The following is a 72,089-nucleotide window of genomic DNA, read 5'->3' on the forward strand; positions in this document are numbered from 1 at the left end:
CGCATCAATGGCTTTATCACTAGCATCAGTCTCTACCACAAACGGCTTAAGTGGGTCAACAATTTCTAGGATGGGAGCAATGGGTATAGCTACCTTGAGCTCTTCGAAACTGCGTTTTTGGGCTTCTTCCCAAGAAAAGGTCTTACCTTTTGCTTTAAGTTGATCCGTCATAGGAACAATGATTTTGGCATAGTCATGGATATACTGTCGATAAAATCCAGCCATGCCTAAAAATACTCGAAGCTTCTCAACCGTATTGGGATGTGGCCATCGAAGAATGGCGGCGACCTTGTCAGTGTCCATCTTGATTCCAGAATAAGAGATCACATGACCGAGGTAATGTATCTCTGTTTTAAAGAAATCGCACTTGCTTTGCTTAGCATACAGCGCGTGAGCTCGTAGCTGTTCGAACACTAATCGTAAGTGTTCTATGTGTTCATCTCAGTCTTACTGTAAATGAGAATGTCATCAAGGAAATCCACAACAAATTTTCCAAGATAGGGACGTAAGACACTATCCATGAGTGTCACAAATGTAGCTGGAGCATTGGTTGGACCAAAAGGCATAACCAAAAATTCAAAATGCTCGAACCGTGTTCTAAAGGCAGTTTTGGAGATTTCTTGTAAAAGGATACGCACCTGGTGGTATTTTGAACGAAGATCTATCTTTGTATAGGATCATTCCCATGGAGTTGATCAAACAACTCATCCACTCGAGGCAGAGGATACTTGTTCTTGATGGTTATCGCATTTTATCCGCGATAATCTACGCACATGCGCATAGTACCATCTTTCTTTTTTACCAATAGAATTGGTGATGTCCAAGGCAAAGTGCTAGGTCTAATGAAACCATGAGCGAGGTAGTTAGCCAACTGACTCTCAACCTCCTTGGCTCTTTAGCACTCATACGATAAGGTGGTTTACTCACCGGTTTAGTGCCTGGCAAGACATCTATGCCATGCTGCACATCACCTGTAGGGGGTAAACCCGATGGTAAATCACTTGAGAACACATCACTATACCCCGTGAGTAAGTGAGTCAATTTTTGCCGTGCAAAAGGATAAAGTAAACTAGAGTTATGTTGGGATGGAGAATCTTGTAATTCCTGTAATGTTTGTTTTATAACAGTTGCACGTTGCTCTATAGAAGTAAAATTGAGAGCACTTTGCTCGTTATATTTGTTAGCACTTTGTTTATCAGTATAATTCATTGCACTTTGCATACCATTACTAGAATTCCATGCACTTTGCTCTTGAGAATTCACAAGACTTGGAGACAAGCAGTAACACAAAAAGACTTCATCTATTAAATCTGCTTTCTGCAAAATAGAAAGCTCGGCTGTACATATAAGAGGTGCAGATGGTATATTTTTCTCACCAAGCAAAAGCACATGTTCACCATTGGCCATAAAGGATAAGGAGTTGTGTTCATAACTAGTGTGCAATGTGTTTCCTAAACCATGCAACCACTCCCGTCCTAAAACTACATCAGCACGGTCCATGTTCATAACTTGGAAGTCAAGGTTCATCGTATGATCTTGAACAATAAGCTCAACCCCTTGAACTACCGTGTCCCATAATTCTTTATCATTCCCAGACATCTGGTCCACCACATACTTGTGAGAGCAGGGAGTCTGTGTAGGCTTCAATTTCTTGACTATAAACCGTTATACGTTGCACCACCATCCACTAAAATACGAACATGTTGTCCGTTAATAGTGGCATGCATGCGAATCAAATCATGGGGGCCAAAGGTGGGATGCCACATTGAAGCAGTCACACAACACTTGTGCTTTTCTTCCATATGAAGAACCGCTACAGCACAATATTTAGGAGATGAATCTAATGTGAGGCGTTGCACCGTGTGCATGCCCTTTTCTTTGCCTTGCAAAAGAGGACAATCTTTCTTGTTATGTTGGTCCGAAAGACATCTAAAACACAAATTGTGTTTCTTTGCACACTCAAAATCAACAGTGTTGAGAGACCCACGTGGAGTATCTCGTGATTGCTTAGGCTTCTTAGCCTCTTGTGGACGTGGAGAGGTAGATTGTCTTTTATTCCTCATGGAATGTGTGGGAGATCTACCTCACCATTGGCTCTTAGCCACATTGCTCTTAGCAAAAGTATTCTTACAGTAGGGAACGTTTCCTTTCCTCTCTTGGTCATGATCATACCTTTGGGCATGACTGATGGCTTCTTCCAAAGTTTCTGGATGTTGGTCTTGACATGAAGATGATAGTCTTTGTCAAGACCCCTATTAAAACCCCGTATCTTTTGGAATTCATCTAGACCTTCTAGTTTTAATACGATTTCCTGATACTTTGAAAGGTACTGTGCGAGAGAGAGGCCAGACATGCGGCATGCATCCCATGCTAACCAATTCTTATCTTCTTCATTGGAGTCCAAAAACTCTTTGGAGAAAGAATCTTGAAATGCAGCCCAAGACGGAGGACGAGCATCTATTGGAAATGTCATCCACCACTTATAGGCCTTTCCTTTAAGAGATAGACTTGTTTCCACAGCCGTCTTTATATCCGGGGTTGTCTCAATCAATGAATATCATTCCATTTATGTAAGAACGTATTGACCGCATCCTTGTTGCGATCACGCTCTTCCCCATGAAATTCAGGAATGGTGATATTCTTAAGTAATACATTGCTACCTTCTGCATCTTCTGCAGCATTTGTCTCTTGGACTCCTTGAGTCGTGCGAGCTTGGTACTTGTAAATCGCGCCACTTGTGGCTCCTTGAGTCATCTGTGAATTCATAAATTCCACAAGTAACTCCGTAAGATTGGTAACATTTGCATTGAGTGGAGAGAGGTTGATTTCAAGTATGCTCTGGCGATGTTCCAAAGTCTTGAAAGAAGCCATATCTACAAGCCGATGATCTCCTAGATTATCATCATCATGCATATTAGTGTCAGCAACACCCGTGGTGCCCTGATTTTGATCTACGTGCTCAAAATCAAACGTGTGGAGAGGTGGGATATCCTCACTAGTCATGGTAAACACACACTAATGTAAAGAGAGAGAAAAAAAAACGACAACTTGTACCTTGAGAAATTGAAGTCTTTGTGTTTTGTATGCTCCGCGATTTGCGTTGCATGCAAACCTCGCCTTGCGGGAATTTGAGCGCTTCACTTGTCGTTTGTTGTAAGAACACCTTTGATGATTCTTCACAAAAACCCGTCGTTTTTATGAAGGCTTTTGTTCACTTTCAAGCTACCTCCTTGAGGAAAAAAGAATTTTTGGAGGAAAACTTGCCTTCTTCCAAGAAGTGAAAAGGAAGGGTGAAGCTACTTCCTTGAAGTTTGAAGCTTTCCCTTTCCTTCTAGTTTTTCTTTCAGCACAAGTAAGCTATCTTTCCTTGTTATACATAACAAGGGTCAATAGCTTGATGGTAAAGTGTTGACCTCTTATCCTCATGGGGTGGGTTCAACCGTCCTTCATGCAAGGGTCAAGCGGGCCTTCCTATGGCGTAGCCAACGGCACCAATGGAAGCCTTTGGAGCCTTGGTGTCGTTGAGTTGTCGGTCAAGTTTGCCTTGGTCGCCCGTTTTGGAGGGCGTAGATGGGGTGGCCGCGGTCGATTGTCATTGTTTGTCCACGTGCTATGCACAGGAAAGCGTGCATGTCTTCTTTCGCTCCATAGTAGAGACGTCGTTGTCTGCGGAACGTGGAAGAGAAGCAAAATGTCGCACGCACATGCAACACGCTTTTTGTCTCCTCCCAAAAATAGCTCGGATACCAGTGAAAGGGCGGTGGTAATGTGTGTGCTAGTCTCCACCCAACCCTGCTATTTTATAGCCTCCCCCTAGCGTACACACTGTCTGGTCGTGCCACTGGTCTTGCCCATAGGACCCATGTCCTTACAATTTGAATACCCAATGTCCTAATAATCCAAATACACCCAAGATCACGCCATTAAAGTTAATTGAGATTATCAAGGCATCATCACAAAGTACATATGTGGTACCAATAAATATATTCACACAATCGATGCTCCAAAACCAAAATTATATTCTTGAAGAAAGAGATGCAGCATCAATCACCCAATCCAAGAAGAATAAGAAAACACGAAGGCAGAGATCCCAAAAGGCAGCAAAGTCAAACCCCACTTCAAAGACCAACATAGGGACTGGTGACGACCCCATGTATATGAACGACCTTGAAGATGATTCTAATTCATATGAAACCATGGAGACTAAAACGGCCATTAGAAAAGAAAAAAACAAGGAGGATCATCATGAGCTACAATAGCCAGAACCCAACCTAGGAAGAAGATCGGATCTTAGCCAAACCCTATAGAGGAGATTGAGTGGGTCAATCAATTAAGGATTTTGGTAGACGAGACCCAATCATTAAACCCTTTCAAATGCCAACTTTGGGTTAAACATGGGGCCATTTTAGGACATATAGTGTCCAAGAATGGGATTTCCGTAGATGAGAGAAAAATTAGAGTCATTTCCAATTTGCCACCGCCTACAAACTATAAAGGAGTTCAAAGGTTTGTGGGCCATGTTGGTTATTATCGTCGGTTTATTTTAAACTTTGTTGAAATAGCCCATCCATTGTACAAACTTCTTATTGAGTTTCACTGAACCGCGGAGTGTGACCATGCTTATGAGTTATTAAAAAGAGCTTTGACAAGTGTCCCAATCCTACGAGTGCCTGATTGGAATGTAATTTTTCACGTGCATATTGATGTATCAAACTTTGCTATTGGGTGTGTTCTAGCTCAATCAGGAGAACATAAATTGGACCACTCCATTAGCTTTACAAGTTGCTAATTGAATGGTGTTGAGAGGAACTACACCGCCACAAAGCGGGAAGGTTTAGCTATGATTTATGAAGTAAAGAAATTTTTCTATCACCTTCTTGCCAACATGTTTGTTTTTTATGTGGATCATCAAGCATTGTTGTATTTAGTAAACAAACCATGTTCCATGGGAAGAATTACACGATGGTTAGTAATTCTTCTAGAGTTTGATTTTATCCTTGTGGTGAGACCCGGTAAAAGACATGTCATGGCTGATCATTTGTCTCACATACCAAATGGTGAAGCCCCTACTGGAGTTGATGATGAATTGCCCGATAACTTCCCTATTCCTAGTCGAGACCATGCCTGAGTGGATTGAGAAGATTGTAAACTTTTTAGTTAATGGTTTTCCCAAGGAGCTTTGTAAGGATATAGCTCGGAAGCTACTGAAGGAATGTGAACCTTATTCTCTAATTGCAAAAACTTTCTACAAGCTAGGAAAGGACGATATTCTTAGACATTGTGCTCGTGAGAATGAGTATTTGTACATACTACAAGAAGAACATATGGGTATAGCTGGAGGACATTTTTCAGGGAACTAACTGCAAGAAAGGTGTTGCAATCAGGCTATTAGTGACGCACTTTATTCAAGAATACATCAATTTTTGCAAAAGGGTGTGATGAATGCCAATGTTACAAGACCAAACAACGGAAGGATAAAATGCCCTTACATCCTATTAAAGTGACCAAACCATTCGAAAAATGGGGTTTAGATTTTGTATGCCTAATTAATCCGGTAGCCCGTAACACTCAATCCTGATACATTATTGTTGCCATTGATTATGTGACAAAGTGGACGGAAGCTAAGGCGACATGCAAGGCTGATGCAAGGTCAACCGCTAAGTTTCTCTTTGAGAACATTATTACACAATTTGGTTGTCCCTTTGAAATTGTGAGTGACAATGGTATCCATTTTATAAATGAAGTAATAAAGGAACTCACAGCAAACTTCATGATATCCCACCATAGGTCTACTCCTTATTATCCACAAGTAAATGGCCAAGCCGAAAGTACCAACAAGACTCTGATCTCTATTTTAACCAAAATGGTGGAGGCTCATCACACAGATTGGGATTTGAAGCTGACATCAGCTCAATGGGCTTATCGTACTGCTTTACAAAGTGGCTATCAATTTTATACCATTCAAGATGGTATATGGCCAAGAAGCAATTATGCCATGGGAGTTTGTCATTCCTAGTCTTCAAGTAGCTTCACAAGAAGGTTGGGATGGTAGCCCTTTAGTTGAGCATTTATATATCTTTGACAGGTTAGATGAAGAGAGGCAGTTGTGGGTGAAAAATGCACTTGTAGAGAAAGAAATAATAAGGGCTAGAAAAATACACTCTCCCTAACCGGTGAAAGTAAGGGCAAACTTGAAATTCTCCTGGTTTTTAGGTCAAAATTTGAAGCTTTGGCCCGTAATTACATTAAAACTTGTGTAAATTTCTCGGTTTTCCTAAAGGCAAGCTCAAAATCTAGCCGGGATTTTTCAATTTCAGCAGGTTAAAATACACTGGACCCCGGTTTTTTATCTAATGAGGTGTCATATATAGAGGAGGCCCAATGACCTATAGAGTGTGAACGCTCTAGGAAAAGCAGGAGCAAACACGTGGTAAGAAACGTGTCAAATCCAAGAGACTTTACTGCATAACTTAAGATGTAGAGCTCAACTGGTGAAATGTTATCGATATCCAGCTGAAGAAGGAAAGAGGAAGCAAGAGAAGACGCAGAGAAAGGAGGAGAAGAAGAAGAAGTAGAGGAGAAGAAGACGCAGGGAAAGGAGGAGAAAAGATGAGGATGAGGATGGAGAAAGGCGGGCCTGTGGCACAATCAGCAGAGGAGGTCGACAAGAATGCACGCAGACACGCATCCAGCACCGAGACCCTTATTCAGGACTCCGGCGATCAAGGCCAGCTCATGCACAACCCAGGCTCCACCGTTGCACGGGACCTCAACTCTACTGCTACATCAATGGACCCTGCCCATCAAGAGAGCCCGTCTTCAGTCCCTGCCTTCAAGGACCCTCCTGAACGCATCCAAGTACAGTACGAGTTGATCGGGCCCCATGTATCTTCTGATCATGGATCCTCTGCATCCCCAGGTAAGGCTTCTGAAAACACCTCTTTTAGTGCCACTGTGACTGCATCATCTGACGCCTCTCAAACAACGTCGACCATCTCCGAGCTCCGTCCGCTTGCTCCGGAGGCGTATGGGTGCGGGCTCTATGGCCATGATGACAGTGGTGATGCGACGACAAGGCCGTCGCCCCGTATGTCTCAGAGCCGTTCTTCCGACTCCCAGAGTGCTGAGGGCCCGCCCACAACTCCACCTGCACATGTACATGAACCACCTAGCACGGGAGACCGTGACCTTGACATCACGGGGCAATCGTACATTCAGTAAGCACACTTTGGGAGGCCCTTTTCTTGTACATATGAGGCCTTGCTGATGGCTACTACATGTGACAAATTTAGGGGGGTGGAGCTGAGTACAGTGGTAGTCACCTTAAAACTAATGTTCTTTTTTTTTTGTAACAATGGTTTTTCTGGTTAACATGCAAGCCACACTATGCAAAGGAAAAATATATGAATGTCAAATGCGCCGGAGCTGCTGAGTCGTGGGGATGAACCCACAATCATCTAATGCAGCTACTGCTTGGAATTACTTACCTTAAAACCTGCAAGTGTACAATTGTGGTTCTTTCCTTTGAAGTTGATCTGTAGTGATGGCAGTGATGGCCTTGAGCAATGAGTCTTGGGGCTAATTTTCTTTTTATGTATGTACCCGAGTTTTCACCTTGAACCCTCTTACCTTCGGGTTACGTCACTACGCTTTTTGGTCAAGTTGTGTTTACCGCTTCCCCGTTGCGGAAGTTGTTTATGGCAAGGCCCCTTTTGGGTGTGTAGGAAGTGTGTAGCAATGTACAATTGTAAATATATGGAAATGTATAGAGTTCTCCCTCCTCCCCTTGTGTGTGTGTTTAAAAACAAAAAGCCCGGTATAGTTTATAGCTCGTTTTGTGGCCACAATATAAACAGGGTTTGAAAGTATATTCTCTTTTTTGAGCATCAGTTCTGAAGATGGAGATGTGGAGGATGAATCCTTGAGGGTACAATTTTCTACTCTTTACAAGAATGTGAGACTTGTAGTTTGCTATGGTTTTTTTGTGGTTTGCTAGTGTGAGCTATTGCCAACAAGCACCATGTGAGTACAAGGAATGTAAAGTTGATCTTCAAAAAAGTGCAATCCATGGACATGTAGGAGAGAAAACCTTGTACATGCTGCATTGAAAAATCATCCACACAATACTCTTTGATTGCAAATGAACCTGTTATATAATAACATTACCGTGATTTGTCGATGGAACATCTTCGATTCTTCCCTTGGACAATTGATCGTGGAGATCTCCAACGGACACATGGAGATTGTTTTGTAGTGTCCCAACTTATTGATGTTTAACTTTCATGTTGTCAAGAGAATTGTCATTCCTTTATGATTACTATTTGGAAGAAATTTCCCCTCATAACTACGTATACACATTGTATTGCATGCAATATTGTGGGTGTTAATAGTCAAAAGACATCGGTGATGTGACATCTTAGGTTTAAGGTTGAGCTATGGAGAGTTATGGTTCCAAGTACATGTCTATAACAATCAACCATTCCTTAAAAGTGGTTGCCAAGGTAGAGAGAATCTATTTTAAATTTTAAGTATGTTTCTGATTTCAAGTGTCAATGTCTTGACCGGTTGTTGGGTGGTGGTAATACATTCTCGGGTGGTTGTCCATGTCCATGTAGCTTAAACATGTCACACCCAATGAGTGCTTTTGTGCGTGGTGGTAATAGATTCTCAGGTTGTTGGCCATGTCCATCTAGCTTAAACATGTCGCACCCAATGAGTGCTTCTGTGCGTGATTGGGAGTTTAGAGTACTACAAGTGACGTTCTTGTAGTTGATACATTGTGTAGTGGCTCTCAACACAGAGTTGAGTCTTAAATATGTTGTGGTATGTTATGATTGTGCCATGTTTGCCATGAAGAGGCACCCACATTCATAGGGAGCATGCACAAAGCATGACACAGTTTTATCTTCTATTGATACTTAAACTGTGCATTTGCTTTTAAGGAATGGGATTGATTGCAATCGATCACAACGATGCAAATTACGTGGACAGAAAAAAGCCTACATTAAATTCCCTATTTACATTTACTATAAATGTAGTTCCACGTAAAATTTTTGTGTAGTATGCATTTCTAAATATGTCTTGTAAAAGCTACGTTCGTCCCTATGATAGTGGGCAACAAGAGGGGCTTGTTTTACATTTAGATACTTGTAGTGCTATCCAATTAACATGAATTTAGTGTTTCATGAGAAGATGAAGCATATTGGAGAGGAGTATTACTTCATCACATCCAACATGTCAACACTCATAAGTGAACCATTACCAATCTTTGTAAAAAATTTGTTTTCTAAAACAGTTTTGATTACGAAGTATTAGGTGCAATCATCCCGGCAACAATTCATATGCCCATAGCAAACTTGGTACCGAAAGACACATACTACAAGTGGAGGTTGTTGGGGTTTAACAGCCAAAGGACCTCAGATATTAACTTTAATGATTAAAATTCATTATCATAATAAAAATATAAACTAGTCTGAGAGCTCCGTCCCAATCCAATCTCTCTCTCTCCTCTCTACTTGGATGTGTGCTTGCATGCTGGCACAAGGCGTTTATTGCAAAGAGGAGAGAGAATGAGGATTTTTTTCAGTGAAGAACTACTTTGTGTGCGTCAAGGCTTGGGAAACATTTTTTGTGGACTCATCTTTGGAACCTTTTCACACGTATATAAGTTGACTAACTCTAAATTTGAGGGGAATAATCACACTACAATCTCATATTATAAGTAAAAACTCCATAATTTGAACTGGCTTGAGAACCTTCTTGCCCAAATTTGAGCCGGCCATTTTTCATTTTGAACAGGCTTTGGATAAAGCGAACCTATCTTTTTCCAAGCCCTGGTGTGCGTGTGCGTGTGCGTGAGAGAGAGGGAGAGAGAGAGAGAGAGAGAGAGAGATTATTATCGTCCTCGAGATCAAACACGATCTATGGGACCAAAGATACATGTGATGTGCTATGTATGGGGTTGAAAAGTGATTCCGGATGCTCCAAGATTGTGATGATGATAAAGAAGAATATTTTAACATCGTAGGAAACTACCCCAAGAGACCTTGAAGATCTATCCGACGAGAGTTGAACTCAAGACCTGTTATTCAAGAGGGAAATGGCATAACCAATCTACCACACTTGGGTGATAGAAAGGTCACCATTTTCCTCTTTTTATTAGCATGCGCGCACACACTTGAAAAGAAGAGTATTTTGACGTTGTAGGAAACTATCCCAAGGGACCTTAAAGATCTATCCGACCAGGGGAGTTGAAGACCTATTATTCAAGACAGAAATGGCATGACCAATCTACCACACTTGGGGGGGGTGTGTGTGTGTGTGAGAGAGAGAGAGAGAGAGAGAAATGAAATGAAATGTTATATTAACGTCTTCAAAAGGCCAAAATGACCTATGAGACCAAGAAGTTACAATTGGTGAATCTGATACCATGTCTGAGTACGGAAATTACAAAGAACTAACACTAAGACGCTAAGGAGAGAGGATATTGGGGGGGGGGGGGGGGGGGGGGGGGGGGGCGTTTTGTGGGTTCAGATGAAATTTCTCATAGGTCGTTGTTGGATCTCATCGACCTCCTCCATGGTCAGTACTTTGGTTGGGCGTCTTGCATGTCGAGCTAGAGTGATTTGTATCTTCTGTTGCAGCCTTCGTCGGTAGTGGGAGACCCCCCGAGGTCGTGCACGTCTGGATCTGTCAAGTTCCGTGGTTCGATCAAGCACTGTACCTCTAGTATGAGTAGGCTCTAAGATTTGCTGTAATGACTGCTCCGTTGGCTCTCCTCTGGCTGGTGTAAAGAAATCTATGATTCGTCTCTGAGACCGTCTTTCCTCTGATGTTCTCAGCAAGCTCTCCCTAAGTTTGCGCAGCTCTAGCAAGAACAATCCGAGACACCTCTGATCCTTGTATCTCATGACTAAAAAAAGGCCCGAACCCTTCTCCGAACAGGCAATGGAAGCGGCCGTGTATCTCATAGTATGCCGGGCATTGACATGTGTAGTGCAGCTCTGTCTCTAGCTCTAAGTTGCATAGGTGACATATCCTAGCTCCTGCCGGCACCCCTCGAAATCGGCCAGTCTCGATTTGGAGCTAATGTGAGGATGTGCGTATACAGAGAGAGAGAGAGAGAGAGAGAGAGAGAGAGAGAGAGAGAGAGAGAGAGAGAGAGAGAGAGAGAGAGAGAGAGAGAGAGATAGATTTTATTCGTCCTCAAAGGTCAAATATGCCCTATGGGACCAAAAATACATGTGATTTACTACGCATGGGGCTAACAAGTGATTCTTGATGCTCCCAAGCCATGGCTGAGAATGTGAGGAAACAAGTCCGGATGTGAGCAAAGGTGCACTCTAATAGTGTGTGGTACTCGGACTCAAACTTGCAAGTGAGTATAATGTGTAAGAGTCAGATTTGACTCTTCTCCATTGCTCGAGTGCCATGTCTTGCAATGAAGGGAGTGGGAGCAATTCGTATGCAAATGAAAACCAATAATTGAAGCGCTACAGTTGCATTACAGTATGTCCTCCCTCCCTCTTGTCTCCAGAGAGTTGTATATCACAAGTGCAATATTGAGCAAACAAATTGCAAACATGATATACATCAAACTGTTAACAGGTGCATAAGGAATCTTGGTCATCTTCCCCCTTTCCTCATCCAAGTTTGGAGAGTAAGCCTACATATGGAGGTGATAATGTTAATTGATTTTTCTTCCCATGCTAAACTCGCAAAATCTACATGCTAAGAATATGGTTAGAATCCCCCAAACCCTTCCCATCACTCTTTTTGTGCAACTTTGAAGTCAATGGATAAGTAGATCATTCACAAAGAGGATCAAAAACTTGAACAAGAAACCTCCCAAAGATGGGAACATTTGTTGCATCAAAAGATGGTTGGGTCTCTTCGGTATTTGTCCAATAGCGAGTGTTTCTCTCCAGTTGCAATGACATATATTTAACAAAAAATAAAAAATCCATGACTTCCAACATACAGAGACTAGTCTTTTGAGACAAGTGCTGTAAAGGCAAGAACATCTGCAATTATTTAAACTTGTAGAATTTCAAGTCACATGTAACAACCGCCAAGTCTACAGCTTTGAGTAACTTCATTTTTTAATCTATTTTAGTCAATGTAGAGATGACCAAGCAACAGAACTCTTTTTATCTCATGAGATAAGGGATAGCAACCTTTAGGTTGCATTGTAATCAAGTTTACACAGAGTGCAACACCGAATCATAAGCATCCAATGCCTCCATAACTACCCTTACATCATTTTCTCTGTTTCGTGCTAAAACCCTCGTTACTGCTGCACATGCAGCAAATGGCAATGCATAAGACAAATCTATGGGGTTCTTTCTCCACATTGCAATTTTCCATCGAAATTATCTTCCATACATGTTTATGCAAGCCTATACCCAGAAAAAACCGACCGTCACACTGTGATGGCTTAGGTTAAAGCACATCATTCAAAATGTACGCATTTTGTGAAGATATCAATCAACCAAACTATGCTGCCCGACCATGAGCACCCATCACACGAATACAAAAGATACCGAATAATCCTTGGGGCCAACCCATCCCCCCTCATACCAACTGGACAAATGCCAGACAACAAGCATTGCTCAGGCATACACCATAAACCCATGTAAGGCTAGAGAATACCACAATTGGTTCCTTACTTTCACTCATGAATTCTTACATCCATGCAGAGACGAGTATAGAGGTGATGAAAAGAACAAGGATGAAGAAGGACAACAAGAGGAGAAGGAAAAAGAATAGGAGTCAATATTAAGGCATGGAACAAATAGTCATTCATGCACGACCCGTCCACACACACACACATCCATCGGCACCATCCACAACTCAATGACCAAAAAACTTGCCATAATAGAAACCGTTGAGCCTCATTTTACAAAATTTGTACTACAACCTCACCATTCAGTTTACAGTATCTCTTTGGTCGCACTCTTCAAATAGGCAAAACTTCGCAGCCAAGTGACAGTTTATTGAATTAAATGCCCCCTTTAGAGGGTGCTGCTAATGCCGAAGAAATTCTCTCAGCTTTATAAATATATCGAACCTAAACTGCCGCCCCAAAATGCCCCAAAATTTTTTTTAAAAAGGCAAGAAAAGACAGCCCAAATAAGGATGAATGCTCATGATGGTCCTAACATTTTCTCTGGGACCACGTAATTATTGAACTCTTCCTCTGAGAGGACTCCCAATTTTAAAGCAGCATCCTGTCAACAAGAGCATCACATGTTATGGAACATCTGTCAACATCAAGAAAAGGCTACAGTTTTTGCTCTTAGAACAAGGGGATTTTTACTTTGAGTGTGGTCCCTTCCTTATGCGCTGTCTTTGCGACCAACGCTGCCTTGTCATAGCCAATTACCTAGTACCATCACAATAAATAAAGTAGGCTTCAATCAAGGCACAAAGAACTTGTTGCTTACTAGAATCATTGTGAGAAGAATTTAGGGAGCATTTAAGATGGAAAGATGGAGCGAAGTACAGAGAGGGAGTGAGAGATGCAAAGTATAGAGAGGGAGAATTGAAATGAGAGAGAGAGAGAGAGAGAGAGAGAGAGAGAGAGAGAGAGAGAGAGAGAGAGAGAGAGAGAAGAAGAAGAAGAAGAAGAGGATTTTAATGTCGTAGGAAACTATCCCAAGAGATCTCAAAGATCTATCCGACGAGAGTTGAACTCAAGACCTGTTATTCAAGAGGGAAATGGCATAACTAATCTACCACACTTGGGTGATAGAAAGGTTATACCGTTTTCCTCTTTTTATTAACGCACTCTCACACACACACATACACACACACACACGAGAAGAAGAGGATTTTAACTCGTAGGAAACTATCCCAAGAGACCTCAAAGAAGAAAGAAGAAGAGAATTTTAACGTTGTGGGAAACTATCCCCAAGAAACCTCAAAGACCTATCCGATGAGTCTTGAACTCAACACCTGTTATTCAAGAGGGAAATGGCATAACCAAACTACCACGCTTGGGTGATAGAAAGGTCATACCATTTTCCTCTTCTTATTACCATAGAGAGAGACCTAGATTGAGACCGAAATTGAGAGATCTATATTGAAAGACGGACGACAGTTAGAGAAAGAGAGAGCAATCAAGAGCAACAGACAGATAGAGGTAGAGAGAGTTATATGTAGAAAAATAGATCAGGAGTGGAAAGTAAGAGAGCAAGGGAGAGGAGAAATCAGCTCAAACGTACCGGATTCAAAGCTGTCACAAGCATCAAGGACTGTCACAAGAAACCCACCTCAGTTAATGACAGTTTTAAACGAATGATATTTTACTTTACATTTTACTTGGAACAATTTTTTTCACCAACCTCTCGTACAATCTGTGAGATCTTGCGCCGATTGGGTTCTATACCAACGACACAATTTTTCCTAAACGACTCTGATGCGTCTCCTAGCAAGCGCAAAGACTGCAAGAACAGGAACCTCATTAAGGCAACAGTTTATGTTTGCCTTGAACAATAATCGTCCCTCCTTTACCTGAAGAATTCCATTAGCAATCATAGGCTTGAACACATTCAACTCAAAGTGGCCACTTGCACCTCCCATGGTTATTCCCACATGATTCCCAATCACCTGACAGAGCTCCAAACAGTCAGGGTTAAGAAGCCTGGTTGCAAATAAGTTTCTCAAAAGATTATGACAAGCATGCGCAGAGGAATGATACTGGAAGTGCAGGTAGCTAATGAGAATGCAGCCTATACTCAAACCATCAAGCACTCTTAGCAGTCTTTGACTTGGACAATCTTCCCGTGATGAAGTTAAGACCTACGGAATGGGGAAGATCAACAAAACAAAGTAATGGCCGAGGGCCTTGAGCACATTGAAGCCATCCCCTGAGAAAATGAATTATGTGGTTTTTGAGTCGTGTGTGTATAGAGTATGCCCACAACTTCTTGGACAGGGTGCCTAACAACAAAAAGCAAACGATCCACCCTCAAGCAGTAAAAGGGTCAATTGCTCGAGATCTGCAAAATCAACCATGCACAAAATGGTCACTTTTCTTCCCTATTTGATTGACAATAGCTCCCAGTTCCCCTCATTTAGGATTAGCAATCATGAATTTCTCACATCAACCCACTAGTAAGCAAAATTTCAATTTACGTTTAGAAAGGACACACAGGAAGGAGAGAGAAATAACATCTCCCAACGAACCACGTAACCGACAAGACCGTAAAATTTGTCGAATATGAGTTGCGTCTGTGAGTATGAAACACATAATAATGAGTCTTAATTGCACATTCTTTGGAGGATGTGTGATAGATTTAATTTCCATACATTGGGAGAGTCATAAAAAAAAGGAGAGTTAAGATTGTTCCAGATGTGATACAATTTTACTGCTTCCTAACACACAATACACTACCTCCCATTACTATTGCACAGGATAACTACAGCATGACCGACATTGCCTCAAACTGCACATTACAAAACAATACCTGTGCACAAACCATGGTGAGTGCCTCACATTGAGTGGGATTCACCTTGCCCTGTGAAAAACATCAAAATCAGGTTATGATGCAAAAATGACACAAATCTGGAATGTTTTGCAAAGGACAAAGCATCATGTGCATTACATATCCAAACAACAAGATTAAGAAAACCACAAACATACAGGCATTATGCTGCTACCCGGCTCATTCTCAGGAAGAAGCAGCTCTCCTAACCCACATCGAGGACCACTGCAGGGACAATGCAACAAAGTTTATATAGTCCTGACTTGCTGCAAGTCAAACAAAATTCTGAGCCCACATCAGGGGCCACTGCATGGTAATTGGAATACTTTCAGTTCTGCCTGCAAACAATGACTTCAACCAAATTTTAAAAGCTTCATGTTTACCTTCCAAGAAAACGGATATCATTTGCTATCTTGAATAAAGACACAGCCACTGTGTTTAAAGCACCACTAACCTCTACTATTGCATCATGAGTAGCCTGATCACCAAATTTTTCATCAAAATCTAGTGTTCAATTTTTGAGTGAAGTTCATGTTCTACTAATAAACCCTTCTATAGAATAACTTACCAAAGCTTCAAATTTATTTTCTGCAGTAACAAATGGTAAACCAGTCTCATGTGCTACTGCCTTTGCAACCTTGACATCAAATCTGCCCACATGCAAACCAAGCACCACTGGTTAATCAATACCCTAGCGAAAAGTAGTTGGGCCATAGCTAAAATGAATCATCAATATGAATTCAAAACCTTACTTGACGTGCCTTCATTACACTTCAAAAGTATATGATGACTTTGTCCTACGCTGAGGAACCTCTAACATTGGATAGCTATTGAGGAAAGTTTCCTAGATAAATAATGCTTATACACTTCCCATTTCACACGAGGAACCAGCTTTACATCCTAAAACCAACTCTTATAACCTTACTTTGAAGTATACTTCCAAATGGCCTTATCTAAGGAATGAAATCAGCAACAGAAAGTTTCACTATCCGTCAATGGCCAGAGAGTCTTAAGTATCATCTCACATAAGTCCCAAATCACTTCATGTAATTTCTGATAGTGCGTCTACAGAAAGAACTCCTATTGAAGGCACTCTCGTTGGTTTACATTCAGACTTCTGCCTGAGCAATCCATTTGCAATAGCTCCAAGTTTTGATTTATCAATTATAACAAAACTTGGATTATGCAATCAAAATTCCAATCACAGTTACTAATAGACATAGAACTAGTTGAAGAGCATTACCCCTTTTCTGTATTAAGCCCTGTACCGACTGCTGTTCCACCTTGTGCAAGCTGTCATATAAGCAAGTAAAATTTTTGCATGTACATCTTTCAATAAATTCTATTCTTTAAAAAGCTGAAACAACAAAGCAACTGACCTGATATAGTCGCGGTAATGTGGCCTTCACACGTTCAATTCCATATTTTACCTGCAAAGGGTATCACATAAACCAACAATCTGGTTCGTTGTAATATAGACGACAACAACTATTTCAAAATGATTCCAGCTTCTGCGGTCAAATCTGGTGTAGCCACCTGCAATATGCTGATATGCTACAAAAAGCTGCTAAAAAGTAGTACTTTAGTGAGTGTCCAAATTCCAAGGACAATTTAGCAGTAGCAAGTTTCAACTATTCGGCAGTAGGGCAGCCGACTTGGGACACTCAGGCACTTAGGCAGCCTGCTGGGACATAACAATTGGAAAGGTGTTCCAGAACCCCCTGGACCAGAAAACAATACTCAACAGGAGGGCATGGATGCCAAGATGGTGACCTATTTTCCCTTATCAAATGTCTGGCCTCGGGCATCCACTAGGAAATATGTAAGATAGCATATGCGAACAAAATAAGGGATTTATAATTAGATACATTTACAAATAAATGTACTTACATAAAGGGTTTTTTAATTGAGAAAGTGAAAACTTCCATATACAAGAATGCATACATAAGGGATACATATAATACTTGAAAATATACAGGCAGGGGATTATTTAAATACCTCTTGCTCGCACGTGCTATATGCAATTTTTACATAGTGGACTCCCTGGGATGTCTGGCTTCCAGCTCACCTTATACTCCACCTACACTGGTGGATCCCATTATATCTAGAATCTTCCTACAGTTCAGGGAGAGATCATGCAGATGTAGTCAATCAGTAGGGTCTTATACAGTTCAATCTAGTCTAGAGTCTATTACACATTCGTACACTACACATCTAAGTCTTTGGTCCTTGGTCCGGAGCTAAATGCGCTGCCAGCAGATCCCCTTGCACCTGGTATTTTCTATGGTGTATAGAGTACTAGTGTCCGGTTGTTGTCTTGTGAACTGTCTCTATGGCAAGTGTTTCCTAGTGTCTGTTGTATATGCTGTGTCTTTTGTGTTGTCTCCAAGCGACGCTTCTTGCATACTGCACAGAGGCAACCCAATGCAATAAAACTTCCATAGTTTCTGCAGCACAGGTGCTCTCATTTTCGGCATGCTTCTGTCTCACCACGGTTTTTTGTAGTCAACAACTACCTGCATGGTGGCAATTTTCTGGTCGAGCTGTTAGACCCACAAGAAAGTTGACCCATAGGGTCCACCGGAAAGTATATGCAATGTCTGTTGGCCACTCTGTCAGTGGTCTCTTGAGATGTTGGAAAGTCTACCTAAGGTATGTCTATCCAAGGTCTCTTGGGACCTTGGAAAGTCTAACCAAAGTCTGCAAACTGTCCGAGGTTTCTTGAGGTGATTAAAAGTCTATCAAAGGGGGGTTTAGGCAATTCCATTGGAATGTCTAGTTCATAACATTATAACAATGAGCCTTAAGATGTATCATGATAAGTCAATCATCTAAGCAAAGTATACTGTCTGAAAGAGGGCCTCCATGTGTGTGTGTGCGCGCGCGCATGCATGAGAGAGAGAGAGAGAGAGAGAGAGAGAGAGAGAGAGAGAGAGAGAAATGAAATGTTATATTAACGTCTTCAAAAGGCCAAAATGACCTATGAGACCAAACTGTTACAAAATTGTGAATCTTATACCATGTCTGGGTACAAAAGACTAGAACAAAAATACTACTACTACTACTAGAATCCATCCTCATCTGCACTCTGGATGTCGAGAGAGTATGGCTCGAATCCTCTACTGTAGTCTCCGTCGATGCTGTATAGCCCCTCTCCTCAATCGTGGCCATCTGGATCTCCGTAGCTCCAGTGCTCGGTCAATGAGAGTTCCGGTAGTGGTCAAATGAGTGTTGGCGGAGCTCTGCAGTGATGGCTGATCCTCTGGCTGTCCCATATCTAGTGAAAAGAAATCTGTAATCGGTCTCTAGGACTGTCTCTCTCTAGCTCTCCCCAGTAAAGTGTCCCTATATCTCCGTAACTCAAGTAGATATAGCCCAAGACATCTCTGATCCTCATAACTCATGACCCTAGAGAAAGGACCGAAACCCTCTCTGAATAAGCAGTGGAAACGGCCCCGAATCTCATAGTACACTGTGCAATGACATATGTAATGTAGCTCTGTCTCTGGCTCTAGCTGGCATAAACGGCATATCCTGTTGTCTGCTGGTATCCCTCTGAATCTACCAGTCTCAATCTCCAGCTCATCTCCAGCTGATGTGAGGATGTGCGTATCTGACCAATGGCACACCCCAAACCATGAGACATATGTGTATCCATGTAGCTGGGTCGAATCACAAACCCATCTCCTGTGAGGTGGATAAGATGCTCTCTATAGAAATCCATCTTCGTACCCAACTCCTGTGGCGGCTCTATCCACGTCCTCCTGGTATTCAATTGGATCAGGTCCTAACGAATGAGTCTAGTAATCTCCACCCGTGTAAGAGACATCGAGGGTGTCTGAAGAGAGTACTTGAAAGGGGGCAGCCTGTCCATGGTGAAGCCATGCATCTGAAACCATGATGTCATCTGTGCATACCAGCATGAGGTGTCCCCCTAAAGAGCTAACTGTCTGGAAGACTCAAGGGCCAGTCTAGCATATCTGTCTCTAGTAGTGTCCCACAAGCTGTGCACAAAGGAAACTGATCTGGTAAGCGCCTCAATCTCCATAAGAGGGGCAGCTAGCTTTGCTCGAATGATAGAGTGGGGTACGGAGGCCTTGGCTTTGATCAGTCAATAGATCATAGATACCAAGGACCTCTCCATACGTCTCCAACCATCTTGGCCTACAGAAGGTCCCCATATCTGCACCGCATACAACATAGCTGAGGCTATTAAAGTATCAAAGAGCCATAACTTTGTCCGAGGTTCGTGGAACTGAACATGCGAACACATCCTCTCTAAGCCTCCCAAGGCCGTATAAGCTCTAGTCGGTCTAGTCTCTGTTGCTCTCCCCAAAGAAAACCTCGGCCCAGTGAAGACACCCCCAAGGTAAGTTTATGCATCTGTATACTCTACAATCTCCTGACCATATGTGAAAGTCGGTGCTGATCTCCTGATCCACTATGATGTGGTGTTAAACACCATAACCTTGGTTTTACCAAGGTTTACAGACAATCCACTATCCTCTGCAAAACTGTGTAATGCATCCAATTGTCGCTGCATACCCTCTGGTGAGTCAGAGATAAACACAATATCATGAGCATATAACAACAATGGGATCTACGTCCCTGCCAGCCAAGCACCTCTATCACCCTCTCTATCAATGTAATCAGACACCTCATCAACGTACATACCAAATAGAGTAGGAGACAATGGGCAACCCCGTTTCACCCCAATGGTGGAGTGAACTAAATCAGACATCTCCTCCAGGGTGCTTACATGTCCCATCACTGATCTGTATAGAGCCATGATCCCCCAAATCAACACTATGGGCACCCCCATCTCTTGCAGTCTACGCATCAATCGAGCTCTCGGTACCATGTCAAATGCTTTGCGGAAATCCACAAAGCTACAATAAATCCGTCTCCCATGTGACCTGCCCTCCTCAATGATGGCTCTAAGTGTCAGAATATGATCAAGAGTGGAGAAACCCCTCCTTAAACCGGCCTGGCCCTTTGCTCATACACCCTCACCCTCTGCCCAATTATTCAACTGCTGCTCAAGAATGGATGCATACAACCGTGCCAATGTGTGCCCAACCATAATAGTGCGGTAATTCCCAGGCTCTGTAGGATCACCTACCTTGAAGATAGGCACAATAGTAGACAACCTCCAAGTCTCAAGTAACCCTCACACATGGCACAATTGAACAACACTGCAAGAACCTCTACCAGCATATCTCTAGCATGTATAAAGTGCTTTGCTACTAGATGATATGCCCTGCTGGTCCTCATCTTGTCAAGGGCTCTCTTTACCATCTCAATGGTAAAGAAGGTGTTGGTAGGTGTGCATGGCTCTATAGGATCTAGACGGGGGTCCTGTCCAGGAACTGTATATAACGATGTCGCATACTAACCCCACACATCAGGAGAAGTGATCACTGGGGGAGGGGAGTGCTCATGAAAGAATCGCCATGCCTCTCCTAAGTCTCTACTCAAGAACAGCTGATACAAGTCTCGCTCCATCTGGGCCAAATAAGCTCGTTTCTTCCGTCGCACAAGGCGTCGGGAAGCAATATGAGACTGTTTGTAAGTGATGACTCCTAAAAGAATATCTCTCTGGAGCTGGGCTCTCATCTCTCTGCACTCCTCATCATACCAACTATTCTGGGGCATGCTCCCACAATGTCACCTCCGACCCTGCTGAGTGTGTGGGTATGCCTCTGATGCAGTGTCTCAGTCAGTAAAGTGGTGCACTCCTCCACTGAGAGACCAGGACTAGCTGTGCATAGACCACTATAGATCTCCTCCGTTAAACCGAGTCAGTCTCTCGTGTAAATGTATAACGGGTATGTGTCCTACCTCCTGATGTCTAGGCTGTACTATACTGAAATGAAACGGACAATGTCAAAAGAGCATGATCCACTGCTACACCCACTGGTCTGGCTCCCACTATGAAATCCAGAATACAAGGAATAAAGCTCCGCTGTACCATAACATAGTCCATTGTACTGGCCCCATGTCTGTGTGGAAAGCATGTGAAGCCGGCTGTTCCAGGAAATCGCTGTAAACCATTAAGTATGGCTGACCCAAGTGTGGTTGTCATCTCCGTGAGGTATCTCCCATACTCCGTCTGCTCTCTATTATGTGAGCATCTGTCAAGCCCCAAGTCACCCACATCCAGCTCTCTAAGCATCTCATCTGAAGTGTCATAGAAGACTGTCTGAGAGTTGCCCGTTCGGGCATTGAAGTCCCCTAGGAGGATGATATCACCATCCCTAGAAAACTCCCATATATCATCATCTAGTATAGAGAAAGGCGATTGTCCTCTGGATGCAGCATATACTGACGTAGTAGGGGGACAGTAACATATGGCAATGTATAGAAATCGGCCTGTGTCAGCTCTCAACCTCACCCACATGTATACAGCATGATCATCTCTCCGTACAATATGTAGTAGTGGCTGTAACTCCTCCCTAAATAGCAGTGCTACTCCTCCTGAACCTCTACTCCCATGCTCAGATCTCGCGACCGTCCTGTGGGCTGTCTCCCATCTGTATCCGACCACATGTGGCATAAGCAGTCCAGGGGCCTGATGAGTCTCTGAGAAGAAAACAATGTCCCTCTCTCTGAAACTGTCCTCAAAGGCACCAACATCCAACCTCATAGATCCATTACAATTCCAAGTAGCCATCTTCAGTGTGGTCCCATAGGTCTCACATCGTCATGTAGAGCGCCGCTCTACAATCACCACCCGACCATCTCTATAATAGGACGTCTTTCCCTTTTCCCTTGCTACAGTAATCTCTGGCATTACCTCTCTCATATGCGCAAGCTGTGAGAGAGTGAGATCATCACCAAAGAAAATACTTGTCTTCTTGAGAGTAGGCCTCTTTTTCAGAAATTGCTTCTCCTCTTCCGAGGAGGGGAAGCATAGTATGAGAGCTCTCTTTTGAAGATTCTCCCGAGCCATCACTCTTCTTACCCACTCTACATGCCTTTGTGTGTGAAGGCTTGTCCACCCCCATCATGGATGTGAGGATTGTGACCTCTTTTTCCACATTGTTTATGTCCTTGAGGCCGGTTACCCTCACATGTAGAGCCCGCATCCTCCTCCTTTGTTCCTCTTCGAGGGTCATGTTTATAAGAGTGGGTGTACAAGGAGCTTCCTTACCTTTCCCTTTCTTGGTGACCTCAATCCATTTTTCGGCCTCTTCTACTTTCTTTTGTGTTGCAGAGATGACCGCTTGCCCATGACTTCTTCTCCTCATCTTCCTTGATAACCCATATTTCTTCTCTCATGGTATTCAATTCTTCCATCATGGACGACTGAATCTCGCCTTCCTCGAGCCGCCCACTTTTTGCTACAAGAAGTTCACCTTGGAGAGTTCGGATTGTGGCTTCTTGTGAAGCCGCTTGCTCTTCGACACGAGAAATCCTTTCGCATAGGTTCTTCGTTTCCTCTTTCCATTCCTCCATCTTTTGAAGAAAGGTTGCCTCCATCTCTTTCTTCCACTCCTTCACTTCAACTTCAAGTGTTGATATCTGCTTGTTGGTAATCGAGAACTTCATGTTGAGAGGGAGGCGGGCTATAGCCACTGGAGAGGCCATGTGAAAGGGGGTCAATGGGTAGTCCAATGGAGGGAGACCATGAGAGAGAGAGAGAGAGAGAGAGAGAGAGAGAGAGAGAGAGACTAAAATAACCAAAAAAATGCAAGAAACTCTAGAAAATAGCAAGAAACGATTGTGAAACCCCTTAAAAACAGAGAAAATCAGCTTCGAAACTTTAAAAAACAGCAAAACACATATTTGAAACCCTAAAAAACAGCAAAAAACAGTGGCAAAACCCTTAAAAACAGTAAAAAAACAGTTTCGAAACCCTAGAAAACAGCCAAAACACACTTTCAAAACCCTAAAAACAGTAAAAAAACAATGACGAAACCCTAAAAACAGCAAAAAAGAGGTGACGAAACCCTAAAAACAGTGAGAGTCCAAACCCATTTGGGGGGGGGGGAGGAAAGAGAGAGAGAGAGAGAGAGAGAGAGAGAGAGAGAGAGAGAGAAGAAGAAGAAGAAGAAGAAATGAAATGAAATGTTTATGCCTTCTAAAGGCCAAAATGACCTATGAGACCAAAGAGTTACATCATGGTGAAATTAAATGAAATAAATTGTTATATCAAACGTCTTCAAAAGGCCAAAATGACCTATGAGACCAAACTGATACAATCTTGGTGGATCTAACACAATGTCTAGGTACAAAATAAAAATGAAGTAAAGTGAAAACTAAAATCATCATCATCATCATCAATGCCCGAGGATGCCCGGTATCGGGCGTTGTCCGAGAAAGTATTGCATCGGTCGCTGAAGAGTATCGTCAATGTCCGCCTCTGTAAATAGTCGTACTGGACGTCTCCCATGTCATGCTAGAATAGTCATGATCCTTTGATGGAGCCTCCGTCGATGTCGTGGTCGTCCTCGTAGACGTGGGCGTCTAGCTCTACCGAGTTCAATGGCTCTCTCGACGGATATACCTCTGGTATGAGTGGGCTCTGAATTTGCTGTGAATCTTGCTCGTCTGACTGCCGAGTCCCTGCTCTAAGAAGCAGTCATAATGAATGTCTCCCACTACCTGATCTCCTCAAGAGACTCTCCCTGTGCCTGCGCAGCTTTAGCAAAAACAACCCAAGGCATCTCTGATCCTAATATCTCACGACTCTAGCCAATGGTCCAAAGCCCTCTTTGAATAGACAACGAAAGTGGCCTCGTATCTCATAGTATACTGGACAGTGACAAATGTGATGTAACTCTATCTATGGCTCTATATAACACAATTGACAAATCCTGGCCTCCGCTTGTACTCTCCTAAATAAGCCAGTCTCAATCTCTAACTGATGCGATGATGTACGCATCTGACCAATAGCACATCATATCTGACTAGATAAATGAGTGTCCATATAGGCAAGTTTGATCACATATCCATCCTCTCTTAATTAGAAAAGATGCTCTCTATAGAAAGCCATCTTTGTGTCCAACTCATGTGTCGACTCTATCATGTGCTCTTGGTATCTAGCTGAATCAAATCCTAACATATGCGTCTAGTGATCTTTGTCCGTGTGAGAGATAGGGAGGGTGCATCCAAGGAGTATTGGAACGGATGTGTGTGTGTGTGTGTGTGTGCGTGCGCGCGCGCGTGCGTGCGTGTCCGTGTGCGTGAGAGAGAGAGAGAGAGAGAGAGAGAGAGAGAGAGAGAGAGAGAGAGATGAAATGAAATGAAATGTTATATTAACGTCTTCAAAAGGCCAAAATGACCTATGAGTCCAATCTGTTACAAAATAGTGAATCCGATACCATGTCTGGGTACAAAAGTACTAGAACAAAAATACTACTACTACTAGAATCCATCCTCATCTGCACTCTGGATGTCGAGAGAGTACGGCTCGAATCCTCTGATGTAGTCTCTGTCGATGCTCTGTAAAGCCCCTCTCCTCAATCGTGGCCGTCTGGATCTTCATAGCTCCAATGCTCGGTCAATGAGAGTGCCGGTAGTGGTCGAATGAGTGTGGTCCGAGATCTGCAGTGATGGCTGCTCCTCTGGCTGTCCCATATCTAGTGAAAAGAAATCTGTAATCTGTCTTTGGGACTGTCTCTCTCTGGCTCTCCCCAGTAAAGTGTCTCTATATTTGTGTAGCTCAAGTAGATATAGGACCGAAACCCTCTCTGAATAAGCAATATAAACGGCCCCGTATCTCATAGTACACTGTGCAATAGTATATGTAATGTAGCTCTATCTCTGGCTCTAGCTGGCATAAGCGGCATATCCGTTGTCTGCTAGTATCCCTCTGAATCTACCAGTCTCACTCTCCAGCTGATGTGAGGATGTGCGTATCCAACCAATGGCACACTGCAAACCATGAGACATATGTGTGTCCATGTAGCTGGGTCGAATCACAAACCCATCTCCTGTGAGGTGGAGAAGATACTCTCTATAGAAAGCCATCTTCGTGCTCAACCTGTGGCAGTTCTATCCATGTCCTCCTGGTATCCAGCTGGATCAGGTCCTGACGAATGAGTCTAGTAATCTCCACCCGTGTAAGAGACATCGAGGGTGCCTGAAGAGAGTACTCGAAAGGGAGCAGCCTGTCCATGGTGAAGCCATGCATCTGAAACCATGATGTCATCTGTGCATACCAGCATGAAGTGTCCCCCTAAAGAGCTAACTGTCTGGAAGACTCGAGCATATCTGTCTCTAGTAGTATCCCACAAGCTATGTACAAAGGAGACTAATTTGGTAAGCACCTGAATATCCATAGGAGGGGCACTAGCTCTGCTCGAATGATAGCGTGGGGTACAGAGGACTTGGCTCTGATCAGTCGAGAGATTATAGATATCAAGGGCCTCTCCATACATCTCCAATCAACCTGGCCTACAGAAGGTCCCCATATCTGCACCCCATACAACATAGCTGAGGCTACTAAAGTATCAAAGAGCCATAACTTTGTCCAAGGTTCCGGGAATTGAACCTGCGAACATATTCTCTCCAAGCCTCCCAAGGCCACATAAGCTCTAGTCAGTCTAGTCTCTGCTACTCTCCCCAAAGAAAACCTCGGCCCAGTGAAGACAACCCCAAGGTAAGTGTATGCATCTGTATACTCTACAATCTCCTGACCATATGTGAAAGTCGGTGTTGATCTCCCGATCCACTGTGGTGTTGTGTTAAACACCATAACTTGGTTTTACCAAGGTTCACAGACAATCCACTATCCACTGCAAAACTGTGTGATGCATCCAACTCTCGCTGCTACCCTCTGGTGAGTCAGAGATCAACACAATATCATCAGCATATAACAACAATGGGATCCACGTCCCTGCCAGCCGGGCACCTCTATCACCCTCTCTGTCAATGTAATCAAACACCTCATCAACATACATACCAAATATAGTAGCAGACAATGGGCAGCCCTATTTCACCCCAATGGTGGAGTGAACTAAATCAGATATTATCTCCTGCAATCAGAGAGAGAGAGAGAGAGAGAGAGCTTGGAGGACTATCTGAATTGTCAGCTGCTTTGAAAGATACCATGGGAGAACTTATTCTTCAAATACATTCAGTGAATAAACATCAAGCTTTAAGTCACTTCTTACTTTAACCATTGCGATAAAACATGGGAAGCAGCCAAAAAATACCTGTGTGAAATAGCCACTAAATTCTTGTCCAAGAGTCAAAGGAACAGCATCCTGTAGATGTGTGCGGCCAATCTTTACAATGTCCTTAAATGCTTCTGCCTAGGAACAATTCCAGCAGTTACACCATGCCCTGCAAAAACTGGTTCAATGAAGCAAAGCTCACTTCTAATAGTAAACAATGGAGTACCTTTGCAGCTAAAGCTTCATGTAAGCCCTCCAGCTTGGGGAGGAGCCTTCTGTTTATTTCTATTGCAGCAGCAATATGCATAACCTGCAAAAAGATTACTTACATTGGGGCATTAAACCAAAAGCACCCATGAAAAAGCACAGCCTGGCTCTTACAGATAATTGTGAAGCTCAGTAAAACTAGACATTTCCTTTCCAATCACAACGTCCTAAGTCCAGTGCCTAATGCTATAAGACAAGCAACAGACTCATGAGCTGTTTACATTGCCTTGTGGATGTGACGGTTTATTTGGACGATGTCATACAGAATGCTCTCTATGTCTATTACGCTCCATGAGGAAGAGCCACAAGAACATGGAACTCCCATCTCTCCTCAATAGGCCAACCCTGTTTTCACAAGGCAGTCTATTCCTCTCTTGATCCCATAGTGCATCTCTGTATGAAAACTACTCCTGGCATACGTTCACATGTGTGCCACCAACCTGCAAGAAGCTCTTCTAATGTGTGTTACAAGACTCCCAGTTAAGGCATGAAAAGTAAAATCTCTGGACAGGATAGGCTTGTATGAGAGCATCCTACTTAAGATGTAAAGAGTGTTTTTCTAGATGTCACGATGCAAGAAGTGGCAGGGCCAAAATCTTGTCAAAAAGTTCCAACTCTTTGCAAAAAATACAGTAAGCTGAATATTAAATGCTCACACAAGACAGTTCTGACAAGGAGAAAAAGTAAGACAATCCCACCAGAAATGTGCTAGTGGCCACAATTAGAATTTACTATTGAAGAGAATCACAACAAACGGGGAGAGAGAAATCCCATCACTCTATTCCAGTCTATCCAAAGTCTTCAATCCTTCAGCTCCTACTCTTACATTCCTGATTTTGGGAAATCTTCTCGCTTCAACGAGAGGGTGGCATCTTGAAGCTTCTTCATCACGTCCAAAAGCTTAAAATCCTAATCCAACACCATGAGGGCAGCTCCTCCCATGCAAATCCCCGGTCCTCCATAAAGCGAGTAAGGTTGAATAGAAAGCACTATACTCGGGACTCAAATGCGTCATCAAGATATAGCCATATCTGCCGACGAGATCGGCTCCCTTGCCTAAGGAAACACCAATTGCATCTCACGTGATTTTGGGAAATTTTCTCGCTTCAACAAGAGGGTGGCATCTTGAAGCTTCTTCATCATGTCTAAAAGCTTAAAATCCTAATCCAACACCATGATGACAAGCTCGTCCCATGGCAAATCTCTGGTCCTCCATAAAGCAATTAAGGTTGAACAGAAAACACTATACTCGGGACTCAAATGCGTCATCAAACTAATAGCCATATCTTCCGACGAGATTGGCTCCCTTGCCCGAGGAATCACCAACTGCATCTTCTCAATGTGATCCTTCATGGACTATGATTGCAAAGGATCCTAATTCTGCAACTGTACCTCCAGGTGAGCTCTCTTCATAGTCATCACAGTATTCCAAAGCGTCATCTCTTGTATCTACGTAGACTTCTTCTTTTGCATGAGAACTCTCTTCAACATTCTTCTTCTTCGGTGCCATCGTCAAGACACTCCAACGTCGCAAAGCAATCCTCCGTAGACAAGTACACATGGGGCTTCAAGGCTACAAGCAACCTCCCGTCGAAAGGGATCTCCAAACTCCTCATAACTATATCTACTTTTCAGGATTGCACTTCAGCGAATCAGATAGAAGAAGAAGAATAGAAGTTTCAGCATCGTAGGGACAATCCCAAGAGACTTCAAAGATCTACCCAACAAGTCTTGAACTCCAGGCCTGTTATTCAAGAGGGAACTGGGATTACCAATCTGGATTGCCCTTTCCTTTGCTTAGAGCATTAACAGTTGGATTGCACTTTCCTTTGCATGACTAATGCATTGGCAAGGTGGTTTCAAATGCGGCAACTTATGTCACGTGCACATCTAACCCTATGTGCATGTGGACAAGCTATCTCAGGTCTAGGGTTCAGGTCAGTCTAGGAAGTGTTCTGGCACCTTTGTGAGCCTGTGAGCAGGCCGTGCATGTCCAGGCACTTAGATTAGTTGCATATCCTTTGATAGAACACAGCATAATCATTAGCATGGCATTCAGTACCCATCATCAGCATTTTACAGAGCATAGAACCCTTTTTCCCAAAATATACATTTTTCACTTATTTATTAATAAGTGACTTTTGTTGGAAAAGTAGGTAGGGCAAATTGCTAAGGAAATATAAAAGAAACCTGACAGTCACTCAGAAGCAGGAGAATCAAAGAGAGCACAGGCAAATCTTGCAGCGGGCCCTCTAGCGCTTCTTCCACAACAAGAACCCCCCGCCCCCCCCCGCCGCCCCCCCAGCAAGACCTTCCAGCGTTTTCAGCAAGCTTCATCAGCGTTTTTCAGCAAGCTTCATCCACAGCGTTTTCAGCCAGACAGAGGGAAGGGGAATAGAGGGGTAAACAAAAACAGGGACCGGGGAAAGGGACACAAGAATGGGGAAGGGGAATTAGTATGGGAAGAGCTTGCAACTTTGATGTATTTTGCCATATGTTAGTAAAAGACAGTGTAGCTACCCTAGCTGCACAGTACTTTTCTTAGAGACATGCTTGTGAGAGTTACTTGGATGAAGCTAGCAAAAACTGAAGCTTGCAATATCTCATCATTAATGTAGCCCCTGTTGCTACCTTCAAAATTTTGTACAAAAAGAAATAAGTGTTCCCTGTCACCTTCCCCACAAAGAATATGTTCCCTCCATGCAAGAAATGCGTTCCCTTATGGGGAACCTGCCCTCTTTTAGGTAAGTGCAGGGAATGCATTCTAGATGGTGTCCTCACGTTCTGGGTCCCTATTACCCTCATTTCCTGTGACAATCAAGTGGAGGTACACACCAATGCCAATGAAACCAAGAACACAATCATAATGTCCCGTACCAATTCTTTCTATTCTGCTTACCCATGTGTCCATGTCACAGTGAAAGGTCATCCTAATGTATACCTAAACCAAAATGTGGAGTTGAACAAGGAGCCCTGTTTGGTTTAACATGACCCTGTGGATAAATTAACACTGCAGGTTACACGTCACATAAGTTTAAAATTTGTACCGTTGGGAAAGTATCGTTAGAAGATTGGCTCATATTCACATGATCGTTGGGGTGAACAGCTTTATCCCCAATTCGCTTTCCGAGAATTTCAGCTGCACGATTTGCAATCACCTAAGAAAATAGAATGTCTTCAGATCTAACAAGTACTGAAATTTGATGCTTGCAACTGCTGCCAACCTGAAGAAAACTCAAAACTTTACACCAGAAAACTAAAATAACCACACCCACCTCATTTGCATTCATGTTGGATTGAGTACCACTTCCTGTCTGCCAAACAACCAGAGGGAAATGATCATTGAGCCTGCCCTCTGCAACTTCTTGAGCAGCCTCTGCTATGGCATTTGCTATTTTTGGATCAAGACCATAAGTTGCATTCACCTATGTGCAACAAAGCCACTTATAAAACTGATAAAACAATAGCCAAACTTCATCATGATTGTCAGACAATTAAAAGCCTTTTTTGAAATAACTTAGCCCCACACAATTTGTGTAGTACAGCGTTTGTAAAGGAAATGCTGCAAAGATAGTAGCCCTCCTACTCCAATATCCTCTAACACACATGCAAAGCCCAAGGTTTCTCCTAGGTGGGCTTTCGAGATTCTGGTATCTCGGATTCCATCATTCATGAGCAGGGTTCTACTTGTTGCGTGCCTTGTAGTTTACAGCAGGTGAATCTGTCACAAGTGGATGAACCAGATTTATTTTTCTTTTAATTTTTATTTTTTTGGCACAAAAAGTGGCACAAGTGGATGAACCAGATTCTGTAGAGAAGGTTATGTCTCACCCTGGTTAGAAAGAGGCTACGATGGCTGGGATGTCTTCTATTAAGGTTGATCATACGTGGGAGCATTTACCACTTGGATATTCAAAGAAGGATCTTCATGAGGACCAACCCCCTGTTTTTACAAAAAATAAAGTCATCTTGCCAGTGCACCTATATTTCCTACCACTATTTATTCGGATTCTCAGAGTAATATTCCTCTAGTACATAATGCTGTTATTCGTGGATGGACCAAGCAAAATGATGTTCATTACTACTTTGTTCAGGATTACTTTTTTACAGCTAGTCATCCCTAAACTAGGGTGTCCCTTGTTTCTAGAGCTCTAAGTCACCGATCTCGTATGTAAGGGAACCCCTGCCCCCAATTCTCATTATCCACTTCAATCAGCATTCTCTTGGGTTATTGAGTTATTGCTCTTGGGTCATTCTCTCTCACTCTTCCCCTCTCTGTCAGAATTTGTGTCCTCTATCTACTCTCCTCTCTTCATTCCTTCAGAGTCTTTGATGTGCACATTACCAATTATAACCTCGCTACCAAGAATTTATCAATGTGACATAATGTACCAAGGCCTCACGAGGAATCACCAGCTAAAGGATGGCAATCACATTCCATCTAGCCACTACAGGAACAATTTCCATCAAAGTGCCTCACACCACACCATTCCTAGAAAATGCGAGCGTCGCGAAATTTTTATTAAAAAAACTTCACTTCGCTTGAGAAAATACTATGTACTGCTCTAAATGTCAAGGGAGTGGTAGCAAAGACAAATACAAAAAGATGATTGCTCTTAAAGCAGATTCATTTGTCTATCAAAGAGTTCTTGCAAGTTTTCTAACCTGAAACCTTTCAAAGTACAAAGGCATGCATGCCTAAGGGGGCACTTGCTACAAGTACAACTTGAAAAATAGTTAGCAAAGTCGAATTGGGGTTTGAGAGTGTGTATATGAGGGCATAATAAGCGAGATAAACAGTTTCTCATATCAATAGATGAATGTATAGAAGAAAACAAAAAACCTTAGCTGCACACTTCTTCAAAATCCCAAATGCTTGCACTATCGGATCTGGCATACGCTCTCTTGCTCCTCCAATCTCAAAATTCTGTAATGACCTTTGTGTTTGCGCTCCCCAATACCTGCATAGTCATCAAAAAAGAACATAAATGAAACAATGTTATACCACCAATATAGACATGAAAAGAAGCAATTGCTTACTACTCTCCTGATTACAAAGTTTCACGATTAGAAATTTTCATAGAAATTAATGGTCTACCAAAAGGAACGCCAGAAAACTTAGCCCAACTTGGTTGTTTTGGCTTAGCACTATGTATAATGCAAGACGTATTAGTGAAGTGATCAAAAATAGAACATGAATGAAACTACCATACACCAATATAGACATGGCAAGAAGCAATTGCTTACTGCTCTCCTGATTACAGCATTATTATCACTATTAGGTGAAGAGTTCTGTGCTCCAAGTGTAGTGAAAGATTGAGAAGGAGAGGTGCTATGATTCTTACCATTTTTCGTACCGAATGAATTAGAGATGCATCCATCTTACCATCATACTAACAACTTTTCAGTAACTGGATTGTTGGAGTCGTCGCCTATACCTGGTCTTTGGGATGACTCGTGGGCCTCCTTGGTTGGGTCGCTCTTCGAGGAGAGCACGTGCAAGACCAAGTCTTACATGCGTTGATCTCGCAGCGCCTCACACTCTAGCTCCATAGCTACCCTCTTTTCTTCAGCCGCTATGCGTTGAGCTTCATGTCTCCATAGCTACCCTCCTTTCTTCAGCACCTACATGTTGAGCTTCATGTTCCCTTTCCACGGCGGTCCGTTGAGCCTCTTGTTCTATCATAGACTTTACCAAACCCTACATAGAATTCAATGCAATCTGTGGCGTAGATGGGAGCAGTGGAGGATCCAAAAATGGTCCTCCTGGTGTAAGGACTTCTTCCACTTTCATCACCTTCATGCAAAGTATTCATCCCGCTTCTAGTGATCACCATGCACTGAGTACTTGGGGTACTTGGGGTTCTGGGGTAGTTCGGATACTTGGGTACTTGGGATACTTGGGGTTCTTCGTGCTTGGGGTACTTGGGTACTTGGAGTTCTTGGTACTCGATACTGCTTGGAATCTACGTTTAAGAAAATTTTTCTCTTACGCAAGCTCAACTCCTTCCTACCGATGCACCCCTTGGCGGCCTTCTGCTCAAACCAAAGTTGCTTTTTCCCACCTCACGTCGATTGTCCTGCCGCAATGTGCAAGGTCCACTCTCAATGAGTGGAAAAGAGGAACAAGGGGAGGCTTCTTTTTTGGGTTACCTGCCACTCTTCAAAAACATAGATTAAAGAGATCAACACACCCAAGTGGTCTTATGTTACATGAAATCTCAAACAAGCAAAAAAATGTATGTGGTCCTTTTATGGCTTAATGACCCTTGAGACAGATGGGAGCGTGCTCGATGCGTGATGGACTAAGGGTGGGAGTTTCTACTAAGTCCAGGGCAAGGATGCAACAATTCTTTGACAAAATAATCTAAGAGAGGTTTTAGGGTCTTTTCTTGAGTGATGATGATATCGAACATTGCCAAAGAGCTCTAATACCGATATATAATGTGCAACGCGAAGTGATTGATGGTGAATGCTCAAGATGAGTGCTTAGTGTGTGCTCACGGTTCCTTTTACTGCTTGAGGGGGTTCATTTACCTCATGTGAGATGTGCAATAGACTAGAGAAAGAAGAGAGAATGGTATTGTGAGTGAAGGCTCTATGAGTGATAGAGAGAGAAGAAGACTAACAACAGATGGTTCCCAAACCCTATTAGAGTTTTGACATCTCAAGTGAACTGCCCAATGTGATCCCATTATTTAGTTTGGCTTTTAGGTATTTATTTGACTTATTTGTCAAAGTATTGGGTAGGGCAATTTACTGAGGTTGCTATATAAGCAACCCCTTGCCTCCATTGTATACACATTCAGTTATTCATTGCCAAGGTTGATTGGTTCAGGAGAGACTCTCTCTCTCTCTCTCTCTCTCTCTCTCTCTCTCTCTCTCTCTCTCTCTCTCTCTCTCTCTCTCTCTCTCTCTCTCTCCTTGGTCTCTACGCTTTTGCATCGTCGACTTTGACATGGTATCACAGCTTCTTGGTGTAACTCGTGCTTGAAGCCCCTTGCGTGGAGGAGCAGCCTTGAAGAAGAGAAGAGGAGTGGCGGTAGCACTTGGACCTCTCGGCAAGAAGCGTTGCAAAAACATTGGCGGACCTTCCCCATCGGCAACGTTTTGAGAGGCTCCCTTGGCGGCCCCACAGTGTTGAAGTTCCCCCCCTACTCTGGCGGCAGCGTTTTAAAACGCTGCCCCCAGCGTCCCCTATCAGAAGCTGACTCGCCCCCTTGAGTTTGTGTTTTGAGACGCCAGCGGCCCCGCCACTTAACGCCCTAACGATTGCGCCCTGCCCCCTCCCGTCTACATTTTGAAACGCACGCCGCCTGGCCACCTTGGCGCCACCTCCAACTCCCCCCTGATCGCTTGCATTTTTTTATGAAGCAACGTTCTAAAACGCTGCAATGTGAAGGCATAAGCAACGGGCGGGCAGCAAGGTGTTACAGGACCCTTGCTTTGGTGACCCGGCACCCAAGAGAGGGCCATCGGAGTCACGACAATTTTGGAGCACTTTTGGGAGCGGGATTGTGTGGAGCCTTGATTTGTTTGAGGGCTCCCACACGAACATTGTGCGGCTTGGGAGCAGTAACCGCTTGTGTGCGGTGCAGCGCAACAAAACCGAATTACTTAGGATTAGTACGATGGCCCTTGGAGTGCGAGGAGGAGTGCAAACTTCCAGTTCTTGCAACTTCAAAATGGCCTCCCCTTGCTCGAGCGCCCACGACGACAACGACCAAAAGCAACAAGTAGCTATGGATAACGGATCGTCAATCATCCAGTTAGCGGCCTATGCACTGGCACAGTTCTCAAGGAACCCGACAAATTGTTTGGCTCGATTTTGTGAAGTCAAAAGCAAATGGAGGAGTTCACTAGAGGACAACTGCAAAGGTCAGTTGGACAAGGATGGCAGTACCAGTACTCAGTTAGCTGCCTCCGAACCCACGAGGTACGATCACAGTTGTCATGAATGTGACTCGAGCTTTGTTTGGCTCGAGGGTTTGAGGCCAAAAGGCAAAAGCATGAACTCACAGGAAGACAAGGATAATGGCAAGTTGAACAGAGATTACGGTAATAAAGATTTCACAGAGATCGGCATGGCACAGGTGGCGGTAGCCACAGTGGCCTCGACGTCAGATTTCTAGTCAAATGATAGGTGTCACCCAGAGAGAGGCTTGTGAGTGGCAGAGAGGGGCAAGCAATGCTCCCTACAATTAATTTGGACCCTTGTGTTGAAGTTCAAGTTATGGGTGTTTGGACCCTGTAGGTCGGATTTCAATGCACATGCATCTGGCAGGGAACCAATCAGCCGTCTAAAACACTATGGATGGGCACGCCAATTCATTGTTATTGGTCGGATCATGGACAAGATATGTTCCAATAGTTCATTATCTTGGAGTTTTATATTTTGGACGTTATGTGTTCACAGTTCACGAATGGGGATTATTGGACGTAGTGTGGTCTACAGTTCAAAGTTTCTACAAAGGCAACCGATGCTCAAGATGGCATTACTTTCAGGTACAAAGTTGAGGAGAGCAACACCGACGTGTATCCAGTTGATGGCCACTACTGGGGTGTCCATGGTAGCTTCTTCATCGACTTGGTCTCACTATTGATGTCCACGATGAGCTATAGAGAGGGTGTTAAGAGTTTTGGCATCTCAAGTGGACTGCCCAATGTGATCCCATTATTTAGTTTGGCTTTTAGGTAATTAATTTACTTATTTGCCGAAGTATTGGGTCGGGCAATTTACTAAGGTTGCTATATAAGCAACCCCTTGCCTCCATTGTATACACATTCAGTTATTCATTGCCAATGGTTGATTGGTTCAGGAGACTCTCTCTCTCTCTCTCTCTCTCTCTCTCTCTCTCTCTCTCTCTCTCTCTCTCTCTCTCTCTCTCTCTCGTTCTCACTCCCCTTGGTCTCTACGCTTCTGCATCGTCGACTTTGACAAACCCCCCTCCAAGGGCCCCCCTCTCTATCGCTAGAGAGGTATTTTCTTTAGATTGCACAAATGCTGATACAATGGTCCTAGATGTTGAGATGCTGATGGGATATTGCTACGTTCCTTCCATCATCATCAGAAGGTTTTGTTTCAGCATTCTCTAAGACAAACCAAAGTTTGCCTTCCATCATATGATATCCTATTGCTGCATTATCAATGTTCTTGTCTAGTAGAGGCTTTGATCTTCTTGTTTCGGCGAATATAGCCCAAGGTCCTCGCATAGTAAAGCCGGTAGGAAAAGCGACCCAATACTTCACTATAGTCCTTCATTGTCTCCTTAGGGTACGTAGCCAGTTTGTTCCGGGCATTGTATATCAAGCTCAAATATGTAGGTGGATAATATTATAAGTCTTGCCAGGTCTTAGGTGCATCTAGCACAATCAAGGCACTCCACCGATGTAAAGCATTCCCTCTAATCCAGCAACTCTCACAAACTTGTAATGTTCCATATAATTGCCATTCCCAAAGACTACATCGAAGTTCTGAAGAAATTGTAAAGGCTTGATTCCGGTCCTTGAGCCCCAAAAAGATATCCAACTTGACCCCGGTGCTTAAAGAATTAGGACCAGTACACACAGATGGGTGATAGTAAAGATCCAATTTGCGTTACATGAGAGGATATCTCCACAAAAGTGATTGAATTGGTCACACAAATTCCTAGCAACGACAATAGCCTAGGAATCTCGATGAAGGAGTTTCATTAGCCATGGCACATGGTGCGGAAAACTTCTACCATAAGTTTATAACATTGGGTTGAATAGGAGCAGACAATGAAAGACAAATGTTTGGGTCCAGTGTCACAAAGTGATGACGTGTCTGCCCGAGAGCATGCGCGAAACCCTAACCCTGACTGCTGCTGAAAACCCTAATTCTGGAAACCCTAACCCTAAAACCTGCAAACCCTAAAATCTGCCAGAAACCCTAAAAACAGCAAAAACCCTAACCCTAACCCTAACCCTTAAAGGGCAGCAGACTGAATCTCGGAAAAAGCGCTGACATGATGACGTGGCACCATATGGAACTTTCCGGATTTTGCGCTGGGAAAAGCATCTTTTTGCTCTACGCAAATTGAGATAGAAAGAGAGAGAATCCCTTGCTTTATTTTAAAAACTCAAGAGAGTTTGAGAGAGGAGAGAGCCTTTGCTTTTATTTAGGCTTTTGATTTGAAGCTTTTCGGGGCTTTGCTTTTGGCATCCCTTGTAAACATTAAATAAGTGGTTTGGGCTCCCACTCTGCAGAGCATCTGGACGCAGAGTCTGAGAGTGAGACCCGTTCCACTCTTGTACTTTGAACACTGATTAATACATAAAGAAATACCGAAAGGGGCGCCAGTCTTTGGGGCCAATATCTCTAGGCACAAAACTCCACCGGGCCAGTGCAAATCTATTGTGAACTGTGAACTGTTTTGAAGTGGTTATTTGGTGCAGTTGTGATTGATTCTTGACCTGGAGTGTCCAAGTCCTTTACAGTGGTATCAGAGCACCGCCGATTTCTCTTCTACGGGAAATCCGATCCCCAAATTTTTTTCCGCAGCACCTATAGCTTCACGTAAGGATCAGTCGACTCCCTCTGCATCCGGAGATGCGGGCAAGGATCACAACGAAGATTCCGGCAGAGTATATGGCCCACCTCGACCTACTCAGGCGGAGCAACGAGAGATGAAGCGTCGTCAATTGATCGGCGATGCAACAAAGATGATGCTCAGTTTTGCAAAGGACCCAAAATTGGCAAATATATGAGCGAGACTTCTTTTCAGGAAGTGCACGAGCAGTGGCAGAAAACCACACCACCACCCCCGAAACCCGCTCTCACGAAACCTTCTGCTCACAAGCAATATTCAGAGAAGGAATTAGAAGAGGTGGTTGATGTACGAATTGCTCAGCTTTTTGACGCGCAGAACAAAGCCAATGTAACAAACTGCTGACGTGTCAAAGCCTAAAGAATGGAGCCAACAGATGTGGCCGAGGGGCCTAAACTGTCACAAAGTGATGACGTGGTTTCCCAAGAGCAAAAACCCTAACCCTAATTTCTGCCAAAAGCCCTAACTGCTGAAACCCTAATTCTGGAAACCCTAACCCTAAAACTGCAGAAACCCTAACCCTAACCCTAAGGGTAGCAGGGAGATTTCTGAAAATTGCACTAGCTAATGACGTGGCAGGCTATACAGATTTCCGTGATTTACGTTGGCAGCTTTTTGGCTTTGCTTTTGGACCAAATGCTTTTAAGCTTGAAGGCTTTTCACTGTAATTGCTTTTTAGGCCAAGGGCCTTTAAATATGAGGTTAGGGCTCATTCTCTGGCATGCTTCCAGGAGAAGGTGCAGGAGAAGGTGCAGAGTCTGGAGTACCGGCTTGTACTGTGTTGATGCAATATAAAGAAATACCGAAAGGGACGCCAAGGTTTGGGGCCAATACTTTCTGGGGTGGAATTATGCCACTCCGTGTCGCGTGTCGTCTCTCTCTTTCAGTTGTTATTTGAAGTGCTTAAAGTTGTTCAGTCTATTCTTTTCTATTGGCACGTGGTGCCCGCCTTGTGACAGTGGTATCAGAGCATCAGGCATGTGCTTTTTTGAAAACATACCAATCCTACAAAAGAGGAGACAGAACTATTGGAATGTTATTTGAGGTATATCTTCGGCCTCTAACCTGGACGCGCATCGGGCGCGCTCCCATCTTCACCGCTCATGTCTTACAGGGCATAAGCCAATTAATATCACTTGCAAGAGAAGGATCTAGATTTGTTTCAAGTCACTGTTTTTCTCAGAAGCAGTGTCATGCAGATGTTGATGTCTCTACAGCTACCAAGCAGCATACTCCAAGTACTTGGCAAGCTTTCAAGGAAAAAAAAATTGCCCAAAGTTATATGGTTTCTGACATCTTCCTTCGGAGTGCAACTTCTGGCAGAGTGGGGTATCCTGAAATGCTTGCCATGGAAACCCTAGCAGATTATAACTTGAAATTTCTCGACATCTCTCAGTAGATGCCTCTTCACGATCAGATGACCTTGGAGGTCCAGTGCGATTGCTATCTTGGGACTACCATCGCCACCAACGAAAACACTCTCTGTCCAAGAGCTGATGGACCATGTTGTGCTCCGCTACGACCTCATGGAAGGAACCTAACCCTAATTTTTGGTGCAGGTTTCAGGATGGAAAGTCAGTCGACTTTACGAGCTCGACAAATGTTGAGATTGCTTTTTTCAAGTTTGAAATCTGTTTGAGAACTTGTTTGGTGATCCTGTTTGAAATTTGTTTGAAATGGATGGTATCTGTTTTGAACCTGTCTTGGTGCCGATTTGAAATGTTTGACTCTTGTTTCAATACTGGTTTCAATGATTGGTGATTTTACTCCCGGTTAGAGAAGTGAGAAATATTGTTTTGGTATTGTTTGACCTCGAAATGACGCAGGCCGCTGCCCAGGGAGCGTTCCGTTGCATGTTTGAAAACCTCGGAACGACGTAGGCCGATGCCTGGGGAGCGTCCGTTGTATGTTTGAAAACCTCGGAACGACACAGGCCGATGCCTAGGGAGAGTTCCGTTGTATGCTAGAAAATCTCCGAACGACGCAGGCCGATGCCTAGGGAGCGTTTGGTTGTATGCTTGAACATCCGAGCGACCCAAGCTGCGGTCTGGGGAGCGTTTGGTTGTACAGTCCTCTGAGCTCATGGCCCGGACCTTTTTAGTTATTTGCGGAGGGAGCGACGAGGTAGTCGTTGAGTAGCTTCATACCGCAGACCGTTTGTCTCGGGGGAGTGCTCAACGGTGCTGTTTGTTGTGTCTTGTAACATGCATATGTAAGCATTTGTGTTGCATTGTGATGTGCCAATTACTCAATATTCCTAATTGGATGAGATTGCCTGGGTATGTAATTTTAGTGCATCAAGACACCCGTGGAAGATCAATACGGTCTGGGTGTGATGGTTAATTTTACTACGCCGGAATATCAAGAGTTCCGATCTGGACGAAAGGAGAAGCTAACTCCTTGATCAAAACAGCCGAGAGGAGAAGCTAACTCCTTGATCAAAAGAGCAGAAAGGAGAAGCTAACTCCTTAATAAAAAGAGCAAACTGATTGTCCCTCGGAATGTCCCTCAGAAATTTTTGAGCTAACTTGAGTTGTTTTGCAGATATGTTGTAATCGCGGACGATTACTCTCTTTCAAGAAGGGGAGATGTAACAAACTGCTGACGTGTCAAAGCCTAAAGAATGGAGCCAACTTACAGATGTGGCCGAGGGGCCTAAACTGTCACAAAGTGATGACGTGGTTGCTCGAGAGCAGAAACCCTAACCCTAATTTCTGCCAAAAACCCTAACTGCTGAAACCCTAATTCTGGAAACCCTAACCCTAAAACCTGCAAACCCTAATTCTGGAAACCCAAACCCTAAAACTGCAGAAACCCTAACCCTAACCCTAAGGGCAGCAAGGAGATTTCCGAAAATTGCGCTAGCTGATGACGTGGCAGGCTATACAGATTTCCGTGATTTACGCTGGCAGCTTTTTGGCTTTGCTTTTGGACCAAATGCTTTTAAGCTTGAAGGCTTTTCACTGTAATTGCTTTTTAGGCCAAGGGCCTTTAAATATGAGGTTAGGGCTCATTCTTTGGCATGCTTCCAGGAGAAGGTGCAGAGTCTGGAGTACCGGCTTGTACTGTGTTGATGCAATATAAAGAAATACCGAAAGGTGCACCAAGGTTTGGGGCCAATACTTTCTGGGGTGGAATTCCGCCACTCCATGTCGCGTGTCGTCTCTCTCTTTCAATTGTTATTTGAAGTGCTTAAAGTTGTTCAGTCTATTCTTTTCTATTGGCACGTGGTGCCCGCCTTGTGACAGCCAAAAAGCATGGCAAAGAGAAGAAGAAAGGCACTGACTTCCCGGGTTCTTTGGGTCGTCAGTCGACATTTGATAAGGCAAAGAAACAAAAGAAGCGTGTTCGATTTGAAGGAGTACCCAGTTCTTCTTCTTCTGACAGTTCTTCTAGCTCTTCAGATTCAAGCGAAGAAGACAGAAAAGGCAAAAAGCGAAGCAAGAAACAACGCTTCGGAAAGGGCAAGAAAAAGGCAAAGAAGTCTAAATCTCGCCCAGTTGAGTGACAGTTCTACAGAGGACTCGTCTACAGACATTTTAGACTCTAATGACGGCGACTTTTATGCGAACAAGAAGAATTTTTATAAAGCCAACCAGTACGACTTTCTGGAAGATAAAAGCAAGAAAGTTCGAGAGTTTAAGGAAGGTGGACAGTCGATCAAATTTGACACTTTTTCAGGATATAAAGATGCTTCGAAGGCTTTTTCTATACAGCAGTTTGACATCGCTTTCGCGGGAGGACGCTACTAAGAGCACTCCAAGATTCGGAGAGCTGCCTCTTATTTTAAGGGGAATGCTTGAACTTGGTGGTCCGCACTTCTTTTAAACAAGACTGCGCCAGTTAAATGGCTGAAATTTAAGAAGCTTTTTATTTCTTCTTGGCTGATGCAAGAGTATGAATGCGATATACGAGCTGCTTGGAACCACCTTCGGATGACCAAGAGAGATATAGTGGATGCTTACTGTGAGAGATTCTGGAGCTCTTTTCTACCCGCCTCTTCATTCAAGAAGATCTCGTTCAAAGAACACATTGAGCGGTTCACCTTGGGTCTACCCATATAGATCCGAGATCACTACTTGGAACAGAAATCAGCTTCTATTCAGGAGTTGATGAGTCATGCGAAACGGGGCTTTGCCATTCACTCTGGCAGTCTGACCTACCCCACCGATCAGGTCATGACACAATGAGCCGAACAGACTTCAGCGAATGAAAGTAGAACAGAAAGAGCAATTCAGAAAAGAAGGATGCACGACCCAAGCTTACTCCTCAGGAGAGACCTCGCTTCATCAAGGAGGGGAAGTGCTTTGGATGCGGGGAACATGGACATATCTCCGCGAAGTGCCCTAAAAAGGCACAGAAAGAACACAATGACAAGGACGACAACAGGCCTGAGAGTTCGAGAGCAGCTGAGGAACGTGGAAGAAAAGGCAAGATGAAAACAGGACTGGTTCCAGATTGTGTGGGTACCGATCCCAACACCATGGACGAGAGTACAGAACTTTGCAGAGCTTGGGGCAAAGTGAAAGATCAAGAGGCCCTGATCTTCTTTGATGGAGGAGCCAAGGCCAACTTCATTTCACCGGAATTGGCGGCGCGGCTCGAGATCACATGGGACCACTTGCAGAGGCTGTTCTAGTGACACCCGGCAGGGACGTAGCCATTACACCTGTCATTGGCAAACTTCGGTTGCTTTGTCAGGGGTATTTGGGGCATGAGGACTTTTTCATAATGCCTTTGGAAGGTTGTGATGTTCTCTTAGGGATTCCCTGGTACCACAAGAACAACGCCGTGGTCAATTATCGGGCGAGGAAAGCGACATTGACTACAGAGAAGGGCAGAACTCCATTTCTAAATTAATGAAATCCAGTCTGTTTGTTTACTCGACCTTCATGAAAGAACTGACTCATAAGGATAGGACAAATATGTCTAAACTTGATAAAGAACGCCAAGATTTTCCCCACTCTCACGCCAATTGCTTCTCAGAGGGCCTACCAGGCGAGTTACCACCTTCTCGTCCTGAAGATCATACCATTGATCTGATACCTGGAAGCACACCACCGAACCGGCCACCTTACCGTATGAGCCGAGCACAGCATGAAGAGATTATGAACCAAGTGAACGACCTCTTGGAAAAGGGTCTTGTCCAGCCTAGTACTTCACCGTATTGCTCTCCAGTGTTGTTGGTTTTGAAGAAAGACGGATCTTGGAGAATGTGCATCGATTATAGAGCTCTCAACAAAATCACCATCAAGAACAGATTTCCGATTCTAGGATCGATGATATACTCGACAGATTACAGGGATCCTCGTGCTTTAGCAGGATTGATTTGAAGAGTGGATATCATCAGATCAGAATCGCGCCGGGAGACGTCTACAAGACAGCTTTTCGTACAACTTTTGGGTTATTTGAGGTTTTGGTGATGCCTTTTGGCTTAACCAATGCTCCTGCGACATTTAACCGGATGATGGACAGGATGTTTCGAGAGTACAAGCTATTTGTTGGCACTTTCTTTGACGATATCATTGTTTTCTCCAAGAATGAGGCAGAACACAGAGATCATCTGCTTCAGGTCTTTCAAGCATTACGAGATCACAAGTTAATGATTAATGCAAAGAAAGGTGAATTTTTCCTACCAGAGATACACTTTTTGGGACACATTGTCTCAGCAGCAGGAGTGCAAATGGATCCGGCCAAGATAGAGACTATCCGTGATTGGCCCGATTTGAAGAATGTCCATGAAGTTAGAAGCTTCTTGGGACTGTGTTCGTACTACAGGCAGTTCATTCGAAAGTTTCCAAAGGTTGCTTCCCCTTTGCATATCTTGACACAGAAAGGAGTCCCTTTCTCATGGGGACCCACAGAGGTGACTGCCTTTCAGACATTGAAAGAGAAATTGACTACGGGACCAGTTTTGACTTTGCCGGACTTGCAGAAGTCATTTGAAGTATATTGTGATGCTTGTGGTCGTAGTCTAGGTGCGGTCTTAATGCAAGAAGGCCATGTCATTGCTTACGAGAGCCGATTGTTCTCAAGGCTGGAAATGACAGCACAAATTTATAAGAAAGAGCTTTTGGTGGTTATCCATGCTCTTACTCAGTGGCGGCATTACCTACTCGGAGCGGATTTTACTGTCTTTACAGACCATCAGAGTTTGCGCTACTTCTTGTCACAGAAGTAGCTTTCGGAAAAGCAAATGCGGTGGGTGAGCATCTTGTCACAGTTTCACTTCCAGATTGTCCATGTGCAGGGACAGAAGAATGTGGTGGCAGATGCTTTGTCTCGAAAGCCGTTGGTTCTGGCTATTTCCGCGATACATCATAAGAGCTTCGAGGATATAGTCGACCAATATGCCACAGATACAGATTTTACAGACGTTTTTACACGGATACGGGATGGGGAGACAGTAGCGGGATATTCCATTCGGATAGCTACTTAATGAGAAAAACCATGTTGTGCGTTACACAGCCGTTGAGGAAAAAGGTTATGACTGAATGCCACTGTCCACCTTTTACGGGTCACCGCGGCATTGCTACCACCATGAAAGGGGTAGAGAGATACTTCTTTTGGCCGAGACTCAAAAAGGATGTGGAAGAGTTAATGCGCAATTGCTTAGTATGCCAAAAGGTCAAGTTTGACATGCATAAAGCCCAGGGATTGTTACAGCCTTTGCCCATACCCACCCGCCCCTAGGAAAGTATTGCAATGGATTTCATTTTTTATCTCCCGAGAACACAAAGTGGTCACGATGGTATCTGCACTGTTATTGACAGATTTAGCAAGCAGGCTCATTTCATTCCAGTGAAGAAAACAGTCAAGCCGGATCACTTAGCGAGACTGTTTGTGGCCCAGATCTTCAGATTACATGGCATGCCTCAGACGATTGTCTCCGACAGGGACCCCAGATTTACGAGTTTGTTCTGGAAGGCAATTTGGGAGAACATTGGTACGCGGTTGCAGTTCTCGTCATCGTCCTACCCGCAGATTGCCAATTCAGTGGTTTTAGATTTATTGAAGTCTTATATATCGGATTAGAAGACTCAATGGGAAAAGTACCTACCTTTGGTGGAATTTGTCTACAATAACACGATACACTCTTCGACGGGGAAGGCGCCATTTGAGATTGTTGAAGGTGCTGCGAAGGTTTCACCCTTCCTAAGCACGAAAGATAAGAATTTTGAAGCGGATGAATATACACAAGACTTAGATACGGCTTTTGACAAGGTTCGCGAGACTTTGCAGAAATCTCAAGAACGACAGAAAAAGGCAGCGGATCGCCATCGTCGCGACTTGAAATTGAAGGAGGATGATTGGGTGCTCTTACGTTTTGAGAAGGCACGCCTGAGAAAGAAAAAGGGAAAGGAGAGGCTTTTTCCAAAGCTTAGTATGCGATACTACGGACCTTTCCAGATCTTTGAAAAGATAAATGATGTCTCCTTCCAACTGAAACTGCCTGATACTTGGAGGATTCACAATGCATTTCATGTGAGTCTCTTGAAACCTTTTAAAGGTGATGTGTCTGATGATGGGGAGCCTGATGAGCAACCCGAAGTGGAAGAAAACGAGGAGATCCTTGTTCCTGAACAGATTTTGGCACATAAGGATACGAAGAATAAAGGTAAAGTCCAAAGGCGGTTCTTGGTTAAGTTCAATAACTATCCTGCATTGGATGCGAAGTGGATGGAGGAGGAGAACCTAGCAGATACTCCTCAGATTGTGAAACTTTACCTCGAGGCTTTTGGTTTAGCATAGTCTACTCCAAATGGAACCCAGAATTCAGCTTGGCCGGAGATCTGGTGCAATGGGATGCACAAGAGGGGAATCACTCCGCTCCTTTGTCCACAGATGCCTTGATTTAGATACTAGAGTCACTGATGTCTCTTCGAGCTTCAGGGATACTGAAAGCTCACAATATTTTGTTGTATGACTTTATGAAATGGAATTCTTGATTATGATACTGATTTATTCTTGACTTCTTTTAAGTGCAGGAACTAATAGACGAAATGACTGCAGCATTTTGGTCTGATTGATCTCGTATAGACATGGTTGCAATAGGGGTTAGTCAATCGGACATCCATGAGGTCCTGATTGGATTTAGATGCGATTGCTAGCTACATTGCCGATAAATCATGGTCTAAAATCTGAATGAATGTTAAATGTCATGTGATCTCTAGTGATGTCCTGTGATGTCATGTGATGCGACTGTCGATTGGTACATGTGCTAGATGTGTGTTCCTAGTACATAGGTACTAACAGTCAGCGTCTGCTAAGACGGTTTATGGCCTCTGTCTATTTTGCAGGCGTAATCGAGGGCGATTACAATGCTTTCAAGAGGAGGGTATGTCACAAAGTGATGACGTGTGTGCCCGAGAGCATGCGGGAAACCCTAACCTTGACTGTTGCTGAAAACCCTAATTTTGGAAACCCTAACCGTAAAACCTGCAAACCCTAAAATCTGTCAAAAACCCTAAAAACAGCGAAAACCCTAACCCTAACCCTAAAAGGGCAGCAGGCTGAATCCCGGAAAAAGCGTTGACATGATGACGTGGCACCCTACGGAACTTTCTGGATGTTGCGCTAAGAAAAGCATCTTTTTGCTCTACGCAAATTGAGATAGAAAGAGAGAGAATCCCTTGCTTTATTTTAAAAACTCAAGAGAGTTTGAGAGAGGAGAGAACCTTTGCTTTCATTTAGGCTTTTGATTTGAAGCTTTTCGGGGCTCTGCTTTTGGCATCCCTTGTAAACATTAAATAAGTGGTTTGGGCTCCCACTCTGCAGAGCATCTGGATGCAGAGTCTGAGAGTGAGACCCGATCCACTCTTGTACTTTGAACACTGATTAATACATAAAGAAATACCGAAAGGGGCCCCAGTCTTTGGGGCCAATATCTCTAGGCACGGAACTCCGCCGAGCCAATGCAAATCTATTGTGAACTGTGAACTGTTTTGAAGTGATTATTTGGTGCTGTTGTGATTAATTCTTGACTTGGAGTGTCCAAGTCTGTTACATCCAGCATGGCATATAATGGAATCTGGAAAGTCAAAGAGACAAAGGAGATAGGTGGAACTTGCGCTAGGAAAATGAAAGGAACAATCTATTGTCATTGTGGAGTACAAGATAACTCAATATACCTTCATAAGTTCAGAATAGTCTGAACTCACGAATTACAAGAGGGAATAAAGCACTCATAAAACTATAAAAGCAAGGGACACAAGAAAAGAAAAGAAAAACAAAAACAAACAAACAAACAAAATCACTTAGTTTGCTACGAAACAAAACTAGATAAAACAAAACATTATTAACTTAAAAATGTTAAAGGCATGTGTAAAATAAGTAGATGCAACTTACTTGGCTTAAAACAAGTACTCAACTTTAAGCAAAAAAGAATAAGACATCTTAAAAACTTAAACCTAGAAATCCAACTTCACACGACAACTTCTAAAGGAACACATTCTTAAGTCCTCAAGTAAGCTAAATACGAAATCGAAAAATGAATACTACTACAAACCTATGAAGAGCAAAGAATACAAACAGACCAAATATTCTTGAGCCATAGAATTCGAAGTAGAATATTCTATGTTTTGGTGGTTCTAATTAACGGTTAACTTCGGGTGTTGTAAAGTTTGACCCTAGCTCTAGAGTCTATATTGTTAAAATAATCGCTTCCTGAAAGAAAGAGAGAAGTGATCAGCTCTAATACTAATGTGACCGGCTAGCACTACGTTTGCAAGTGGCACTAAGGGGCTTTGCGCCAAACAAACTTGAGGCACCATTTTAAACTCCGAAACACTAATCCAAAACAATACCGCAAGAGAGACGTGAGAGGCAGCGGACCTCTCACAGATAATTGGCCCCTACAGTAGACACCCTAGCGGTATTTCTTTATTGTATTAATCGAGCAAAGTAGAACTGCTCTCTACTTGGAGAGACTACTCTCAAAATCTGGACTACAACTATGCTAGCACTATGGCCCTTCTTGTATAGCTCTTGTTGCTAAAAGCAAAAGTTCCAAAAGAAATGTTAAAAGCGTCTTATACATAAAAGCAACTTGTGAAAATGGCCCATACAAGCATCTATGTAAAAAATCCCTCCTCATCAACAGCCAAAGCTCGTGCAGTTTCCGCCACCACGTCAACAGGCGGCATCCGTACAATTGTGTCACGTCAACAGACAGCATCCATACAATCTCTTATGTCAGCACTCTCTCCTGTCATCTATTCATGGACTACAACGCCTACAGTTCCCCACATAGGTGAAGGCATAGCAAAGACCACTATGGTAGTGGAGTGGCGGGGCTAGAGAGGGTTGATTGGAACCCCATCACAATGTCAAATGGTCGCCTCTTCTCTCTATCTCCTTTCAATTTCAGGACCCTCTCAATATTTTATACAAGGGCACTCCAAGAAGAAGGAACCAAATAAAGGAATGTAAACGAGTTCTTTCCCAAATTTTTCATTTACTAAACTGTTCACCAATACAATGAATCTAGTTCAAAATTCAACTATAATTTTGAAGATAATCTTCAGGTCATTCCTTCAGCTTCACATCCAATAAAAAATCATAAGAGAAGGTACCGTCTTCTTCCTAAGCTTATCCTTCAACTATAAACCATTCATAGTTCTAGCTTTCGAAAATTTCAATTGACTTGTTCTCAAAGTCATCTTGAGCATTTCTCTACTTGATACATCCTTTCAAGCAATAAGACTGACCTGTTTGGCACGCTTTCTCCCCAAGTCTTTTGTATTACTGAAAGCGTACTAGCTCGCATGCAGAATGAAACTTGTGTGTGACACAAACATTCTTACGTTAAAATGCACTCAAACTCCCCCTTATGATGATGACTCGCATGTGAATTGTATTCGACCTAAAGTACTTCTATGCCCACCTGATTACATTGTTGTCGCTTGTACACAAATGCAACAACAGACGATACAGACAAAGCAGATGCCCAAGCACTTACTTATCTGCAGGAACTTTGATGGGTCCGAATGTGTCCTTCTCTTCTCGGAACTCTGAGAGCAGTGATATGGACCTAGAGAGACGAGGAGTGATCAAAGCAGCATGGAGGCTCCTGGCAAAGAGGAGCGCGCGACGCTGCTTCAGGAGCCGGCAGGTGGCCATAGCCATGGCGTGCTCGGTGCTGAAGATCCGAAACTAGCGAGGCCTCTTGCAGATGTTTACTCAAAGCCTACGAACATGAGTGACGGAAGCTGCCTGACCTGGATAGGAGATTCCTCCCAGCAGTGGAAAAAGCAATATGTCTGGTAGGATTCTTAACCGCCGGCGTCCTGCCAAAAAAGGTGAGACTCGAGAGTGTAGCCTATAGGGTAGCGCGGTCGTGCGAGCAGTGCTTTTAGAGCCGGGTCTCACCACTACGAAAATCTATATCTATATCTTTACTCTTTATCTTTACTATCTATAATGGGGGAAGGGATTCCGACCCCTCCCCCAAACACGTGGCAGAAGGAGCTTCCTCCGGCAAGTGAGCTCTGCAACCCGGCGACAACGTGAGAGAGAGAGAGAGAGAGAAGACCAACTGCCCAGCAAAGCTACAAAAGCACGATGCAGGAGGGCCAGTGCTGCCAGGGCGACTAGAACGAGGTGACCGTCTTCAGCACAATGATAGTTGAGGGTCTGATCTCTCTGTTGTTGTTTGGCATGTGCAATGCACCAGGGGCTGTGTGTGTGTGTGGACATGGGATGGAACTGATGAGCCTTGTAGTGCACTCGATGACCCAAGCAACACAGGAGAGAGAGAGAGAGATGCCAACGTGTCCTTCCACCCAACAGGTGCATGTTCTTTTGCCCGCCCCTATATCATCTTCCTCGCTAGATAGTTTGTTGCTTGTTCACCCCATACAGAGAAGGTCACCCCCTCTCTCCCTGTAGCACCATGGTGGAGCTCAACAACCCCACCTACAAGACCCCTCACTTTCTTCACAACTCCAATGCGGACCTCTTGTTTGGTCGCAGGGGATTTGCTGTGCGCCATGTGTGAGTCCCTAAGGATGCAAACACACAACATGTGTGTTGGGAAGCTCACGGACGCAAGCAGGTGTGTCGCTCACCTCTGTGTAGCTGTTGATGCAAGAAACTCACGCCGCCGTGAAGAGGAAGCTCATCGCCTTTGCTCAACCGCCTCGCCATTGCCGTATCTTGCTCTCTCTCTCTCTCTCTCTCTCTCTCTCTCTCTCTCTCTCTCTCACACACACACACACACACACACACACACACACACACACACACACAGCAAGAGATTGCACATGAGGGGAAAGAAAGAGAGCAAGCAAAACTACACATTCGAGAATGAGCAAAATTTAGGGTTATTAACCACTTATGTGAGTCTTCCCATTCATATATGGACACCCACACTTGGCCGACAGTCAATATGCTCTCTCTCTCTCTCTCTCTCTCTCTCTCTCTCCCCCCTAAATGTGGCGTGCACCTATTATCAACGATCATCCATGAATACACCTGTGGAGCCGACAATCCCGGCCCATAACTCAATACAAATAACAATAACAAGAATGAACAAAAGTAACATGCCCCCCTTCCTAATGTAAATTTTGTCCTCGGAATTTAGGGAGGTATATTTGAAAAGTAGAAAATTGGTGGGTCCACTCGTATGGGTTTTGTAGTAGTTAAACATCTTGATGAGAGTAGTGGCCCATGGATGTGCTCTCAATCAAGAAGTTTAATTCTACAAGATGTTGCACTTGTCCTCTGCAAGAGCTCGACTCTTTAGCTTCACTCGAACACTGCAAAATCAACCAAAAATGGCACAATAACTGCATTCTCATAAGAACATGGATAATTATAAACCATATGCAGTGAATAAGCACACAAAATGATTGCAATAAAATATTAAGCAATTTGTTGAGCAGTAAATATTAAATGCAATATAATTAAACTCATAAGCACATGTAAAGGTCAACGAATCAAAAAGTTTAGGGTCGCTAATTTAAACGTCAATAGACACTAAAGATCAACTATTAATGCCATGGGCAAGCTTCTCAATTCTCTATAGTCGATTAAGGCGTTTGATCGCGAAAACGGAGTGTTTCATGTCACACACTGACTAGAGGCTATACCTAAAAGACTGTCTAGTTAAGGTACGATAAAAGAAATCACACATGAAATCATCGCCTGAATTATTCCCTTTGTTTGACCCCAAAGTGTTTATAATATTTACTTTGTTGCCATGTAGAGCCTTAATTGATCTTCTGGACTCTTTTTGTTTTCTTTTTTCTTTCTTCTTCTTCTTCTCTTTTAAGTGGCTTTTTCTTTCATTGTATTTTAACTATGTAAATCGGGGGGGGGGGTCATTTTAACATTGTCACCCTCCCCAAGCTCGTCACATTAGATAAACTCCCTTTATAATACTTAAGCTAAAGGTCAAAAGGGATTAAGCCCACTAAAAAGCATTAGCACATTGTACACAATGCTTCATAACATCGGATTAAGAGCCTAAAGTAACCATTGAAAATTAAGAAGGCATCTCCTATGGTATTAAGAGAAGATCTCCAACGCTCTACCTTGATCAAACTAGCTTAGCTAGAATTATTTTAACGCTAACCTTTTGGAGGTCTTTAATGAAGCTAACCCTAAGGTCTTTAAGCTCCATTAGCTAGCTTTGCTCTTTGACAGATAATCTCTCATAGTTAAGTTATGAAGCGACCTAAAGCAGAGCAAGTGGTTTCACGCAAGAAAAAGTTATGAATACCCAGCCATGTTACTGTTGATAAACAATCTTTGAGATAAACTCGGTGCCGTGCCCTCAATTTAATCGAAGCAGAGCTTCACTCAGTTTAAGAGCAGCTCCCTTCAGTCCAAAGCAAGGCTTAATAAATGCATTGCAAATGGGCGGTTTTATTCAATTTAATCGAAGCAGAGCTTCCTTCAATCTAATAGCAGCTCCCTTCGGATGTTCACTCAATACTATACGCCATATGTTTCCGTATGGATAAGACTGTACCTTTATCCATCACCCTGTCACTCACAAAGCTTTTCCCTTGCTCTGGAGAATCCAATCTCTCAGTTCAAAATTTTCCCAATTATTCTTATAGCAGATGGCTTAGCTAGCATCCTTCGATTTAATACACTTCCATGATTGATTAATAAACCTAAACAAGGAACTATGACATAAAATTATATCGAATTTAATGTCTAATACTAAGTAAATGTGTTGAATACTTTGCTGCCAATAACGATTAAATCAAACAACATGGATGCTAGAAAAGACAACAAGCAATGATAATGATCATGCTCGATTTTATGAGTGAACTGAAAAAAGATTGCCTAATGTTCAAAAGCCAAGCTACCCATTACATTCATGTACACACTAGAAAACAATAGGAAAAACCTCTAGGAGGCACATCAATGAGAAGAGCACTAACCCTTATTGAACAGAATCAAAACAATGTAAAGAACCCTAGTCTATCTATTGCACCACCCTATAGAGTCAAAGAAATAAGATATTGTATAGATTGGCTGGTAGCCCTAAGGCTAAACCTCTGTCATAATCATCATCAAGATAAATAAAGTAATCCTTAGTGAGACTATGTGTCCCATCTGTACATCATGTAAATCTTCCTCATCATCAGATGCACATAGGTTCACTAAGAATGTCACTAAGCGTAGATATTCATCTTGCTCAAAAGAATAAGCTTGTGCAATTGGAGAGATGTTCTCTATTGAGTAGGGATCAGTTGTTGCAAGAGATATATCATCCAGTCTAATTCCTTTTAAAAAATCTCACACTCTAGTGTATCTACCAATTCCCATTCAGAGGTAAGCATAGGGTAGACCATGTGAAACACTTGAGAAAAGTAAAGAGAGTACCTCTCACCTAAGGTAGGAATGGATGACTCTGGTGTACTAACTATATTTGTACACACCGATAGACTTTGGTTAGTTTGCAAATATCATAAGGGTTGTGTCATTGTGCATAATGTGTCATTATGAGTTTTGCTTTATGGACCAGATCTTGTACGTTTCTAGCTTTTTGTTTGGTGGCTCTTGCTCTTTTACTCTTTTTTTTTCTTTAGTATAGGGCTATATATATACATTCCCTAAGACTGGAAGGTTAAGAGGTCAGGGAGGAAGGTTAAGAGGGAAGCAAGAAAATGATGGATGCCAGTAAACATCCCTCCCCCCTTCCTTAGGTAGATCATACTTTTGGAAGATGTCATCACCTTTTGAAACCACTTGTTCCAAGTTGTAATGGGTGAAGACTTTGACCAATAGTTTTTCGCCACCCTAAACGCTTCATCAAATTGCAAGGGTGGTAAGTTACTCACTCATGATCTTACCTGCAACGCTGCTTTAGGTGATGAATTCACAATGGGAGGTGCTAATTCTTTCTTGTTTTTTTGGATAATTACAGTGGTAGGTGGAGATTGTGTAGAAGTTCGTATTTCTATGGATGAACTACATGAAGAGCAAGAAGCTTCATTTGACTTCCCTATTCCCGAGCTAGGTGATACAAATTGTTCTCGCTTTGGTACTCAAACTAGCTCTGGAACATGTGTGCAGTATTCCATGATTTTTGTCTTTCCACAATCTTCATATCAGCTTCATAGTTACAAGATTTAACTCACATGGATCTCTAGGTGACTGGAAAGAACACAATTTACATTTAGGCACCTAGATTTGATCATTTTCGTCATAGTAGCCATGGGCTTCTATTAGTCGTTTAGGAATCCAACGCAATGTTTTCTTATATTTCTTGGGGTGAGTAGGGCGTCTCTTATGAGGCTTCTATTTTGAACCAGATTGAGCATCGAAAATTGTTGTCTAACGAAGCTTTAGGGACCCATTTGTATGTTTCCTCTATCAAATCATGATGATTCCTGCGTGCCTCATCCTTTGTTTCAGCCACGAAAATTGAAGCTCTAGAGGGATGTGCTATAGGTACATATGTTTCAACCTCTTGGATATGCAATGTTCTATTATGTATTTCCTTTTTCAGCCACGAAAGTTGAAGCTCTAGAGGGTTGTGCTATAGGTACAGATGTTTCAACCTCTTGGATATGCAATGTTATGTTATGTGTTCCCTTAGGAGGCGATAACTCATGGACTTTCGCTTGAGTGGCAGGGCTCAGAGTTGGTTTCTGTGTTGTGATACTCCCAGTTTTCCACTCTATAGTACACTTGGTTGCAGACATCCACTTACGTCCCAGGTTTATGTTGCCCTCCATAGCACCAACAAGCATGATAGAAAAGCTTTGGGGATAGTACTCTCAGATAAAGACGGCTTTCCCACCACACTCCAGAGGATAGACACACCACCAATATTGAGTGGATCAAGGGTGGGTGGGGCCAGTGGTCTCGAGACCCGAGTTTACAAATGTCACATGAGCACCTCAGTTTACCAAATCTCTCAAATTTGCAGTTTTCCTGCATTTACAAAACCATGCGGACTTCCATTATTTTCAAGAAGCACTCATGGGTGAGTGGTTAGGGTATCGGGCTGCCAAGTGAGGTGTCATGGGTTCAAGTCTCAGGGTGGGTGAGGAGGGGCTTGTGCCCGAATTTACATTGTGTGCCTTGAATTCATTAAATTTCCTGAATTTACTACATGTGCATCTGATTTGACGGCCCGATTTCTCCCATAATGATCAAACACACCCCCACCCTTGTTCCCTTCAATATTGGGGATCAAGGGTGGGTGTGTCAAATAGAGAGGAGGGCCATTGGGCGCTATTTGAGTAATACATCTTGAGTTTAAGGATGTTCCCAATGATCTTTTACGGCCTCTTGGGATTGTTCCTACAAAGTCAAAGGTTCTCTTCTCTTGTGTGCATGTGTGTGTGTGTGTGTGTGTGTGTGTGTGTGTGTGTGTGTGTGTGTGTGTGTGTGTGTGTGTGTGAGAGAGAGAGAGAGAGAGGGAAGAAATTTGTGTCAAGGGGAGTTGGCCTAGTGGTAAAGATGAGGGGTTTTAAGTGTGCCCGCTATGGTTCAGCCCCTACGACATGCGAGTGTGGACGCAATCCCGAAAAATTAGATGATATGAAGTATCATATTGCAAAAAAAAAAAAAAAAAAAAAACTCAAAATAACCTTTGTCTTCTCACAAAAGTGTGTGTGTGTGTGTGTGTGTGTGTATGTTTGGGGGGGGGGGGGGGGGGATAAGAAGAGGAAACTTGAATAACCTCTCTCTTCTCATAAGTGTGTGTTTGTTGTGTGTGTGTGTGTGTGTGTGTGTGTGTGTGTGTGTGTGTGTGTGTGTGTGTGTGTGTGTGTGTGTGTGGGTGGGGCGGGGGGATATAAGAAGAAGAAGCTCGAATAGCCTTTCTCTTCTCATGGTGGGGTGTGTGTGTGTGTGCATGTGTGCGTGTGTGAATAAGAAGAAGGAACTTGAATAAACTTTCTATCACCCCGATGTGGTAGATTGGTTACTAGAGTTCCCTTTGTATAGTAATAGCTCTTGAGTTCAAACCTTGTCGGATCAATCTTTGAGGTCTCTTGGATTGTTCCTACAACTTCAAAAGTTCTCTTGCTCTATGCCTCATCAAAAGCGCACCTCGAGCTTTAGCAGTTTGTAATTGCAAATGTCTCCCAAGGCTCAAGTATGACATAATGAATGACCTACCATTCTAGGATTTGGGAATGAAGTTGTCAAGGGCCACTACATCGTGAGTTCATAATCATTTGGGTGTTTCTTCAACAACCAAAAATGAATGAAAATAGGCCACTTATAGTTACACTCTATATACACAAAATTGTGTGCACCCATCCCTTTTGGGGCTAGGAAGACATGCTTTATGCACCAAAAAATTATATATTAAATACCTCGCACCCTTGTCTGTAGAGATGCATAGCATATTGGTTGGGGGCTTCCTTTTGAGCTTATTGACAGTAGCTCAACTCCCGCCCAAGCATGGGTAGGGTGCCGAGGTCACCCACGCTCATGCCCGCCACTCTTTTCATAGAGCCAATTTCTTTATGCTAGCTACCTCCCATGTATGCGCACACAAGCTTAAATGGACGATGTATAAGCAACTATAGTTTGAATAATGAATTAAATTCCATGAGAATTCAGATGTAAAAGTTCCCATTTTGGCTCTATCACTAGAGAGGGAGTAGCAACAAATGTTGAAAGCATTGATAAATAGCAACATCAGGCTAGAAGGGCAATGCCTTTGGTTCTCTACATGTTGGTTGTACTTGGTCCTCTAAATAGCAACATTAGGCTAGAAGGCAATGGGTTGTCTAACCGCACTAATTGCTAAACAGAAATGCACATTTTACACTTTCGTGACTCATCCGAAAGGCAATGTTGTGAGGCGTCTTTAACTTATGCATTTCATCAGAGATGTTGTTTTAGCCATTTTGCCTTTAATGAAGACATCATTTTAGCCATTTTTGGTATCTAAGATTTTGCATGTGTGTGGAGCTTGATAAGCTATAAGCTAGATATGTGTCCTCAAACATCTCATCATTGAACTCTACTTCACGTAGGGTATGGGAGCAGTAACACATGGGTACCTATGTGTGTTGGGGTAAGCCTTTACATTTTCAATGTAACTCGCTTAGCATGCACCATACATGAAACGCCATCTTGGAACAACTGCACCATCTGAAACATGATCACCTGGTATTACTTTGATCACCCTTTGTTTGATCCGTGAGGGGAATTTTCAGGTGTAGTTGTCGTGATTTCTTGAGCTCTAGGTGCCACCATTGCTTGAGCTTCAGGTCCTGTGACAACAATAGGTGAGTGCTCCTCATTAAGAAATGGACCCCGATATTCCTCTTCACTTGCTCTTGTTTCTTGTGTGGGTCTGTTTAGAGATGCGATTGGTAGGAGATCCGACAGAGGTGTGCGATTGGCATGATGTAGTGGCTGGAGATCACCAAAAATCTGCCGCATGGTGTTCTGATCCTCTGGATTTGAAGGTTGGGGGAGCGGTTGGGTGTTTAGTGTGGGTTGCTGTGTTGGGTTATCCACTTTGGTTGAGGATGTGGATTCTGTATGAGGTACAGGCTATGGATTTTCAATGGTGTCAGTGGTGGTGGTGTCATTGTTGTGCGTAGTGGTGTGCTCTTGTGTATCGTCCATGTTGCGCAAGATATGAGTGTGTGTATGTTTGGGCACAAGAGGATCTTCTAAAATGTGCAAATAAGAAATGAACTTTAAGTTGTGAGTTTTGACTTATATAGTACTTAAAGTTTAAAAAATAAAATTAAAAACTAAAATTAACAAGTGATAAAATCACAAGGCTTGCGAGAGAGTCATTCATAATTCATTACGTGAGGAAGCCATGGCCAGATTCAATGATAATAGAATACGCTTGTCGCGGAGGGTGAAGGTGCAAGTGCAAGTGCAACGGCACTGGAAGCCCAGCTTGGTAGCTAGCATCTTTTGAATGTAGTTGGCCACCTCGTAGGTAGACTTTCCACCGACATGGATCAGCTTGTGCGTAAGCTGAATGCGCAAGAAGGAGATCTCATAGTGTGGGCATGGGTTCATGAGAAAAAAGTAACGGTCGAAGGCCTTCTAGCCCTGCATTGTGATTCCATGGAACATGCTCATCTTGGGTAACACCGCCACCAGCATTGTTTAGTATGTCCTCTCTACACCAGCACCAGCTCTGGCTTTCTCACTAAATGCCCCACCTCCAGTAGCAGCTTTATATTGCCTACATATTTCTCCCTGTTGCGCGTCAGTCTAGAACTGTGAGCCTTGTACATCACAATTGACACTTGCTTGCCCAGTGCACAAAGAGAAACACAGGCCGGTCTACGCATGTGTTGTGGAAACAAAGGAACAGCACCCCCTGGCCGCTTGTCTTTAATGACGCTTCTGGCACGTTCTCCCTTACAACCAATTTCATGCCCAACAGATTGTACATGGCTGCATGAGAGTGCCCACTGCTGGCGTCATGCCTTGCAGCAATTACCTGTTGCCGTGAAATGCCATAGGCTTGAAGAGCTTGTGCATTGGCACTGCCTCCACATTGCTCTCGGGTGGCATCGCCTCCTCATGCAAGCATAAGCACAAGGCATGTTCAAAATAATGCATAAGCACAAGGCATGTTCAGAATAATGCATTGCTTTGGGTCTGTGGGACGGCGACTGGCAAAACAAAAATTAAGTCATACCTTGCAGACAATATATATGGAGGAACGGGTGGTCGGACTCTCGATCACCAATGCCCAATCAGGTGTTTGCTGATCGCCAAACTCCATCTTCACCGCATGGCACTTGCAGTTGCCCACCAGGACTCCTAGCGACAGCAACAGCAGCCCGGTGGCATGAAAAGACACAAAAATTAGCACCCAGCTTATGCTTATTTCCTCCTTTGACAAGAAATGACAGAGCATCCATGCCAATGGCGACACCACCATTAAGGCCAGAGAACGTAGAAAACCACTCTCCATCAAGACAAAAAAAAAGACCAGACTCACTAGAGTCCAGAGAGAGAGAGAGAGAGAGAGAGAGAGAGAGAGAGAGAGAGAGAGAGAGAGAGAGAGAGAGAGAGAGAGAGAGAGAGAGAGAGAGAGAGAGAGAGAGAAGAGCACTCTGTGTGCCTCGAGAGTCGAGATTGAGGCTGTTGAGTTATCATAGAAAAGAGAGAGAGAGAGAGAGAGAGAGAGAGAGAGAGAGAGAGGGAGAGAATCATGACTTCTACGTACTCTGGTCTTTAAAAGACCTCATCATCTCAAAAGATGGTCAATTTTCACACTAAATTTTTCAATTTAATCTATTTTCAAAATAACTTCCCATTTTTCATTAGAAAAAAGGGAAACCATCTCTAAGGCCTCCCCCCTTTGGGGCAGGCCAAAAAGACTCCAAAATAGACCAAACTTGACCCATCGGACTACTGATTGTGGCCTTAACAAATCACTTTAAATGACAATGCATGTTTACAATAGAAATGGTTAGTGTCAGAATTTTTTTAGATTTCCATCCAATGCCTGCCCCATCACGCCGCCTTGTCTCCAACCAGTGTCGGAATCAATCTTTTACACTTGAAGCATGATATGATTGTGATTGCCTCAAGCTAACCACTTTCCCAATTCTACATTTAAAACTTATTTGTTCTCTTGTCTTCTTTCTCTCTCTCCCCGCACTCTGTAGAACCAATTGAACATCTTGTGAAGGGCATTGCTCCTTTTCTTGCCACCTCCATGTCGTGTATTTTTAAAATACACTGCTTTTGCTTGATAGTGTGAGCGCTCCATTCCTTGGCTGCTCCAGATGTCTAATTGAACCGTAGGTGTCGAGAAAAAATGCACTATGTGCAAAAAGAATGTGCTGAAAAAAAACCAAACTTTAGTTCGTACATAGATGCATTTCAACTGCAAAAATCAACTGTTCAATACAGCATGTAATGTGTTATGTGTGTCTCCCCCCAAGCATCCACCATTTGCACTGAGAAACTATTGATTACAAACTTTAAGGTGGATATCTCGTCATCGATTAGCTTTGCCTTTTTGAGAAGACGAAAAATATCGTCAGTAGACTGCCACACACGAGCACGTTTAATTCCTAGGGCTGCTTCGTTACCTTTGTAGGTGATAATGTCACACATCTTTTTCCACAACTGAAACTCATTGGTACTCTGCGAGTTAGAATAGTTTGAAACCAAATACCTAGCTTTACTACCACCCATACATACATTATTAGGGCGATCCTCTGTATTCTAGACGCCTTCTTGTCCTTTGACAACTCAACTACATCCCCATGTAGACCAACGCTCAATAGAATAAATTTGAGTTCTTGTATACACTCTTCTTTTCTTTCTGCAGGCTCCATATTCCAAGCATAATTAATATGGAACATAAGCAACTTGTCAAGAATTGGTAGACGGGTATGAAGGATGCACACATGCACATTTATCAGTGGTATTGGAAGAATAGGATCCCAATTTGGATCGTCCATGTTTTGATTGCGGGAGACTTGTTGGTCACAAAAACTGAGGATACCTTGAAACCATTATTGTAGTGCTTTACTCACTGTTTTTGTAGTGGGTACACCTTTCGCAAAGTTGATTGTAACTTTGCCACCCTTACCCTTACCCTTACCACCTTTTGACTTGTTGACCTTTGCACCCTTTCCCTCAGTTCCCATTGAGACTTTACTGTGGGGCAGCAATAAATGCATGGAAGAGGGTCATTGCACCTTGCTTGTACCCTAACATACACTTGAGTGTTTTCAAGTCTCTTGCCAAATGCCACTCAACTTGGAACGTTCCAAGATCTTAAACATGGAATCTCTATCCTTCTTGTTGTTGCCGAATGACATCAACGATTGTGGTGTGATTGAAATATCATTTCAGGGCCTCATGTATCTCATGTGGGAGATGAAAAGCTGCCAGCCACCAAATATTCTTCTCTGACTGAAAACCTTAACACGTGTTTCCCTTGTCATTGGCATTTAGCTTGACATTGACACCCGCCAAGGCCTTGTTCATCAATGTAATGCTTACCCTTTCGAGCCGTTGACCTTTAACAACCTGGCACTCATCAAGCTTCATGACAAATATCACTTTGCCATCACACTCTTCCTGTGTCAAACCATAAAATCTTATCACTGACTCTTGGAGCTTCAACAAGTCAACATACACATTGTTGAACTCGTTGTAGCGGAAGGATTTGTTGTCTTCTAATGGCACGTCATCCTCTACATACTGAAATCCACCCGACAATCTTGCAAAGTCATTATTGACACACTTTTTTGCAACACTGACATTGTAAGGCGTTGGCAGAAACCTAAACAAACCTTTTGTTCGATGACCGAGTGTGACACTTCTATACAAATCTTTATAGACCTTGAAACTTATTCCTGCACTGTCACACACCTCCATCATCTCTTGAGGCGACACAATGCTCTTTAGCTCAATAAAATACTTCTACCGCAAAACGTTTGCAATCCTAGCATTGGATGGATCATCCAGTAGCTCAACTAGCTCCTTTGGCTTGATGATATGCTACAACAGAGCACATCTTGTCGTTTGAGCATCAGAATCGATTCCCATCATCATTTGAGCCAAGTTCCTGCATATTGAATTAACGTTACACCAACCTGCAGAAAATATAGAAAATCAAAAGCTTGCATCTGTATTCTTACCGAGTTTGACATACACGTTTCTTTCGAGCTCCACGACTTAAGGATAGTAAGGACATTTCTTGTCTCTTGCGCTTATGAATGTGGTAGCCCAGGGGAACATGTGTGAGATAATCGATTCACCTACGCATATTTCATGAAGTGTGCTGTAGTTGAACATGATTGTCTAGTCAATGCTCCTGCTCTTCTTTTTGCCGCTTTACTTTTTGATTGAGATTTGCCATCTCATTGTTAAGTTACTTCGTCTTCTTGTTGGCTTCCTCTCTGACTTGCTGTAGATCTTTTGTGGACTTCTCTTGCAATGATGAATAGACAGCAAAGAGATGTTTACTTGCTTCCATTTCATTGAAGGAAGCTGAATACAATCTCCAGCAATAGCCAAACAGTCCGTCTCATCCATCTCCAATAAAACACAGAAGCTCAGTGACATTACAAAAGGGTAGTGGTGCATTGATCATTGGATCACCAGGGTAAATGTGGCCATCAAACCATAAGTTGCTTGCCTTGCACGAAATGCCCCATAGCTAATGTGCAACATTGGGATTTGATGTGCCAAGTCGCACAATAGCGTACTCCTGCTCCAAATCAGCGTTTAATCGATATCGTTTTTGCCTATTAGTAATGTCTTGCAGTGGAGGGGGATTGAATGACATGTTAGCTAATCAAGCAAATTAGAGAGAGAATGTGTAATGGTGACTGCTGCAAGTAGGGGAAGCTAGCTATAGAGGGAAAAAGTGGAGAGTACTCAGAGATAGTAGAAAAGGATTATGTTGTGGAGGGAAGAAAGAGAGGGAGTGCAATTCAATCTCCTTTGAATTCAAATTGTTCATCATGAGAGATTTAGAGAGAGAAATGCTGCGGCACACAAAGGTAATGGAGTTTTCCATTGCTCTCACCTGGAGCTAGAGTGGGAGAAGCATGAGAGAGAGAGAGAGAGAGAGAGAGAGAGAGAGAGAGAGAGAGAGAAAGACATTAAAGGAAGAGAGTGGGAGAGAGAGTAGATCTACAACCTTGGAGGATTTGTACTTTCTGTCTAATGTATGCAGCATAGAATGTCTCTTAGAGAGAGAATGCAGTGAGAGAATATGCAAAATCTGCTTTTTTGGCAGGGGAGCTAAAAAGTGCTTCTTTTAATGAGAACTAAGTGAGAGAGAGTATATTTTGGAGAGAGATTGGAAAAAGACATTTTGAAATCAGTTGCCCACCTCTCTTATGGGTTAAAATAGCTTATTTTCAAATACAAAATATACAAATGGTACTTTTAAAAATCTCAGAATAGGCCTTTTTGCCCTCTCTTTTAGGCTTGGTCAAACTTGGCTTAAGCTTTAAGCATTTCCTTAAAATGCCAAATAAAGAGGCCCTCCTATACCCCACTCACTTCTTCCTAATGTATTAATAGTCCTCTCTCAAGTCAAACAATTCCATGATGTCATTAAGCATTACATAGCGGTGATCACCGATGGGGACAATAGGGAGCTGATTTGTTGGCAAAGCACCCTCTAGCTTATGAACACCTTTTGATACACGTAAAACAACACTTGGTGATTGCATCAAATCATCACCAGTGACCAGGGACTGACTCCTCTCTCCCTCCCCCGATGTGTCCCGATGGCTAGATGACATTCGAAAACAGTATGAACCCAGCATAGAATTCCACCACAGGACACTTTCGATTATGTACATGACATTTGATGTCATTTCTATACAAATGCACAAGGAGCTTGAGGTTGCTCCTGTAGAAACAACTTTCTTACAACGGTCAGAACTTATGTCCCTCATATGGACATATCGAGAATTCTCAAACTCAAATGTGCCGCTTGACAATGTCTTACAGAAGCCAGCTACTCTTGCAATGAGAAGCTAGGGTTAAATATTGTCCTCATTTCTTTCTCCTGCTGCTCAAGGCCAATTCGGTAGAGAAAGTGGAAGAGCTTGTTCTTCCACTTTCTCTACCGAATTGGCCTCGTTGGAGCAAGGCAACTCCTTCTCTATCTTGATCTGGAAGGGATCCATTTGTGGAAGGAGGCAATAAATTCTTCAAAGAAAAAGGGCGGGAGTAAGAAGCCTCTGGCTAGGACCGAGAAGTACAAAGAGACAAAACAAGAATCTCATATTTATAGGAATTCCATGATGTCATTTCAGCCGCCCTAATGATTGTATTAATATCGGTGCATTGAAGGTAGCACACATCCCGAGGCAAGTTCAACCACACCATGAAACGTGTCTGGGTTGGGTGAGTATCGTGGTTATATAAAGCACCTTGAGTGCACTATCCTCGACTCGCCCACATCTCATCACGGATATGGAGGACCACAAGAGCGGAAAAACAAATTCTCCTAGAAGATGATGGCGGACATAAAAGAGGTTGAGAAAATGCTAGCTGAAGCAAAAGTACTTTAGAAGGAGCTCGAGAAGAAAAACAAAGCAAACAAGAAGGTGAAGGCTTCAACAGAAAGAAGTGCAAACAAGAAACCATTAACAATAAAGGAAGAGGGAGAATAGTAGGAAGGGATAAACAAGATAGTGCATCGATCACATCTTGGACTTGTCTAAGATGTGAGAAAGCAGTGCAAACAAGAAACCATCAACAATAAAGGAAGAGGGAGATTAGTAGGAAGGGATAAACAAGATAGTGCATCGGTCACATCTTGTACTTGTCTAATTGAGGATTCACTGTAGACCTTTCTTTGGAATTATGTAATTATCATACTATCTTGTTCCTATACCCACACCTCTGTGTTTCATTTTTTGATGCTTGGTAATAATGCCAAATTTAGTGTCAAAAGAGTGTCATGCCACAATGCAAGGAGGAGGTCTACATTCCACGACCACTCACTACCTTGCATTGTGGCATGGGAACTATTTTCTGTGCCACTATGGGTATGCACATGATTTCTTCACTTATGTGTGTGGTGCCAAACTGCGGGGATGTGTTGTTCCTGCAAGAGAGGTAAATGTCGCGCTATAACACGAATAGTACATGAAGTCACTAGTCACACCTCCATATCACATAGTGACGCAACATAAACCTTTGCACCACGCCACCACAATGCGATATCGAGGCACGTAGATAGTAGGCACTTTCCATATCGCGTAGTGGAGTGGCAAAGGTAAATGTTGCACCACAACGGGATATGCATATGTGACTAGAAGCCTCTTGCACTATTCCTATTGTGGTGCGATAAAGGTAAATGTCAGGCCACAACATGAGATGGTAGGTGCGGTTTGTGAAGGTCCCCCCATATCATTCTGCACCACGACAAACACATATGACCCTGCCATGTGTCGCTCATGAGGTGATGCACACTTCCCAATGACAATGAACAAGGAAATTCATTGCGAGCATCTCCATAGTTAAAATTGCACGACTAGTAATGATGATGATGTCTACCCCAATATGTAACCATAGAGCCCACTGTTGTTTGACCTCTCTCCTCACCTCTCATAGCCAACATACCCAATTTTGTTGCTTGATTGTTCATTCTTCTCCTTTTCTTGCAACCTGTTGTTTTCCACAAAAAATTCAGGTTTTCACGGACAACAATGCGGAGTCAAAGGTACGAGTAGAATTGAAGCGTACTGCTTGAGCTTTCCGAAGTTGCAAAGGCATATATCTCTAGCTACCTCTAAGCTACCTTTTCAGAGGGTTGTGTGTGAGATCTGTGAGAGGGAGAACTTGAATTTTCGGTGGGCTAGAAGCACGATGGGTTGCCTTCATGATGCAACCAAATACTTTTTAATTGAGCTATTCCAAGATAGTTACGTCCTTATAGCGCATGCCCTTAGAGTAATTGTGATGCCCCAGGATATCAACACCTTTAGATTGTTAGGCTTTAGGTATGAGGGACACTTACACCGGTCCCTCTTTTTGATAAGAGAATGGATAGCATTTTGACAATCCCGCTGAATAGCAAAGTCAAGGTGACGGATGTAAGCACCAACTATCTGAATGTGGAACAGGTCTAAGAACACGTGGAGGAAGAGGGAACGATCTTGGACAAGTCAAACAACTTGGCAATGGTAGTGGCTATTGACAAAGCCAACAACAAAGTCCTTCTTTTCCTTGGTCCTAAATTTGATGTTGCAGTTTTAGTCTGGGGATGAATGATGTATTTTGCCTTTGGCCCTCAGGAGATAACCATATTGTGAGATGGTATGAGGGAGTTGACGGACCAAATTATAAATTTTGGTCTCTGGTACGTGAATTCTATTTTGCAGAGCTTCTTTTGTGATTCTTATATGTTTGGGATACTTATTAATTTTTACCAATTTATAGCATGCTTGTCTCTAATCTGTCATGAAATTACCAATCCGAGGTAGCTGTGTTAGATGCAAAACTTTCAGGGGTGCTGACCTTGGAGTCCACTTCCTTAATCGATGTCGATGATTGGTTTCAATCAATCAACATGGACATAATCAAGGTTTTACTATACATGTTTCAATAATTTGTCTACTATAAATGGCAACATAATTCCTAATTATTTGCAAATAGTTCACATTAGAGCCTTGTTGGACTGAACATTGAGTGTAAGCATTGCTAGCTTGCAAACTCTATGCACGTGCTTCATGTGAATTCCCTAAGGTAAATTTTTTTGCTTGATATTGCAAATTATATGCAACATGTCATCACCATCTACTATGTCCTACAAGTCTGTTCAGAAACTTGTGGCAGCTTGGGAAGCGTTGATCTAGGAAAACATTTGGAAGACATGCTCATTCTTAGTTCCGAGGTGCCCAAACAAGACGACATGCATTCTTGTGGATGGAAAGTTCTTGCAAATGCAAATTGAGTCGGACTCAAAAAAACATATGTGCTTACTTTGATTGCAAAAAACATTGTATTTCATTTGTGTGTGAATAACGATTAAGATCATGCTCTAATGATTTATTATAGAATTGGGGTTCAAAACATCACGATGCTTTGTGTGAGCCGCCTTCTTCAATTAGGGGTTGCACTGCACCTAAAATAGTCGGTCATCATTTATCTTTGCATAGACTACCTCCTTCTCCTTCCTTTGAGGGACCTGTACGACAGTTAATCCAACATTTAGATTAAACCAGTTTTTTTTTAAATTACATACAATGAAGTAGTATATGCAAAACATACTACCTTTTGCATGTTGCACTGGAAAAGAAATTTTGGAGGTAGGTTGAGGTCAAACTCATTCTCCAAGTCCTTGTGTACATGTTGTAGTGTCACATTGCCTCAAATACTAAGAACGGTGAGCAGGTCATGTCCACACCAAACCTCAAGCATCCTCAAAAGATTAGTCATGTCATCATGCAAATCCTGATTCAATAGCTACCAGATGACCATTCACTCGATGCCACCTTATGTAGTGGAAGGAAGCTATGAAGTTCTAAGAAGCTATCATGCATTTACACACAACAAACTTATTATCTGCCTTGCACAAGATGCCATAAGAACCATGAACATCCCAAGACTCGTCCTAAAAATCAAGGCATTTCTTTGACTTGCAGATTAGCATAGTTGCAATCTTTCTAAGCTCCTCATCATGGAAGAAGTCAATGAACACATGCATGGGCATGAAGATTGAGACACATACCACGCTACTTGCAATATTTGTTCTTAAGAATTTTGTATTTCTTGATGAAGCTTTAGTCTAAAATGTGAGTGCACGAATGCGGTGCGTGTGCGGAGAGTGAGAAGGGGGGGGAGAGAGAGAGTACACAGGCCCAAATCTCACTGTATAAGCACAATGTGAGAATGAGTGAGAGCTCCTTATTCTTTGTATGTATAAATAATCAAGAGATAAATGTGGGCGGCCACGGACACTGGCCAACGAACACGGGCAAAGCACTGTGAGGCACACCACCTTTACCTAACATTCTCCCACTAAAGGCTGTGTGCCGATAAGTGGTGAGAAGACTAGCCTACAACTAGTATATACAAGAGGTGAGAGAAGAAAACTCTCAACCTATGCCCACTGGCTCACTCTGTAATCGCTCTAGTGTAGATGCAACATGCATACCACTAGGGCTAGAGCTATGATGAGACTCCTGATGCAGGTATCGAGTGACGACCTGCATGGCTCCACAATGCCAGTGTCAGTCATCGCACGACTGACAACTCCCACTGCAAATGCACCAATTGCATAAGCAAGATCAGGTCTCGAGACCAAAAGGTCGGACATGAGAGACCCAAAAACCGCCGAAACATGCACTATGTGTGCCAACCTATCCCTGTCAGCAACCTCAGTGCCATATGCATCCTCATCAAGAACCACCTGACTATGCATCACCATGCCAGCATTGTCTGGCAAAGGCATATCTGCTGAGAATGACTGCAAAATTGAAAAAATCAGCACCACTGCAATCACACACAAATGTCTGAAGAACAATGTCGCCCTCAAATGTATCAGGCGCATCATAGAACAATGCATCGGTCTCTGGCTCAACTAATGTCAGCTCAACTGATGACTGGCCAAGTTGTGCATCCCCAGAGATACCACTGTCTGTGTGAACGTCGCTACAAGATAAATGCACAACCAGCTCTCCATGCAGCACATCCGCAAAGGAGGCACGCCTCGTCTCTCACTCCAAACATGGCTGCAAATACACAGAGACTACACCGCCTCATGTGTCAAAAATATACAAAGGGTATACCAGACCACTCCTAGCACCTCTGGCTATCACCAATGATCCCCTATGCATTTGAAATGATCGCTCTCCAAGTAGTACACAATGTCCACTACTTTGTAAACTGACGCACTGAAATGAGACTCTGGTTGAGTCTTGGCACATAACGTACATCTCGTAGCATAAGAAATGCATTGCTAGGTAAAGATATGCATACATCTCCAACACCCTCTATATCATATGGTGAATCATTAACAAACTGCACACAACCAAGTCTCCCACTAGTGAAAGAGCAAAATAAATCACGATGTGGCGTCACGTAAAAAACTGCATGCTCTTCTAGTAAAAAACGCGTAGACAATGTGCTATCCCAAGACACAAAGTAGTCTGAAGGCAAGTTGGACTCAAAAGTGACATGCCCGTCATCTGCATACTCTGTAGCATATGTCCTCATAGTAGCACCATGCATCTACCTCTTCCGCTGCCTCATATGCCTGAAGCAATGTTGCCTAATACGCCCATCATGGCCGCAGTGCCAACATGTCAGTCGCGATCGTGAGCGAGAACCGCCTCTAACCTGAAGCGTTTCCATATCCATGCCAAAATTATGGCAAACAAAGTGGGAGGTAACTTGACCACTACACAATGCTCAAAAGGATGATCAATTGCATCAAAATTGATGCTCACATATACATAAAACAACTCCACAATCTGCAAACTCAGCAAGCATAAACTGGGACAAACTGCTCAACCGAGCATAAAGCGCATAACCATATACGCAAGTACAGAGAAAACTAGCTCAAAACGCGTCCCATAAGAGAAACTGCTTGCAAAAATTTGCAAAAACCCGTGAAGCCTATGACTAGCCTGTATTATAGCCACACAAGCATACACAAATCCTCACTCCTGCGAGAGTGGGTACAAGAACACCAGACTATGTCCAAACTGAAAAAAACCTGTCAAAGTGAGAGTAAACACTCGATCACTGTCCAAGTGGGAATATATCGACCACTATACCATGGCGAGAATCTAGGAAAAATCCGCCAGAGTTTCCTTTGGAAATTGAGCAAAAACTCAAAAATTCTCACCAAATACGCATGACAATACACATTGTCTCAGTAGAAAAATCCACAAATGGTCTACATGCAATGCCAAAAGCCTGACAAACTGACCGAGTAGCTCTATGGACGTGCATCTATCCAAAAAACACATTAAACCTGTAAACCTGCTACCTGTGAGCTATGGCTAGCTCAAATTGTATCTGCATAATGCATACCTAGCATGAAACTGCACAAAACCGTGCTAAAAAGGCTCTCTGAAATGCCCAACACATTCATACAATGTGCATGAACCCGTAACCGGATCTGTAACAATCCGAAAGTCACATCCCAAAGTATCGCTTGCATGCACAAAAACAAGGTGAATTCTCTCTCAAATAGCACCACAGTGTGCCATACATAGTCAAAGATGCAAACCGCATCACTCTCTACACTGTAGGAATCAAACGGCAAAACCTTGATATGTCGAGATTGTTGACAGGCTGCTGCAAAAAATTCAGCACTCAGAATTTCAAAAATTTGATATGACCAGCACGTCCAGAATGTGCCAAAATCTCAGGGTAGACTCTTGGATCACAAACATCTGAGTCCGAGTGTGAGAGATATGTAAAAAACCTCCGTTTTCGGTCCAAAAACGTAGCATAAACTTGCTACTATTACACTTGTTGTGATTTAGAGCAAAACTTGTTGTGATTTAGAGCAGAACTTTAGAAATGAACATCACCATCGCGTCCGGAATGTGCCAAAACCCCAACCTATACTCTTGGATCATATCCATCCGACTTTGTGTGACAGAGATATGCAAAAATCACTGTTTGGGAGCCAAAAACAGTAAAAACAAGCTGCACCACTTCTTGTTCCTGCTCTTTTTCTGCAAAATTCAGCAATGGCTTGCTACACAAGCTGTATACATGCTGAATATATATGCCTAAGCTGAGATCTGACACCGTCGAGCCATATCCACCTCCGCCGAGCTCAAGTCGCCATGTCCGAGTTCCGTCGCTTTCGTCTCGCCGCCGGGAAGCCGTCGCATGCATGTCACCAAAGCTTTGATACCAATTGTGAGTACGCGAATGCGATGCGTGTGTGGAGACTGAAAAGGGGGGGAGAGAGAGAGAGAGAGAGAGAGAGAGAGAGAGAGAGAGAGAGAGAGAGAGAGAGAGAGAGAGAGAGAGAGAGAGAGAGAGAGAGAGAGAGAGAGAGAGAGAGAGAGAGAGAGTACACAGGATGTGGGTGGAGCTCCCAAATCTCACTGTATGAGTACAATGTGAGAACGAGTGAGAGCTCCTTATTCTTTGTATGTCTAAAGAGTAAGGAGATAAATGTGGGCGGCCGGACACTGATCGGTGGACACGGGCAAAGCACGGTGAGGCACACCGCCTTCACCTAACATAAAACACTCCGAGGTTTTAGAGGGGCCAGTGTGGACTCTCCTTTGGAGAAAGGAGAGATATGAAGATTTCCAAAGCCAAGCACAGAACGCAATGCATTGTAAAAGTGGTCGAAGCAAAATACCCCCCTTTCAACCAACGCTCTTCGAGTGCTAGTGTTATATAGTAGCTTGGCCATCGATGCATGGAATGCATCAAAAGTACCTATAATGCAATCCACTAGTTGCGAGTCATCTTTGTCGAAGGGATAGATATCTGCAACAAAAAAGTTAAACAATGAAGTGAAAAATATCTAGTGGATGTTAGTAAACGCACAATTTGATTGGTGAGCTGGAAACCCTGTCGGCGTTGGTCTGAGACACAGCTCTGAGTGCATATATGCATGTTCAATGAGCACCTCTTTGATTGTTTTGCTCGTTTGTGACAAGAAAAAATATTTCACCCTACCTTTGTAACTGTTCACAAATTCATTTCTCGTGGGCTTTCTCTTTCTCATATGTAGGAGAACCCTGCTTCCAATGATAATGGTGGTGGAAAGCCAATGACCATTGTCCAAAATTGAAGCTGTTAAATATTTCCATAGACTTAATACTTGCGGATGGTTGTCGAGGTCGTGTTTTCTCCGTTAGTGCTTCTTTGACGGCATAAATATGCACAACACAACAAAGAGAGGGAGAGTGTTCAATAGTGTCATAAGAGCATGCAATCGAATGTGAGTAGAATAATAATTTGAGCGCAAGTAGATGGGAACGAGTGAAAATAGCATGAAATCTCTCATATAAAAAAAGTGCGCACAACTGCATTGAGTGTGAGTTATGCCATATTTGTCCTGTATTTGATGCTGACAATAGAGAGATTCGAGAAAATTGCAACGTATATTATTATCAAACAACTAAAAATTGTTGTGAAAATACAAAAATTTGACATAAAAATAAGGAAAAATCGAGATACCATTACGATAGCCCGCCATCCATTGGTCATGCAACATTCTCTCTCTATCGCTAAAAGGATTAAATTTGAGTCCAAACTTTTCCTAATGTACGCACGCCGTATCAAGAACAATTTTAGTGGCCAAAAATTGTTGGGTACTTAGAACAACTTGTTAAACAATTAACACATGTCGTATCAAGAACAATTTTAGTGGCCAAAAATTATCGGGTACTTAGAACAACTTGTTACAATTGTTGCTAAACAACATTAACGGATGGTTGTTTATGTATATAGCAAGGCCATATATTGTTAATGAAAACTTTTCATTATTTGTATCTAAATGTGATTTATATTTCACATTCTATTACGTTTCAAACGTTTTAGCAAGGCTTGCACGTAATTGCACTAGGAAGTATTTAGTTTCTTCTCAGATCTATTTACTCTCCTCTTTGACGTGTGCTATGAGCATCACATTTGCCATATGTATTGGTAGTTATAGTCATGAAAATGCAGGTTCGGATTAGTTTTTTGCTAAAGGCATGCACACTAGGTGTTATGGTCCCCAGTGTTTAGCAAAAGCTAATTTGGAGCGGCATGTAGATTCATGAAATTGATAGCTTTTGAAGCATTTCACACAATATGTGCAGTATCTCTACGAGCTTAGTTGTGGGTCTATCAATCACCAATAGAGGTCATGGCTTGGTTTGGGTGGTGATAGATAAGTTGACTAAACTTTGTATGGTTTATTCAATCCACTCTTACAATCTCTAAAGTTAACCAAGTTGGTTGTTTTTAACATTGTTGATTACTCAGCAATGTTGCCTGGAATTGTGCTCCAAGTTTACCAATCATTTTGGAGGATTGTCTGTAAATGGTGGGAAACACACCTAAGTACTACCAGTCATCCATAGATACCAAGGAGATTACAAGTGTTGATCTTGTGCTAAAGAATATGCTCTGTGTGTACGTTCGCACCAAGCATGATCCAATTGAATAGGTTATCTCTCTAGTTGGACTTCATATAAAGGGAGAAGAGGTATTCTTTTAGACACCTCTTCATTGTGATAGCTCATTTAGCATACTCAAGTGATTTCTAAATGGAGTCACTACACTATGTTGGATATGGGCCGGTCACACAAGATGGTTGCAAAGAGACAACAATATGGAAAATCAAGATGCTCTTCTTGATTTCATTGAACCTCCTACTGCACCCTGCTTTTGTCAAAGGGACAGTTGGATCCATGAAGGATGCCACTGTGGAAAAAAAAACATCACTTTTGTTTTGGAGGACAAAAATGCTTCTCCAAGGGGGGAGTAATGTCAGGTCTAAGGTAGAACTGGGGTGGGCATGACCCAATCTACACATGCATAGTTCATGGGGCTCCTAAAATAGGGACCACGGGAATATTTAGGGCAAGGTTGGGAGGAGATGAGCATGCCCTAGTTCCCTTGTCCTCATAAAGATTGAGCGAGCAAGGGATGAAGCTCGGTGTATTTTTGTTTACGTCTTGCTCAGGATGCAACTGATTTGTGACGGCTGGTTGGCTTAGGTCAATGTGCTCATTACGATGCTTGGGGTCGCGGGCTCG

The 72,089-nt window shown here is 43.0% G+C and overlaps 2 protein-coding genes and 1 pseudogene across 2 annotated transcripts; 1 reads left to right on the forward strand and 2 right to left on the reverse strand.

The window, feature by feature from the left end:
• The first annotated feature begins 6,492 nt into the window (after window positions 1-6,492).
• Window positions 6,493-7,889, forward strand: LOC147418313 (transcription activator-like protein). The gene has a single exon (XM_086506777.1). It carries the CDS (start codon window positions 6,610-6,612, stop codon window positions 7,219-7,221), a length of 612 nt encoding a protein of 203 aa, XP_086362903.1. The 5' UTR covers window positions 6,493-6,609; the 3' UTR covers window positions 7,222-7,889.
• Window positions 7,890-12,856: 4,967 nt separating this feature from the next.
• Window positions 12,857-48,744, reverse strand: LOC147418314 (fumarate hydratase 1, mitochondrial-like). Its single transcript, XM_086507419.1, has 17 exons — window positions 48,410-48,744; window positions 31,722-31,839; window positions 30,154-30,303; window positions 29,926-30,036; window positions 26,838-26,921; window positions 26,651-26,749; window positions 16,868-16,918; window positions 16,732-16,781; window positions 16,057-16,138; window positions 15,872-15,966; window positions 15,647-15,713; window positions 15,471-15,521; window positions 14,515-14,610; window positions 14,346-14,444; window positions 14,226-14,255; window positions 13,319-13,384; window positions 12,857-13,229 (listed from the first exon to the last, which is right to left on the reverse strand). The coding sequence occupies exons 1-17, from the start codon at window positions 48,574-48,576 to the stop codon at window positions 13,146-13,148; spliced, it is 1,500 nt and encodes a 499-aa protein (XP_086363545.1). The 5' UTR covers window positions 48,577-48,744; the 3' UTR covers window positions 12,857-13,145.
• A 7,944-nt stretch (window positions 48,745-56,688) lies between these two features.
• LOC147418315 (glycerol-3-phosphate acyltransferase RAM2-like) lies at window positions 56,689-57,832 on the reverse strand (annotated as a pseudogene).
• Between the last annotated feature and the right edge of the window lie 14,257 nt (window positions 57,833-72,089).

This window comes from Adiantum capillus-veneris, chromosome 30 (assembly GCF_014529385.1).
Source record: "Adiantum capillus-veneris isolate H3 chromosome 30, ASM1452938v2, whole genome shotgun sequence".
Taxonomy (NCBI): Eukaryota; Viridiplantae; Streptophyta; class Polypodiopsida; order Polypodiales; family Pteridaceae; genus Adiantum; species Adiantum capillus-veneris.

Excerpts from the sequence above, each read along its gene's own strand:
- LOC147418313 (XM_086506777.1), top strand. The coding sequence starts at position 6,610 with ATGAGGATGAGGATGGAGAAAGGCGGGCCTGTGGCACAATCAGCAGAG.
- LOC147418314 (XM_086507419.1), bottom strand. The coding sequence starts at position 48,576 with ATGGCTATGGCCACCTGCCGGCTCCTGAAGCAGCGTCGCGCGCTCCTC. Across the intron at positions 16,139-16,731 it reads GGGCTTAATACAGAAAAGGG|ATTTGATGTCAAGGTTGCAA; the intron begins GTAATGCTCTTC and ends GCATGTGGGCAG. Across the intron at positions 13,385-14,225 it reads TTGTGACAGCTTTGAATCCG|GTAATTGGCTATGACAAGGC; the intron begins GTACGTTTGAGC and ends TGATGGTACTAG.